Here is a 71,299-nt window from a genome sequence, read left to right as displayed (position 1 = left end):
AGTTGCACAGGTCGTGCACTGTAAAACTGTACTCAGTGCACCAACCTCCAAAGTGGTGCAGGCAATGGAGAGGGAGATGCTGATGCTTCCCATCATCCCTAGAGGTAGAGAGAAGTGGTGGTATATTTATACAATGAAACACTCTACAGCAATGAAAAGGAACAAATAATACCTGCAACAATATGGCTGAATCTCAAAAACTTGTTATTGTATTGAGAAAAAAAAGCCAGACACCCAAGAGTATATCTTATACAACTGCATTCATAGCGGAGAAACCTGGTAGACACAGTGTTAGCCTAGTGATCAAGGTTAACATCACCAGTATTAGGACATATTGGCATCATGAACCCCTTGACATTATGACACAAGATCATTTTAATGGAATTCTTGCCAAAAAATGCATAATCTCACTCCAACTATGAGACAACATTGAACAAACCAAAGTTGAAGGACATTCTACAAAATAACTGACCAGTACTCTTAAGTGTCAAGGTCCTTGGAGACCAGGAAACACGGAGTATCTGTCCCAGACTAGAGGAGACTAAGAAGAAACAACCACTGAATGAAATGTGGGATCGTGGATAAAATTCTGCACCAGAAGGACATTATTGGAGGAAAGGTGAAATTTAGTACCGTCTGCAGCTCAGTTACCAGATGTTAACTTGAATCACCGATGCTAATTTTCTGTACTTAACAACCATGCTGGGTGATGTGAGGCGCTAACATGGGAAGAGGCGGAATGAGGAACATACGGGAACTCTGTATTATTTTTTGCAACTTTCCTCTAAGTCTAAAATTAGTTCAAAATTCAAAGCTAAAAACCAAAACAGCCCAATAATCTAGGCAGTGAGCTGTCCGTGCCGTTGACCCAGCTCCTCCCACAGGCCACTCTGGAAGCAGGGATGCAGACAGTCTGGAAAAGTCCGTGGGTGACCAGACATAACAATGCAGCTCTGCAGCAAGAGGAAAGCCTGGGTTCACTGAATGCTTTTGCAGAAACACCAAAATGTAGCCGACGAGGACAGTTTTATTTTATTTAAAAAAAAATTTTATTGGAGTATAGTTGATTTACAATGTTGTGTTAGTTTCTGCCGTACAGCAAAGTGAATCAGTTATACATATACCTATATCCACTCTTTTTTAGATTCTTTTCCCATATGGGCCATTACAGAGTACTGAGGAGCGTTCCCTGTGCTATACAGCAGGTCCTTATTAGTTTTCTATTTCACACATAGAGGACAGTTTTAGGCTCTCACTTCTCTGTCAGATGACGGCTGCTCTCGAGCTATGCACGCGCCTGGTGAGGAAGCCTTTCTGCCAGTTGCCGGCCTGCTGTGCCCTGGGGTGCAGGCGTTGGGGGGTGTTCTGACCCCACCCAGCAAGGGGGTCGTCTCTCTGTGGAGAAGAGACAGGGCGAGGGCAGCCCGCTGGCCCCCTGCACAGGGACCAGGGTAGGACGTGGTCTCCTTCCTTCCCGTGACCGCCCTGACTCTGGGGCTACACTGTCCCGCGTTTGGCACCTGTCCCTTCTGGTTTCCAGTGAGTGCTGTGCCCACGGAGGCTCGTGAGCGTCTCCCCTAACCTGGCTGACTGGACCTGGCTCGGTGGGCTGGGCCTCTGCTAGGGATCTGGGCCTCTCATGGGGAAGGTGTTTAAACTGATCCTCCAGGGCAGACGCATGGGCCCCTTTCTGCTTTCAACCCCCTGGAGTGTCTAGAAGGATATAGTTGAATCTCGGGGATCCCCTTGAGCCGTGGGAATCCCAGACGATCGGCTCCTTTGCTGAGAAATCGCTCCGAACTTCTCTGTGGATTCTCACCTCCCCCTTCCACCTTAATCACACGTTTCTCTCTTGATTCTAGAACTTTCTGGTGCTGCTCTTGGACTGTTTGGGGATTTGGTCTCTGCCTTAGGTTGGGTTCTCCAGGATCAGACCCCGAAACAAACGTTTCGAGGGCAAATCGTTTATTTGGGAGGTGATCCCAGGACAGAGCGGTAAGGATGTGTGTGGGGAGACAGAGAGGGAGGGAGGTGATGAAGGGGGTGGGGTTGGCCAGTGCCCACGGTGGGCAGCTGAGCTCAGGCATGCTGCGGCATCTGGGACGAGTCCACGGAGCTATACCACCACCTCCAGCCCAGGGGGCGAGGGCGCGGGGTATTTGCTCGATTGTACACTGTTGAACAACATTTGTACGCTTCTGATGGCCACGCCTGCGTGTGGGTGGAACGGGCTTAGCCAGAGACATCGCTCAACTCAGCTGGGCTGGTGTTGGCAGCTGGGTGTGGCTGGAGCTCCCAGGGGTGGCACAACTTGAGGACGCTGACAGCACCTACACGTCCCGAGGGAGGAACAGACCACATCTGAGATCAGGAATAGAAATCAAGATTCCCAAGCTCCCTCAGGAGAAGGTTGGAGAAGCAGAGCCGGATCCATCCTACTGTCCAGGGGCGCCCCAACGCGTCCGGGTACCGCTGAGAACCTGGGGCCCCAGGGAGGATCTGGGGCGTCCGGAGGCCGTCCTGGCCCCTGAGCTATCGGGTGGCTCAGCGTCCTCACTGCTTGGAGCCGCCCTTTCTCTTTCCATCTGTGAATAGCACCAAACCATTTTGAAAACAGATTCCTTAAAATATTTCTGTTAAAAGAAACAAAAGCACCACCTCCTTATTGGTTGTTTTTTTAAGAGCAGTCAACCTGTGAGCAGCAGCCTCTTCCGGCTTCGGGGCCTGATGCTTGCAGGGGCCGCCAACCTCACCCACCCAGGGGTCTGCTTGCTCATCCCCCAAATATGCCAGACACGAGACGGCATTCCTGTAGATTTTTGTTTTCAGATAGAAAAGGTGTTGTTGCAGAAATGAGAGCACAGATCGCCACCAGAATCCTTCACTGTCTAGGGTTGTCCTCTGGGTTCCCGCTGAGCCACTAGGATGGCTCTGAATAATGGAATCTTCTGGGATGGTGGCAGGGTTTAATCTGTGCTGTCCATGATGGCAGCCACATGTGGCTACTGAACATTTGACATGTGCTCAGTGCATCCAAGGAACAGAATTTTTTAATTTCATTTTAATCGAAATAGTTTACATTTAAATAGCTACATGTAGCCTCATGTGGTTACAAAATTGGACGGTGCAGATCTTGAGCAAAGGAAATCCTGAAGCCTGTTGGTCTCCCCGGCCGCATAGGTAGAGTCAAACGTGTGCACACACGTGCAGGGCTGGAGCCCAGATAGCAAGCATCTTCTTCCCAGCTCATGTCTTCTCGAAGAGCCAATTCAAGTTGAAGAAGTTATCATGTCCTGCCCTTTGCCTGGAGTAATGACCTTGACCTCAATCAACTAGCATCTCCGAGCCCACCCGTGTCAGGAGTCTGCTCTCCATGACTCCCTGCTAAGGAGCTGGGGTCGCACTATTTACCCTCATTGTCTTGGAGGGGGAAACTGAGGCTCGGCAAACTCCACTGCTCTGCCTGAAATTCACAGCAAAAAAGTGGTCAAGTCAGGGTTTGAACTCTAGTCCATGGAGGCCCGTGATCCCTGGGCATTTGGGTTTTTCCCTAGAAGGAGGTGGTGTTGCCCTGAACTTTCCAGCACACTCTTTCTCAGATCTCTTGGCAGGCACTCACTGGGGAGGGTCCAGCAGACGCCCTGGGGTTGGGCTGGTCAGCGCAGGAAGCTCTCTGCTCCCTCGGGCCTCACAGTCGTGGACTCCTGACCACTGGCGGCATCTCTGCCCTGACACCCCCCTGCCCCCCACCCATGAACCTCATGGTAAAGATACCAAAGAATAACAAGAACTGGAGCTCTGCAGTCAGAGGGACAGCATGTGTTTTCCATTTTCATCTTTCTCTTCCCTGATTCTCTAGACGTGGATTAAATATAAAAATGAACTTCCTCTTCTCAATACACTGTAATGACCTATATGGGAAAAGAATCTAAAAAAGAGTGGATGTACGTATAAGTATAACTGATTCGCTTTGCTGTACACCTGAAACTAACACAACACTGTAAATCAACTAGACTCCACTAAAAATTTAAGGAAAAAAAAAAAGAGAACCTCCTGACTGAAGGGCTGGTAGACACTGTGAAGCGTTGTCCAAAGGAGAGATTAGTCCTCAGAGAATTTCTGTAAAGCCATTTCTTATTTTAAATAAACCCAAACCCCCCAAAACTCTCAATGATAAAATTCACACACGTTCCTTACAGAAAACTTGGAAAACAGACAAATACAGAGAAATAATATGCATTGTCGCTGTGCTCCAAGAATCTTCACTAACCACTTGTTACGTTCCTTTCCAGCTCTTTCTTTCCTTGCATGATTTGTTTTGCTTGTTGTAGTTTGTGGCTGCAGATTTTAGGGGGAATTAGAGATTATGATTCAGTAAAGATTAAGGAGGATTTGGATCCTACCTGAAATCAAAGGAATAATTTAGATCACTGCTTTTCAAAACTTCTGGGGTGAAGGACCAGTTTTTAAACATTCCAACCCATCACCCGCCCCTGACCACAGGTGGACCTCCCTCTCGGGACCGGAAGCAGCACATGCCACATGAGCTCACCAGCGTGTTCGCCATCACACCCCCCCCACCCCCGGCTACTCAGAGCCCTCCACACTATGCCTGGATGCCACAGCAATGCCAAACTGCTCTGAAAGTTTCTAAACTCCGGCTCTCAACATCCACACGTAATTCTTCATAGTAGCTCTGGTCTAGAGCTGGGGTCTGCAAACTACGACCCTTGGGCCAAGTCCTGTCCACCACTTCATTTGTGCTCAGGGCGATTTTTACTTTTGAAGTGGTTGGGGGAAAAATTTTTTTTTTAATTTCATGACATCTAAAAATTCTATGAAATTCAAATTTCAGGGTCCATAAATAAAGTTTATACAGCCGTGCCCCCCATTTCTGCATCATCTGTGGCTGCTTTTGTGGGACCGCTCTGCAGACTGAGTAGTTAAGACAGAGACCCATTGGCCTGTGAGACCTAAATATTCACAATCTGGCTTTTGACAGAAGAAGGTTGGTGATCCCTGCTCTAGATCAATGATTCCTGAGTTTGCTGCCTCTCAGAATCACCGGGAGGTTTAAAAAAATACACACAGTTTGCCAGGCCTTCCCCAGCTCTGTGGACTCGGGGTCTCCGGGGTGGAGCCTGGGACTGTAGTTTTGGAAGGCGCCCAACCCCCAGGTGGTTCTGATGATTCATGGATCTGGACACTCCAGCCAGGTGTGCCTTGGAGATGTGCTTCTCGAGCCCCCAGGCTGAGTCACTGGGACAGTCCAGCAGCTTGACTCAGAGTCTCCTTAGGGACAAAACCTCTTCTGTCCTGAGCTGCCTGAGCTGTGGGCTCTGCAACAATGTTCTGGCAGGTCCAGCCCTTCCCAGGACACAGCTTGGATTCACACGTCCTGGCGGGGCCTGGCCTGGAGCCCCTCCTGCCATGGTGCAGCCCTCTGCACCAGGGCCCTCGGCTGTCCTGATGTCCCCTTAGCTTCTCCTGGTCTTGGGAGACTAGAATTCTTGGCCTACCTCAGGGGCGGCAGAGCCCCACAGCCTTGCATCCTCTGTGCTGGGCACCCGGCCTGCCTCCTCTGGGCTCCCGCCTCTCACTCTCTGGTTTATGTTTCTGGCACCAGAACTGGAGGCCCGAGCCAACTGCACTCATGGCCTGAGCCAGTTCTGTGGGGGAGTTGAGAGGCGTGAGCTGGAAGGGAGACTGACCACGAAGCAGGCCTCTCTCCTGCCGGCTCTTCTCTCTCCCCAAACGTCCTCATGACCGTCTTTATACAGTCATCCCTTGACATCTGAGGGACCTTGGTTCCAGGACCCCTGTGGATACCTAAATCCGCAGATGCTCAAGTCCCTTATATAAAATGGTGTAGGACAGCTGACCTCTGTATCCACGGGTTCCACATCCGCGGACCCACCAGCCTTGAATTCCACGGTTGGCTGAATCTCGGAAGCAGAGCCTGCGGATATGGAAACCCGCCTATATTTCCTGCTCTTTCTGGTTGTAGCCTCAGCTCTGCCCTCTCACTCTTTCCTTCTTGCTCCTCCTTTTCTCTCTGTCTTTCCCTCTTCCCCTGAAATATGCTTTTTCTCACTCCCTGGTTCCTCCCCTCCTACCTTGAGTTTTCTAGCCAGATCCACTGCTTCCAGGCAGAGCTGAGCCTCTGCCTTGGAGGGCTGGTGCCTCCTCCAGAACGAGATGATGTTGGATCGGCTCTTTGCTGGCAGTGGCTCAGGCCTTCGGGCTGGACATGTTCACAGAGTTTATTCTGGGGAAATGTATTCAGGCCCTGCCCTCAGGGAGTTCACAGTTTATGGGCAAGTTGGACAAGCCACAGGCAATTTTAACAGTGTCCTAAAGGGTGATCCAGGGATCAGGATGGGGCACTGGGTAGGACAGCGCTCAGCAAGACATTGCAGAGTCAAGGAGAGTGTCTGAAGGAGCTCACCAGCTCTGCACGGTGGGAACTGGAGCTGGATTAGGTTCAGAGTGGAGAGCATCCCAGGAAGAGGGATGGCATGTATTCACAGAAGTCCCTGGTCATGCCCCAACTGAACCCTATGGAAGGATCTCAGGTGAGGGAGGGCCATGATCTGATGTGCACTTCAGACACCTCACCGGCATCTAGAGAGAAAGGGGTGCTTTAAAAGCAGGAAAGCCACTGGAGAAGAACTCTAGTGCAGAGAGGCGTGGCCTGGTCTAGGGCAGAAGGGTTGGAGAGGCTGGGAGGGCTTGGAGAAGCATTTAGGGCTTGGGGACTGGATGTGGGTCATGAGGGAGAGGCAGGAGAGAAGGGTGACATTCAGGTTTCCTGCACAGCTATCTGAATGGATGGTGTATGAGTCAGCCGCTTCTGTGATGATGCTGCATAACAAACAACCCCACAATCTCAGTGGTTTACATCAACAAGCTTTTAACTTCATACTCATGAGACAGTAGTTTGGCTGCAGTTGGTTAATCTTTAGTGGGTTTGGCTGGGCTTGGTTGGGCTGAGCTTCTGGTTGGGTTCAGGACGCTCCACTTGACTTCATTGTGGATCCCAACCCAAACAGCCAACTCTTATCATGGAAAGTCACAGGAATGCAACCATGCAAGCATCTTTAAAAATCTCCATGAGTATAACATTAAGTTCAAAGGCAAATTCAAGGCCACCAGGAGAGACAGGAGATAAGGCTTCTGAGGACTGAGGGCTGAGGCTGATTTTCTCGAGAAAACCTAGTTCCTGCTCTTCCTGGGCCAAAAAAAGGTCACTCTTGTGATACATTTCTCAAGTCCTTAAAAGGATGCCAGGGAACAGAGGTGTGGTGACCAGAAATGGGCACAAATTGATGTCTACAGAAGTCTTTGTCCATCTAACAAATATAAATTGCACATCCACTCTGTGGCAGACTCACCTTTCCCCCTGTGGTGTACACATGCCTGCTGGAATCAAGACCTTACTGTAAAGCGTCTGTTGCCCTAGGATGGAATATAGACTTTTGGTGTCCTAAGATTTAGTTGTACCATCAAATTGTAACTTCAATTAGAATTTAACAATCAGTTATATAAACTTTATAAACTTGAAATTGCAGTTGACTGTAACAGAGATCTAAAAAATAATGACTTAAATCCCCAAGCATTTGTTCTTTCACTTAATAAGAAGTTTAGAAGTAGGTGAGCCAGGGCAGAACCCAAGCTTGTTACGTATTTCTGCTCCATTGTCTGTAGTAAGTAGCTTCTGCCCTCAGAGTGTCTTCGTGGTCCAATACAGCTGCTGGAGCTCCAGCCATTGTATGAACTGTAGTCTGGAAGAAAGACAAAAGGCAAAAGAGGTAGTTCTCTTAATTGAGACAGGTGTCTTTGAAGCAGGTTTCCTGGAAGCCCCACCAACACCCACGCTTACATCTCACTTAGTCACACGTCCACACCTGGTTACAAGAGAGATTGGGAAATGTGAGTTTGTCTGGATACATTCTTTCCCTGAATATAATCAATGTTTTGTTATTGTGCCAGAAAGTGAGAACAGATATTGAATGGCAACCAGCACTTTCTACCACACTCTCCAAATGTTATTTATGTTTGTTTTTTCCAAAACAGAGAAGCAGTGTAGCAGAGTGGGAAAAGGCCCTGGCTTGGTCTCAAGGCCAATCCCTCTACTTACTGGCTATGCCATCTGGGCAAAGTCACATAATCTCTCAGAGCCTTTGACTCCCTCATCTGCAAAATGGACTGTTGATCGTATTTCCCTTCCAGAAGTATCAGGAGAGACCCAGTGGGATCGAGAACTCTATGAATTATAACACACTATATAAAAATCAATAATACTGGTAGTAAAATTCAAAGTAGACCAAATACATCTTTGGACCAGAAGGGAACACCTGTTGGTTAGCTTCTCCCTGGACAGAAGTGATTCCCCTCTGTTCTCTGTGCTGCCCCTGCCCCAGCAGGCTGTGGGAGTGGGCGGGATTCAGGGTGTGGACGGGGCTGGGGCCCTGTAGATGCAGACAGTCCTCATGCCCTGGGGACAGTAGGTATCTTAGGAGAGTGTCTACCTGTGGATGGTGCCCCTTGATTCTGTGGTTCTCAGTGGTTCCATCTGACCATTGCTGTTTGGCAGAGGATAACCCCAAACCTACTGGCTTCAAATAATGACTCATTCCCTCTCATGCTTCTACGGATGGACCGGGCTCAGCAGGGCGCTTTCACTTTCGTCTTGTCAATGTCAACGGGGACTGCAGGCATCTGAAGGCTTGACTGGGCTGGACCCCCCAGAGGGTTGCCCCACGCGGGTGGCAGCTGACGATTAGCTGTCTCCTTGACAGCACCCTGCACCACGTGGTTTCTCTGTGTGGCTTGGGCATCTCACAGCATGGCAGCCGGCTTCTGAGTGGGAACCGTCATAAGAGCAAACATTCTTGGGTGAAGAAAGCAGTGAGCTAGACCAGAAGTGGCATGCATCACTCCCGCCAGGTTCAGGGGGCGGAGGAACACACTGCCCCTCCCTGTGGGGGAGCTGTGTGTATGGTAGGAAGGGTGGGGACTGATGGCAGTGTCTCAGAAACCAGGCACCACAGAGACCTTGGCTGTACGTTGAAATTGCTCAGGTGGTAAAGTGCTGCGACCCGAGTGCACACCCAGACACTGCTGGGTCTGGGAGTCTGCAGTGTGGGTATCACGATACAGAAAAGCTCCCGAGATGATGTTAATATGCAATCAATGTTGAGAACCATTGGCTTAATCCAACCCTGAAAAAAACCCAAAAGACCCTCAGGGAGGCAAAGACCCCAAGGCTTTGTCCACAAGGACTGGCATGCTCCTAATCAGACTTCAGGAGGCTCTGCTCGCCACACGGGTTTGGTTCCCATGAGACTTTCTCCTCATATGGCGAGAGACAGAGGAGCAGCACGAAAGCCACGGTGGGAAGAGTTGTTATTTACTGGGGAGGGGCGTGGGGTGGGCAGTAGAGTTTATAAAACTACCTGGAAGCCTCCTTGATCCAGATTTTTGATCTGAAATCAATAGTTTGACCAGTTTTTTTCCACTGCATTTGCCAGGAGTTAACTTGTGTCAGAAAGTGGTGCAAGTTCTAATGAAAATGTCAGAAATCCTGTTTATAGAGCATTTTTGGTCAATCAGCCTACCAATAGTTAATATCTTTCCCCCAAATGGGCAGTGCCTAACCATTCATTCCAACACATTCAAATGAATGAATTCCAACACGTTCATTTCAGGATGGAGGGGCAGGGAGCTTGCTCATGAATATTCATGGTTCTGCCCACTGGCCTCACACATTAGAAAATACTATTTATTCCTAAGGCTAATGAGCTCTTAAATTTCTTTTGTGCGGGAGAAAAAGGTTTTATTTTTCTGCATAATTTATTTTGGTGCCTGTCCAGTTTTTGGAAGGGATCTCTCCTTTAAGACCCCGGGTGCATTTCAAGAGCAGAGTGGAGTTTTAAATGAGCCCCGCACAGAGAAGCCCGTCAGCCTAGCGATGACATTGGTGAAGGCAGCGCCGGGAGACAGGTAGGCAGTAGGATGAGAAGTCCGCTGTGAGCCCAGTTCCCAGGGAGATCGGTGTCTACTGGGAGCCAAATAATCACCCCCCACACCCCGTGAAATGCATAAAACCTTGCCATGGAAGACAGCCATGGAAATTGAATGTGGACAATACATAATTGGAATTTGAGACTCTTATGCGTTGAAGGGACCTTATAGGACATCTTGTCCCATGACCTGTGAGATGTTGGAATGCCCGTTACAGAGCACGGAAGAGGGGGGTTGTCCTTTCTCTCTCTCTCTCTCTCTCTCTCTCTCTCTCTCGTCCAGTTCTGCCATTACACAGCGTTCCTTATATCCACCCACACATCCTCTCTCCACCTTCCACCTTGCTCTGTGAACCACCTGAAGCCCCCCGTCCAAGGGGCTGGAATTCTGCAAGTGCCGTTTCCCAGGCTCTCTTACCAGCAGCTTCTGCTGAGCTTCCTCCAAGGGGAGGCGTGGACAGATACTGAAAAGCGGCCAAAGAGGAGGCTAATCTTATTCTTTCTGTTGCATACTGAGCCTCCAGCAGAAGCAGCAATAACGCAGGTTCCTGCTCAGGCGGCTCCAGGGGCCCTGGGTTATCCCATTCTCCCTGTTGTTCCAGCCCCAAAGGTGATCATGGCTTCCCGCAGGTATTATTCTCTGGGTGTCCTGATCTCTCCCTGTTTGCACCTTCCAATATCTTTGTAACAAATTCCCTGTATTAAATCTCTCCTGTTGGAAATACCTAAAGAGGTTCCTGATTCTCTGTCTGGACACTGAGTATTGAGATCGGAAGAGGACAATATAGCCAAGCTCAAATATTTGTTGTCACCGGGAAGAGGCAGAAATCTTTGTATAGTTCCAGTACCTGCACTAATACAGTTTTCTCTTCACCACGCCCTCCAGCAGATGCCTCTTCTCCCGTGATGCAGCATCCAGGTCTGTCTTCATCCTGGCCACTCTCCTCTGAGTACACTCCATTTGGTTACTGCTTATCAAGGGATGTCACAGGTGGTGCCCGATCCCCAGCTATGCCAGTCCAGGACAAGGAGCACAGGACTTTCACTTCCCTCTGTCTCAGCATCTTCCTTTGTGGGGCGAACCTGTGATCCTGTTGGAGACCTGCAGCCGACACACGGAATTATCCCTACACCTTCGTCACTGTGTTCTTGATAAGTCCTCACTTTTCCATCCAACACTTGTGTGCTTACTTTTGTTTTCTTAGTTTTTGTTTGGTTTTGGTTTTGGCCGCAGCTACAGGCAGTTGCGCTAACTCCCACTAAACCTCACTCACCCCGCTAAACAGTCCATCGTTCTGTAAGGTTCATGGAGGTTCCTTATTCTCTTGTGCAGCACACTTGCTACGCCTCCTGGTGTCCTGTCTTCTGTAAATATTCCAGGCGTGGCTTCTGTGTTATCGTCTCAGGCACTGATTTAAAACTACTGAATAGAACCCGACGCTGCATAATTGCCCACTCAACAATCATTGCCTGTTCTGTTCATCTTGCTCACAAAACCCTGATCTGGGCTGGTGGGGGCAGTGAGCCCAACTTCAGGAGGCATAACTGTCCTGCTTCCCTTTGTCAGATTCTGTTTCAACTCCCCCTGGGGCAGCTGGAGGCAGGTGGGGGAGGCGTGTGACCCAAGTCTGGCCAAGGGGAAGTCTACCAGGGGATTTGGGGAAAGATCTTCCCTCCCTGATAAAGGGGGAAATCTGTCTCACTTTGGGGACCCCCAACATTCCCTGAGATTAGAACTGGAGGGAAAGCAGTTTTGCGGGTACAATATTTACAGGAAACACTGGTAGGCGGTCAGGGAATTGAGACAGGGAAGGGAAGGTGTCTAACAAAGGGTGCATTATAGGCACTACTATGGGTGACCGGAGCTTGATCATGTAGGGAAAGTCTTGGAAAAGGTGTAAAGCATTTGCTTTGGAGTCATCCCTCAGAGGGACCAGGGAACTAGGGTATTTATATACCAACTCCTTCTCAATCATTGGTTGGGGGTGGCTTTGGGGGATATGAAGTTTTTGTCACTTCTGATCTGATGCTCATGGGTATAGTAGCCTTCTGTGGTTTTCGGAAAAAGTCTTCAGGTAAAGGCAGTTGGAAACTGCCTGGAGTTCACTAAAGTACTAAAGTGGAGGGAGACTGGAACAACTCGAATACCATCTGCTGTTGTCCCTCCCCCACTTGTGTGTGGTTATGATGTCTGGAGCTGCAGCAGCCATCTTGTGACCATAAGGTGATAAGCAAGAGGGTGATAAACCAACACTCTGAGGTTGGTGGTGCAGGAATGCTGGGAAAATCTATGATCTTTCCTGATGTCAGTGGGCTGCTACACCAAAACTGTCACATCCACAGGATTCTTATTTTATGAAATAATTGTTTCACTATTTCTTAGGCCACCATTACTTGCGTGTCCTGATATCTGCGGTTAAAACAATTCCACCTGGAACAGCACCAAGGAATGCATGGTTGAGAAGTTCAAAGGCAGAGCTGGCCTGTGCAAGTCACCAGAAACCACCCTCTTGCATTCGAATCCTTGTCTCAGGGTTTGCTTTGAGGGGACACAAAATAAAACACAATCCAAATAACACCTTTAAATAAATGTCTGTTAATAAACAGATGAATGGGTGACTGAATGGATACACAGATGGGTGTAACTTCAGTCTCTCCATGTTAAGTAATTGATGACATCCCTATCCCTTGTGGCTAATGGATATCTATTTGGGGTTTTCCTGGATTCTCTCTTTTTGACCTCTGATTGCACATTAGAAGGTTACTTGGCACTAATTGTTGACTTCTCAGATCTTCTGTTTGCAGCTCTGCAATTGTTTAAAGATCCCTAATAAAGTATTGACCAATTGACTAGATAGTTGATAAATTCCAACTTAACTCTGAGCAGTCCTGGAAATTAAAGGACACTGTTTTCCTCCAGTGCCCATTAGTAGAAGCTGGGGCAAGGGGCACAGGGGAATGCAGAACAGCTTGGCTTTTGTCAGGAAAAGAAATCCTTCCAGGTGAAACTGTGAGTAATGAGTCAAATCCATTTCACCTGCTTTCACTAAGCAAGGTCTTTTTAAAACTTGCATGTCCTCCAAACGGCATGGAGCCTAAATAATAAGATGTTTGCAAGAGTTGTTTTTTAGAAACTTGGGGTCAGCTGCGTCTAGTTCTAGCTGAGCTGGTTAAGACTGGAGAGGACCACCGCCGTCCAACCAGGCATGCATGAGTGTCCCGCTAAGTGACCTTTCGACATTGAACGGCTGAAAACTCCACCCTCAGAATGTGCATAAGCCTGTAGCTTAGTTACGCCCGTGGAGAATGACAATTACTGCACCTTTTCCCAATCGCCTTTCCCCATGCTCCCCAAGCCTCAGCCCACCCTGCTTCCTTATTCATTATCCCATAAATACCCCAAGCCCCTTCCCTTCAGGAAGGCAGAGTTGAGATTTGTTCTCCTGTCTCCTCGCTGGGCTGCCTTGTGGACAAACATTCTCTTTGCTGCGAATCTCAGCATTTCAGCGTTTTGGCTTTGCTGTGCATCGGTCAAGACGAACCTGGTTCGGTAACACAAGTAGGCACAGCTAAAAAATGTTTCCCTCTCGTCCAAAACCTTTTGGTTGTAAGTGACAGAAATCCAACTCAAATTAAGCAAAAAAGGGACTATGTTTGTTCTAGTAACCACACGGTCCAAAGACAATATGGTTTCAGGTACAGCTGGATCCAGTGGCTCTGGTGATGTGGGCCGTCTCTCATATCTCAACTTGACTCTATTTATCCTCATTCTGCACACAAGCTCATGGCAGGTGGAATCCCAGGCATCCCCAACTCCAGGGCTACCTTCTCAGTTTACAATTCTGATTGGCAAGCCTCCTATCCAGTCTCTCCTAGGGTCCCATATTAACCTCAGGGAGGATTCTGATTGGACTGGCCTGAGCTAATCAGAATGTCCAGGAGGATGAAATATTCTGATTGGCTACCCTGGGTCACATGCCCACTGCAGTGGCTGAGGAGGGGGTGGGGTGAAGGGATTAGCAGCCCCACCAGGACCATGTGATGAGAGGGAGCTCCCAGAGTAACCATCAGATGGGGGCTAGGCGAGCATGCTGGACAGCAACTGCGATGACTGCTGCTGGCCACTTCAGCTTCCTGATCCTCACTGACTCTGATAGTGTAACATGGGATTTACCAGGTGCTCCCCATGGCTGCCCACAGGGCTTAATCCTCTCATCCCCTTCCTGGTGTCAGGGTGGGGTCGGGGGCACACACATTCTCATGCCAGCCTAAGGATAAGTGTGTCCCCGACACAAGGATTTGGGTATAGGTAGTTAATTTGAGAGATGACCCCAGGACACATGGGGAGGAAGGGAATTAATGGGACAGAAGAGAAGAGAACCAATGAAGGGTGTGTTCATGACAGAAGGAAATAGGGCTCAAGCACCCTTGGGGACCTTCTGAGAGACTGTATAAAATTTCACACACCAAACGATTCCACAGAGGTGTCCACTGAGGGGCGAAGACGCCGTGGTCCTTTCCGTCATTCCTCGTTGCTTGGGGGCTGCACCTGCGGGCGGTCTCTCCCCGCCTCTTCTGGCTGCACGTGCTGCGGCAGGGCAGGGGGAGCCGTGGGTGCTGGAGGGAGGAAGCCTTGTCCACCAAGGCCATGAGTGACTCTCTGACGGCCCGGGGGTGTGGGCTGATGCCACAGTCTGTTACATCTTTGACCACTGTAACGGCCACGGGGCTGGTATTACTCCATTTACCAGCCAAGTCCACTGAGGCCCAAACAATTTCAAAGTTTTGATACCAGATGTGCAGTAACAGTGGCCAATCTGCTTTTTTTTGTTGTTGTTGTTCTGTACGCGGGCCTCTCCCGTTGCGGAGCACAGGCTCCGGACGCGTAGGCTCAGCGGCCGTGGCTCACGGGCCCAGCTGCTCCGCAGCATGTGGGCTCTTCCCGGACCGGGGCACGAACCCGTGTCCCCCGCATCGGCAGGCGGACTCTCAACCACTGCGCCACCAGGGAAGCCCCCAATCCGCTTTTTAAATAAAATAACCTCGTTGACAGAGTTCGGGGTTGTATAAGTTTCTTCCAAAAGTTCGACCTGCATCCTGTTTCGAGTTTGTTACTGCAGTTGCTTACTAGTTGGCATTAATAAAGACCCTGTCTGTTATTATCTGATACTCATAACCGTTTAGAATCTCAGGAAATAGACCCACGGGTGAGAAATACCAGAGCTTGATGTTTCAGAATGTTGATGTGGGCTCGAGATCAGCCTCAGCCCAGCAGGGACCACAAGATAGTGGTCCACAACGCTTGCAAAACATTTCCTGCCAAGGAGGGAAACCACTGCTTATCATGGGGCCACTTCATGCCCCACTATGAACAAGGACCCGGCAGGCAGCGCTCCATGGGAGTGGCTTTCAATGCTTCAAACATCACGAATTTGATGTTTTGATGGGTGTGAAAGCCCCCAGAACGTCGATTCTCACCAATCAAGGACTAGCTGGGGCCTGGGCTCTGTCACTTAGCTCTCAAGAGGCCAGGCTAGGAAACTTGGTAGAAAGGGCCTCGGGGAATTCTTTGGTTTAGACGTGAAGATGAGACAACGGGATAAACGTAACTTGCCATTCTGCTGCAGAGTAAAATGAAGAAACTGGCTGATAAGCAGCTCCTTGGACTTCCCTGGTGGCGCAGTGGTTAAGAATCCGCCTGCCAATGCAGGGGACACGAGTTTGAGCCCTGGTCCAGCAAGATCCCACATGCTGTGGAGCAACTAAGCCTGTGCACCACAACTACTGAACTTACACTCTAGAGCCCACGAGCCACAACTACTGAGCCCACCTGCCACAGCTACTGAAGCCCACGCGCCTAGAGCCCGTGTTCTGCAACAAAAGAAGCCACTGCAATGAGAAGCCCGTGCACCACAATGAAGAGGAGCCCCCGCTCGCCGCAACTAGAGAAAGCCTGCATGCAGCAACAAAGACCCAACACAGCCAAATAAATTAATTAATTAAAAAAAAATAAGCAACTCCCTTGGGTTTAGCTGTGCAGTCTTGAGAAAGTCACTTGACCTCTCTGGGTCTAGCTATTCACATATAAAATGCAGGAGTTTAGTTAATCAAGTGGTCAATACAAGGCACTGGGGCTGCCACCGCCCCCTCCCTGCCCATGGCATAGGATGCTATTCAATTATGACCCTTTACCTCTGAGCTGAGTGTTGGCCTCAGAATCCTTTTCAACACAAGTGTGCCAGGAGCCACTACTGAGAATCAGAGTCAGTAGGTGGGCTGAAGCCCATCTGCCATCCCTGGACTGAATGGCTAAGTTCCTTCTAATTTTAACTTGCTGGATTCTGTGAACATGTAAACCAGGAGCTGGCAAACTGCCCGCAGGCCAAATCAGCCTGTTGGCTGTTTGCGTAATTAGTTTTCTAGAACCCAGCCAGGCCCACTTATTTACATATTGTCTGTGGCTGCTTTTGTGCTACAGAGGAGCGACAAAGTTGGCTGGTTGTGATAGACTCTAGGGCCTGTGAAGTCTAAAAGAGTTCCCATCGGTCCTTTGCAAAAAAAGGTTCGCCACCTTCCGATTTAAACCCACCTCCTTCCCTCCAGTCTTTTCTTCCAGATCATGAGTGAAACTCGTCATTGTCCCTGAGGGTCGTTTCTGGCTGAGCGGGGGGGGGGGGGGGGGGGGGGGGGGGGGGGCGGGGGGCTTCGGCATCCCTAAATTGGAAGGAGAGAAGGAGAGAAGCCAGAGGGAAGATACAGGGGATGGAAACCTCCCAGGGGGCAGGGGGGTTGGGGCGGGTGGTGCATGGAGGTGGGGGGGAGCTGGCTTTAGTGAAAGAAAAGAAAAAGGTGCATCCAGACAAGAGAGCAGAGGTTTCCCCTTTGTGCTGTCGCTGAAGGGCCACCCTTGTCATCTTGGCCAGGCGTCCAGGTGGAGTCACCTTCTGAGGCGCTGGGCTCTGAGAATCCTGGGGTGGCCGGCTGCCCACTGGCTTCCATGAGTAGTTTGGCATGAAAAGTGCAGCTTGGGCCCTTGTATTTCCTGAAGGAAACAACCACCTTTCCTGGTCTGTGGACAACCCCCGTCGCCTCCCTGGCCGTTGGCAGGAGTATTAATGGCGTCCCTGATGGCCGCCGGGGAGCAGGGACCTCGTGGTGCTCCTACAGCTACACAGGACGGGCTGCACGTCCACTTTCAGTCCGTGGGGGCTGAGTCCATCACCGAGGCAAGTCTTCCTAATTCTCGGTGGGTGAAGTAAACTCTACAGCCTCATCTCCGCCCCCCCGCCACCACCCGCCGTTGGGATCCCTTTTCCAGCACCTGTGTGCTTTGCTGCTAATGTGCATACCTGCGGCTTCAGGCGCCTGCCCTTGGGCACTGCTTAGAGCCTGGAGGGCCTGGGGGTCTAAGTCTCCGTGCTGGGCAGCTCCTCTCCCTTCGGGTGTAATTCCTGCCCAGCCCCCTGCGGGTCTGCTGAGGCTGGACCTGGGTCACGCTCTCAAACACACAGGCCAGGCCAGCACCAAGCCCTCAGGGACTGGGTTAATGAATACACAACCACCCACTTTTAGATTCCACAGTTTATTACACACATAGACAGTGAGAAGAGAAGCCAAAGGTGTCAGCCTCCCAGGCCCTTGTCCCACACACCAGAAAAGGAGGACATCGACAGCAGAGGCCGGCTGACCGCGATGCGCCTTGCTGAGCTGCAGAGCCAGGACCCCAGGAGGACTGGCCTCAGGACAGCCTCCTCCCTGCCCCCGCCCTCTCCTGCTCTGAGGATCCAGGCGTTCCCTAGGCTCAGGGTTAGATTCCCGTTGCTGCTCTCACAAATTATCGCAGGCTTGGGGGCTTAACACAAATGTATTACCGCACAGCTCCGGAGGCCAGAAGTTTGCCGTGCGTTCCTCTGGGCTAAAATCGAGGTGTTGCAGGGCCGCACTCCTTCTAAAGTCTCAGGGGGAGGATCCTTCTCCTGGCCTTTTCCCACATCTGGAGGCCACCTGCGTTCCCCCGGCCCCCGGCCCCGTGGCAATCGGGCCACTGCAACCTGTCTTCATAGTGGAATCTTTCTCCTTCTCACAAGGACCCTTGTATCACGTTGGGCCACCCAGATAATCCAGGATGTCTTCCCATCTCAGAATCTTCATCCAGTCCCACCTGAGAAGTGCTTTTTGCTGTAGAAGGTAGCATGTCCACAGCTTCCACGGATTGGGGTGTGGACATCTTTGGGGGCGTTATCCTGCCTTCCCACCACGTTCAGATCAGCTGTGGTTCAAGCCTCTGCCTCCATGGCGCTTGGATACGTGCGAGGTCGTCAGGGTGCCTCAAGGAAGATCCCACACACCCAGATGACGTCGAGCTGACGTCCATCCCTGCCAGTTCCTCCCCTTCCCCGAACTACTCCTCGCACCTGGCCAGTTTTCCCTGGGAATGCTTCCCTATTAAATCACTTGTCCCACATCTTTGGCACAGGGGAAGCTGCCCTCAGACAGCGGGTTTCTCCGTGGGTGGAAAGGAGTACTTAGCAGGGTCACAGAACTGGTGTCCTTTTGCTCCTGTGTAGCATTATAACTAGGGGATCCCCTTATATTAAGATCAGTTAACAAAGGTGAAGGCTGAAGTTCCCCAGGGTTTATGTAAGTCCAACCCCAACAGAGGGAAGGCAGGGTGGGTGTGTCCTAGATGGCGTGCATCTCCGGAAGGTTCAGCAAGGCCTTCAGCAAGCCCTGGTGCTAACATGGCCCGCAAGAGGGCCCCAAGTGCCCCAGGAATGGGCTGGGGGCAGCCCTCGGGAGGCAGTGACTCTGCAAGAGTGGCGGTGGCTTCAGAGCCCACATCTGGGGCCCCCTCAGTTGTGCGGAGGTCTCGAGGCCTCTGCAGAAGGGCATGGCCAATGGACGTAGGGTTTGAACTTAGTTCAGGTGTCCTGGGGGACCTCTTGGGAGGATTTTAAGCAAGGGGAGTGACACAGCCTGGCTGACATTTATGGGACAATCACTGGAGCTGCCAAGTGGAGAAGGGACAGTGGTGGGGCAGAGAGGAGGCAGGGAGGCCGGCGGGGAGGCCGGCGGGGAGGCTGTGCCTTGTCTGGGGAAGATGCTGGTGGCTGACTCAGCCCACTCCAGGCCCCAGGGACACCCGGGAGCGAGGGCGGAGGACACCTGGGCTCACTCACTGCCTCATGGCAGCAAAGTCGGCCGCCTCCTCTAATCTGTCTTCTCAAATCCCGTGGGGTCTGCACTTACTGCCCCGCCAACCCCCTCCCCTGTCCTCTGCCTTCCACCGGCCCCTCGCCTCCCCAGGCCCCTCCATGTCCCTGGTCCCTGCCCCTTTGCTCCCAGCTCTGCCCTGAGAAGACACTTACTCCGTGTCCTGAGGGTCCCCCACCCCCTGCCCCTGCCTTGAGAAGTGCAGGTCCTAGGGCCCCACTGCAGGCCTGCCGGGGGCCCGGAAGCCTGTGCTCTAACAAGTCTGCCAGGTGATCCTGATGCTTGAGAACCACTGGGGCCGCACACTGGGCTCACCTGGGGGATTCGGAAAGCCCAGCCAGCCCAGACCCACCGAATCAGGATCCCCGGGGATGACCCGGCTTCAGTGCCTTGTTAAGCAACTCAGGTGCTTCCACCATGTAGCCGAGACAGAGGGCTGCTGTGTGTTGTGCTGTGTGCGTGCATGTGTGTGTGAGCGTGCGTGTGTGTTGTGTGTATGGTGCACATGCAATTCAGTCAACAGACATTCGCTGAGCCCCGCCAGTGTTAGGTGGTCGCCGGGGATGGAGAGCTGGAGTCTAGCAGGAGTGACAGCAGGTAAAGGGGGGGCTTGCGGGGGTGTGTTCCCTTGCGAGTGGAGGCGAGAAGGGATGGGGTGGGTAGGAAAAGGAGACCAGGACAGGTTCCTTAAAGAAGGGGGGAGTGACCACTTTTGTGAGGTCAGCACCCTCAGGCCCGGGCCCTCTATCAGCCTGGCCCCGGGATGGGCGGTGGGCCTAGTAAATGCCTGGAAGACCCCAAACCGCGAAGCCAGACGTCACACAATCACACTGCCCTGGACCCTTGCAGCCTGGGGACCTGGAAAGCGGGTGGGGGCAGGGCTGAGAGGCAGTTAGGATCCTGCGGGGGAGGAGGCAGAGGGAGGGGCGGGGCCGACAGCCAGCTGGGGCCTGCGGGGGTTTTAGGCTGTAGCCGCTCACAGGTCCCGGCTGTCGGGACCCTCGGGGTTTCTGGAGGCGGAGTACAGGGCAGTCCCTTCGTCTGAGTCATGCACATCTGGACAAACGTGAGTAAACGGAACCCTGGAGCAGGCAGAGTGCAGCCCGGGTTCCTCCTCCAGTGATGTCTGTGCACAGGGAAGGTGCAGGGGGCAGAAAGCCTTGGGTGTCCGGAACTGGAGACTGATTTCACGGAAGCCCAGCTGCCCGTGTGTTCTTGGGAAAGGAAGCGCCTTGAGGTGGAATTCTTGTCTTGGGTTTTGGCAACATCAGGATGAACTGGGTGGTTTGCTTTCTCTTGTGATGTGCTCGGAGCAGAGGTAAGAGGCCCCTCCTGGCCTCCAGGTCGGATATCGTGTCAGCGGGGCGGTGGCCTGGGCGGGGAGTGCGTGAACCGAGGCCCCTGCTGTGGATGGTGATGGGAGCCTTTGCTGGGTTCCTCGAAAGCGGAGCTGAGCTTGGACTTGGCGCAGGTGGCTTATCTGGATCCCATACACAGAAGGTCACTCAGCGTATGATTCCGTTTATATGAAACATCCAGGGGCTGGGGGCAGGGTGAATAGGGAACAAATGCTTAATGGGTACGGGGTTTCTATTTGGGGTGATGAAAATGTTTTGGAATCAGAGGTGGTGGTTACACAACATTGTGAAAATACTAAATGCTCCTGAATTGTTTGCTTTAAAATGGTTAATTTTGTGTTATGTGAATTTTGCCTCAATTAAAAAAAAAATTTAAAAAAGAGAGAACACACAGGTAGATGCTAGTACCCCAGCCAGGGAACATGCCAGCCAGGTGTGGTGTGACGTGCCCAGGAGCTGTCAATATTCCCGTCCCCGTAACTGGAGCCGTCGTGGTCCCCACACCTTGTTCTTGGCCCCGGGACCATTCCCATGTGCCCTGTGGGGCCCCAGGAAGACACCTCTAGCTGGTGTCTGCTCATCTGCTCAGTCTTAGGTGACAAAATGTCCTCTGGCCCCTTTTCAGATGGAAGAATTGACTCATTTTAACACCTGATATGCCCAGTGCAGTGTAATCACCCAAACTCTGCATGCGGCGGTCCCGCCCAGCTCAGGTGGGCACTGCCAGCGGTGGGCGAGCGGGTAGGGGCAGCTCTTTCGCTATTTCTCAGACCTGAGCTCCCACCCTCCTCACCACTCACCTGGCTGTTCCCGGATCTTCCACGTGGAAAGTCCAGAGGGGAGAGGTGAAGGCCAGGGAAGGGCCGGGCCCCGACGGGAGCTGAAGGGGCTCTGGTCCCAGCCTCTCTCACCCTCACGGTGGGCCAATGGCCACAGCCTCCTGCCTTCAGATTCCCAGGCGTGAGGCGAGGCGGCTGCATCCCCACTCATTCCCAGGGGGGCAGGCCTCCCCCCCACTGGCCACTTTCTTCAGAGGACTCTCCGCCCCTCTGGCCTCTTGAGATTCAGCCCTTCGTGACCTTGCGGTGGTTGGGAGACAGAGGATCGTGCGCCTGGTGTCTGTGCATCTGGTCCGGGGCCCCTTGCTGTGCTGGCATCTTACCACCTATTTGGTTGGCCTTGGCTTTTGGGCCTTAGTCAAAACGAAGATGGAAAGAGTCCCTTTAAAAAAATCCTGTTACATTATTATGTTTCAGTTTGTATTAGTCTCCTGGGGCTGCCGTGACAAACTACCACAAACCAGTGACATCAAACATTGGAAGCTTAAAAATAGAGTTGCCGTATGATCCAGCAATCCCACTTCTGGGCGTAGATCCAGACAAAACTCTGATTCGAAAAGATACCTGCACCCCTGTGTTCTCAGCAGCACTATTCACAATAGCCAAGACATGGAAGCGACCTAACTGTCCATCGACAGATGAATGGATGAAGGAGATGTGAGATAAATAAATAAATATACACACACACACACACACACACACACACATATACACACAATGGAATACTACTCAGCCATAAAAAAGAATGAAATAATGCTATTTGCAGCAATATGGATGGACCTAGAGATTCTCATACTAAGTGAAGTAAGTCAGGCAGAGAAAGACAAATACCATATGATATCACTTACATGTGGAATCTAAAAATGACACAAATGAACTTATCTACAAAACAGACTCACAGCCAGAGAAAACAGGCTTGTGGTTGCAAATGGGGAGAGGGAGTGGGGAAGGGAAGGATTAGTAGTTTGGGATTAGCAGATGCAAACTATTATATATAAGATGGATAAACAACAAGGTCCTGCTGTAGAGCACAGGGAACAATATTCAATATCCTGGGATAAACCATAATGGAAAAGAATATGACAGAGACCATATATATGTATAACTGAGTCACTTTGTTGAACAGCAGAAATGTACACAACACTGTAAATCAACTATACTTGAATAAAATATAATTTTTAAAAATCGGAAGTTTATCATCTCACAGATCCTCAGACTAGAAGCCCAAAACCAAGGTGTTGCCGGGCCTCGCTCCCTCTGGAGGCTCTGGGGAGAAGCCCCCCTGCTTCACACGGCTTTGGGCAGCTCCCTGCGCTCCTTGACTGGTGGCTGCATGACTCCATCCTTGCCTCGTCCTTGTGTGGCCCTTCCTGTGTGTCGTCCTCTTCTGTCTAATCTCCCTCTGCCTCACTCTTATGGGGTCACCTGCCGTTGGATTTAGGACCCACCCGGTTAATCCAGGATGATCTCGTGTTAAGAGCCTTAAGTTAATTTCCTCTGCAAAGATTTTTTTTTGCCAAATAAGGTGATGGTCATAGGTTCCTGGGATTAGTCATGTTGAATGGAGCCGCCATTCAACATAGAATTTCTTATTTATTTTATTTTAGTCCCAATTCCCTATTCCTGTATTGCTTCCCCACCACACAGAACGGGAGAGGTTTAAAAACATGACCACAAACTCTGACATTCCTCCCATGAAGGGGCGGGGTCTATGTCCTTCTCCCTGAATCTGCGTGGGCTCGTGTCTGCTTCTACCAGTGGAGTGTGACGGAAGGGATGCTCTGTGACTTCCCGCAGCCTCCTCCTGGTTGGCTGGACCTCTGAGCCTCTGTATGGCAAGTCCAGCTGCCCCGAGACCACCATGCTAGAGGGGCTCCCTGTGGACGCTCTGGTTGACGGCCTCAGCTGAGCCCCCGTCAGAATGCTAGATGTGTCAGCGAGCGCCTTGAGCTACAGACCTGCCCAGCTTTCTGCACACGCTGCCTGGTGCCCTCAGTCGATGCTGCCTGGAGCTGCTCCTGCTGTGTGCCCAGCACTGTGTTAGGTAACAGGCCACCAGAGGAAGGCCTGTCCCTGCTTTTAAGAAGTTTCTTGGGGGAGGAAGAAGCTCAAACAGAAGAGTGTTCACACAATGTGCTTAGTGCAGCCAAGGAAACAAGCCAAGGGCATTGGACGGACAGTCAAGAGGGCGGGAGTCCGCGGGGAGCAGGGTGGGTCGGGGAGCCTGTGAGGGGCGGGGCTCAGAGGCCCTGGAAACAGGTGGAGAGGCGTGTCGCAGGGCAGGAGGAGGGCCACAGGGGGCGAGCTGTCAGGGAGGCCAAGGCCAGGGGACACCCTGGTGTCCCCCGAGTCATCCCTTGGTCCACCACTGACCGTGGCTGCGGCGTGGACGCTTCCCATGCACGCAGGTGGGTTCCCCCCGCAAGCACACACTGCGGCTCTCCGTCCTCCTGCCCTGGAGAAGTGACAGTGGGGGCACAGCTCACGCCCCAGCTTTTGTCCTTTGCAGCGGTCACCCCAGGGCACATGCTGCACGTTGCTCGGAGGGGAGCAGGGGGAGTGGAGCCCCAGGTGCCCGAGAACACGTGCTCTTTCCTTGTCCCCACCATCTCCCTTCTGCCTCCTGGGCCTCCTCCCACGTGAACTACCTGCCCCCAGTTCCGGTCCCGGGCTCTGCCTTGGTTGAAACCCAACTTAGACCCCAGTGGGGTAGAGCGTTTAAGTGAAACAGGTCAAGGTTGTCCAAGCGGCGGGATGAGGGTGGTGAGCTGCGTTCTGGGGAGTGGCCCTTGGATCTGCAATGACGAGGTGACCTCCTGGGCACCAGTTAGGCGGAGTGGGGGGCAGGGGTTCCCGAGGTCCAGGGTAGGGGGAGGAGAACGCAGGTGGGAGGCGGTGGCTCTGAGAAGCTTAGAGAAGGAGGGAGGACAGGGTGCCTTCACTGTGTCCCCCCCACTTCCTACTGCACTCTGCCCCCCTCCATGGAGGTCTCTGGTACCCTTTGGGGGATGGCATTGCTTTGGAACAGTTTTTCTGGAATTTTCCATGATGAACGTTCTAGCACCCCAGGGGCTGCATCCCTGGAGGGGGGTCTGGGCCCCTCTCTCAGTGATACGGACCCTCAGTTCACGCGCCCAGCTCTGTGCGTGGAACTATTGTCTGCTTCTCGAGGCCGCCGCTGATACGCCCCCAGTGTCCCCAGCAGTGAGGTAAGGGCAGCTGACGGTGGAAAAAGAGTCACAGACAAAACACAGCCATCTGTCCAAGGTCAGCCAGGAAGCCGGCGGCAGCCTCGGGTCTGGGACGCAGAAACCAGATCTCCTGGCCCAGCCGCAGCCTGAGAAGCTGAGCCCACACACTTGCAGGGGGTCAGGGGAGGAAAAGGGAGTCCTCGTTCCTTTCCGTCCGCGGGGAAATGCCCGTGGTGCTGGCAGCGTCTGTGGGGCCACCTGCAAGGAGCAGGGCAGCTGCTCCTTCACGAGAGGTGCGGGCGTCTGCCGGCCAACCCGGGCCACCGTCCAGGGCGGACCCTGCCAGCCTGTGTCCTGAGTCGCAGGCCACGCGTGCACTCGCCAGTGGGCTGACAGGGCTGGCTCGCTAGCCCCCCAGCCCCCCAGGGCCCAAGTTCAAGTCTGGGGCCTGGGGTTTGGAAGGAATAGAGAAAAGTGTCTCCCCGAGGTTAGGAAAATAACATTTTATACTTTCGAGCGTGTGAGGAAACAAGAAGCAGAGCTACATTAAGGCACAGAATGTAAAATTGTGAAATAAAAACGACAAGAGGAGATTTTAAGGAAAGCTCTCCTAAGATGCTGAGCTCCCAGGCCTCTGGGGTATGACAAGCTCTCCTCTGCACCAGGAGACTTTAGCAGAAGTGTAAGAAGCACCCATCTAGTCCAGTGTGTGCTGGTAAATATTTAGCAACCAGCTCTCAAAAAAAAAGCCTGATTTGCAGCAGTTTGCCAGCATCCATGGTGTACATGGTCCCTCGATGGCCCATTTCATCCCACCCATGTGACGTCACTGCCCATGGAGCCGGGGTGGGGGGGGGAGATGTGCATGGTCTGTTGTCACAGGCGGGTGTGAGCGGCGCTAGCAAACACCACTCCCTGTTCCAGCCAAGTCCCTCATTTCACAGCAAGAAGGACGGAGGCCCAGGGAGGAATGACCATCAGGGTCACACGGGAAGTTAGTGGCAAAGCTGGACTCCTAACCATATGCTCGACCGTTTATTCCATGCTATCACTCATTATTTGTTTTATTTGCCTTACCCTGGAATAAGCGAGGCTTGTTCTGTGTGTGTGTGTGTTGGCCATCCCCTCTGTCAGGGACACAGCTCCTCACCTGCCCAAAGCTGGCATGTTTTCATCCTTCAGGTCTCAGTGCAGAGGGGCTTCCTGGCCCCCACACCACAGCCCGTCCCCGCCGACACACAGCCCCTCTCATTTTCTTCAATGCACTTAGTGTCTAAAATCATCTTGTTGTGATCTCCTCCCGAAGAGCAGTGTCCATGTGCTCACTGTGAGGCCAGCTCCTAGAATGGGCCTGGAATCTATTCCTTAGCTGCTGTATATTTATTGAGCAGCTACTATCTTCCAGGCACCACTCTGGCACCTGGCTTTCAGACAGGAGCTGGTCCTTCTGCTCTAGCAAGTGGCGCATGTAGAGGTTCTTTCTTGGCTGTGTCTGGAGTTTTGCACCCAGGGAATCCCTAATAGGACTAGGAAAGTGGATAGCTCTAGGCTACCTCTTCCCCCTTTTCCAGCCCTTATTTTTATGTTTTTACTTTTCACTTTGTTTACTTCTTTATCGGCATATAACTCATAGAGAGTGAAATGCAGGAATTGTAAGTGGGCAGACATTCCAGGTGTGCCCGGCTGTACGGCCCAGATCGAGAGGCGGGGCAGCCCTGGCTCCCAGCAGCATCCCTCACTCCCCCTTCAAGTCAGTCAGCCCCGCATTAGCCACACTCTGACCTGTCTGTCGCCATCCTTGACCTTCACGTAAATGGAATCGTACAGGACGTGCTTCCTTTGCTCAGTGAGACGTCTGACGTTCGTCCCTGTTGCTGTGTGTCGTGTAGTTGATTCTTTTTCTTGCTGTGTCGTGTTCCATCCTGTGAACACACGTGCATCTTCCATGCATCCTGCTGATGGGGGGCTGGGCTGGTTCCAGTCTGGGGCCACCGTGAACAGTGCTGCCTGACCGTCCCCACGCATGCACGGGTGCTCACATGCAGCAACATGGGCGCCGCCCCACCAGCAGGGCCTCCAGGCTGCACTTTCAGGAAGTCCTCTTCCGCCTCCCTCCACCCCTCATCCGCATCCCGAAAGGGAAGGTTTTGGGGCAGCAGGAGGTGGGACTCCCTTACGCTGCATGTGCTCCCACAGATGGGTGGTCGCCCCGATACCAGGGTGCTTTCCTGTCTGGTGAGCCCAGATGCTCCCCCAGTTGGACAAAGCGAGACAGGTTTTCTTACCCTGTGAATCTCCAAGGGCCCCCTAGGCCCTCGTGCTCTCAGGGGATCGTTTTGCAGCACAAGTGGTCTGAAGAACCCATGCTGGGAAAGTCTGTGTAGAGGAAGATTTAGGAGAAGTATCCTTGGAATATTTATGTTTTGGGCCCTGGGGCCTGTTTTCTCCAAATTGGGCCCCACCTCTCCCTCTCCCTCTCCTTCTCCCCACCCCCACCCCCCCTCCCCCGTACAAAGCAGTGGGGATGGAGCCAGGTCTCCCGGGCGTTCCAGGAGCTCCAGGGCACACAGACCCTTACCCAAATGGGGGAGGGGCTTGGTCCCCTGTGGAGCTCTGTGGGGTCCTTGCACCCTTCTGGTCCCACTGGCTTCCCCCAGCCCGTGTCTCAGAGTCCAGCCCCCACCTTCTCAGGCCTTGGCCTCTCAGTGGGGACTCCCCCACCCCCCTAAAATAGCAACCCCCCACTTCTGGTCCACTTTCCTGATGTTCCCCCCGCTTAGCCCTCGCCACTAGTTACCGCACTGCCTCTGTCACTATTTAACTTCTCCGTCATCTGTCCCCCTCCTTCCTGGCTAGAGTGCCAGCCCTGGGAGGGCAGGGGTTTTTATTCTTGTTCTGCTGTGTCTCCAGAGCCTGGGACACTGCCTGGCACCCGGCAGGTGCTCAGCAAATCTGTGCAGAATGAATAAAGCAGCGTCTGCCGTGTCCTTGTTAGAACCCTTTCTTCTGGTTGTTGTTTCTGCCTGGAGGAGGCGAAGGTGGCAGGTCTGATTCCGAGGGGGCCACACATGGGCCACACTGGCCGTATCAAGACAGACTGGGGACTGTTTGCTCTGAGTCAGTGCTGGGCGGGCAGATCCGGGATCCTGAAACCCATCTTGGGACACGCGCCGTGCTTAGTGTATTCAGACTAGAAAACAGACTTCTTTTTGTTTTTAGTGCTGTTGCATTAATATATATGGTGTGTGTGTGTATGTTTTATAATATATACATTATAAAATATACAAAGTGAAGTTTCTTTCTCACCTCGACCCGCTGTATTCCACTTCTCCCCACCAGCACCCGCTGATTTCAGTGTTTATCTTTCCAGAGGTGTTTCACGCAGGGAAGAGCATTTTTTCCCGTTTCTCACAAGCGGTCTTCGGCCTGCTCCGCTTCTACTTAACAGTTCGGCATCGTGGAGGTACTTCCAGCTCAGAGCTTGACATTCTCCCCATGACAAGGCATCGAATATTCCATTAGGTGGAGAGAGCATAGGAATTAATCCTCCCACTCCCTGGATGCAAAGGTCGGTTTTAGTTGTTACCTGTTACAAGCAATGACATCATGTGTGGACTTCGGGCTGAGGGAGAGAGAGAGAGAAAGCCACCCATATGGCTTCAGAATTTATTTAACAAATATTTATTGGTGCATATTTCTTCTTTTTTTTGGCGGTACGCGGGCCTCTCACTGTTGTGGCCTCTCCCGTTGCGGAGCACAGGCTCCGGACGTGCAGGCTCAGCGGCCATGGCTCACAGGCCCAGCCGCTCCGCGGCATGTGGGATCTTCCCGGACCGGGGCACGAACCTGTGTCCGCTGCATCAGCAGGCGGACTCCCAACCACTGCGCCACCAGGGAAGCCCTATTGGTGCATATTTTAAGTGCCAGGCCTCTTGTTAAACTCTACAAAGCCCTTGGAGCCAGCCTCACAATGAATCTCAACATTCTGCCATTTTTCTTCCCCGAGAAATTCCTCCCAGGGAGGGTGGGCGCAGAGGAGGGTGCAGAGCTTTGAACCGCAGCCTCTGCCCGGCGGCATTCTAGGCGCCACTTGACCACAGGCTCAGGGGTGACTGACAAACACACATCTGGGCCGCGGAGGGTTGTGAGTTTGTCAGATATATTTAGAGTGAGCCCTTCAGTGCTGCCCAGGCTGGAGAGTAAACAGCTGCTTGCAGGGCCTTTAAAGCGAGTGTACAGAGAGGCTGGACTTGCAGAGCTGGGGAAGGCTGTACTCGAGCTTCTCTGAAATGACAGGCTGTTGGCCCAATATTTTCCCACATGCAGAGGCCTTTTGGAGGTCTGTGCGGCGCCTCTTGCGCAAGGATGGGTCACAGCCGGCTCCGCAGGAATCTGCCCAGCCGGGCCCAGAAGCCGTCACTGGGAAGACTAGGCTGAGGGTTGGGATGAAATCTCCCAGATGCAGACGGTACTGCCTGCCAGCAGAGGATTTGAGGATTTGGAGGAGATTCCTGGAAGCACAAATAGGGGAGTGGGAAGGAGTAGGGATGGGAAGGAGGTGGGCAGAGTGTAAATAGGCAGTGCTGGGGCCCAGGGAACCTGCCTGGACCATACTTCAGAGTTGCCCACCCCAGGGCAAGGATGCTGGGGCTTTATTCCAACATCCTGTCACTGGTTGAAGACTCCTTGGGAGGAAGTGAGGCCCCACCTTCACTGCTGGAGGCTGGGTAGAGAAGCTGCTGGGTGGTCCCCAAGGGATTTTTACGCAAAACCTCCTAATTGATTAGTGTCTGCAAATGACCCCCACATTTTCTAAATGCAACAAGAGCCAATCAACACGCTGAAGCCCTGAGATGCAGCGTGCGGACTCCAGATCGCTGGGGGGAGGGTGAGACCCGGCTGCCCTCCCTCCAAGGGGCTGCCTCCCAGGTGTCCAGGGGGGGAGGCCTCCCAACAGCACGAGGGGTCTGCAGAGCCGGAGAGCTCAGAGCAGCAGCCGGTGCTTCCGCCTGGCTCCACCCACAGGTAAAAAATCCGAATGAATCCATCTCATCCAGATCTATATACTTGAAACTGAGGGGAATGGAACAAAATTGGAGCATTCTTTGAATTGAACTCAAATACCCTCTTGCACGAGAATCTGATGCAGGGTAGTAACAAGAATGGCCTTGAGAGTGGTGCGGGCATGAGGGGGACTGGCTGTGTACAGGTGGAGGTTCACAGCCCACCAATAGCAGCCCCCTCCGAGGCCTCCCCTCCCCCACCTCCCCGCTGGGGAAGTGATGCTCTGGGCGCCACCATCCCTGCATCATTCTTCACCTTTGACCTAGTTAAAAATTCCACTAAGTGAAGGCTGACAATTTAGACCTCTCAGTTACTTACACCCCCTTTTAAATGAGTTTTCCAGGTTAAAACGGTATTGCTTTTGACTGAACTCTTTTAGGTAAAATGATAGGTTGTTTGGGATTTGTTTCAAAGTAACTCAGGAGGTGGAGAATGGGTCGGGGGAGATGCAACAAGATCGGTCACAAATTCATCACAATTCAGGTTGGGTCACGATGCTCATGTACGATTTTTGCGCATTTTCCATAGTGACATTTTGTGGGAAAATTTACAAAGGTATTACTTTTGTCAGTGAACTAGGGAATTAAATGTGACCATCCCAGACGAGAGCAGAGCCCAGTGACTGAAGGACCCAGTGCCAGAGGAGACTCTGCAGACAGACGGTCAGCTAAGGCCTCTCCCTGCGTGTTTCATTCTAGAACCTAAAGTAACATTAGCTGCTGTTTTGGAAGTAGCTCTAAGTTGCAGAAGAGAACTTAGTTTCTGTCCTGGGTTGTAAGCAAGTGTTCTTGAGTGACTGTTGGTGACTCTTAGCCTCAGAGAAAAATCTGATGTGTTTCTAGAATCGCATGGGAAGCATGATGTACTCCGAGACTGGGGTGCTGGAGCCGCTCTCGTCAGCTCTGGAGGGCGGATCGTGTGCATCTTTTCCCAACTCTGTTTTCAGCAACGTCAGGCTGGAAGCTTGAAATCGGCTACAGTGGGAGGATTTACAACATGGAAGTTGGCAAATGCTACCGACTGGGACTTTTCCTCTACCCTTCTAGGTCGTTCATGGCTGGACTACGAATCAAATTAACGTGAGACAAATTAACAGGAGAAAAATCAAGCAAAAGTTTAATGACAGGGCTTCCCTGGTGGCGTAGTGGTTGAGAGTCCACCTGCCGATGCAGGGGACATGGGTTCGTGCCCCGGTCCAGGAAGATCCCACATGCCGCGGAGCGGCTGGGCCCGTGAGCCTTGGCCGCTGAGCCTGCGCGTCTGGAGCCTGTGCTCCACAACGGGAGAGGCCACAACAGTGAGAGGCCCGCGTACTGCCAAAAAAAAAAAAAAAAAAAAAAAAAGTTTAATGATGTGTATACATGGGAGAGACTTGGGAAAACTGAGCAACTCACCAAAATGGCCAAAGCGCTCCTCTTAAATACCATCCTCAGCTAAAGGCAAAAGAGGATGTTGAAGGTGGGGCGAGTCAGTTCGGAGAGGTTCCCAGGAGAGGCACAGTGAACAGGGGTATGGGCGTTATGTGGATTTAAGTCGGTGTCTCCTCCATTGATAAGAGTTTCTAGACGTTTGATCATCCTCCTACGCCTGGTACAGTTAGGGAGATACCCTTACAAATGGAGATTTTTGTTTCTTAGAAAAGGGTAACTCCTACTTGGTTTTCAGTTTTTCCCATGCCTGCTGTTTCTTAGAAAATAACCAGCTAAAAATAATATACCAGAGAGACACATTTTGGGGTGGCGAATTTGGGCCACTGCTGTAGGGTCTCTGTCTTGGGATGGCCTCAAGAACATGGACCTTCCATCTTAAATGTCTGTGGATGCACTCTGGAAACAGATTGCTCTCAACACTTCTCAGAGCTTAGGCAGAGGGAAGGGGAACAGCAGCAGATGGCCTTCATTAAAATCTGATTGTTCAAATGTGCCCAGTGCAGGGGTAGCCCATGGGAGGTACCTAGTCCATGTCAACACACTTCTGCCGAGCAGTACTGGGGAAGCAGGCAGGTTCTGGGGTGAGGTGGTGTATTGGAAAAGGATGATGACTAGTTTCGTCTGGAGTGCTGTGTTGAGGATTCTGAGCCTAAGATATTTTTGAGCACCTGGAGCCTGCTATTCCTGAAGCCAAACCCCAAGAACTCTCAGGTGCATAATCCAATGAATTTGTTGTGTTGCTGTTCAACCCAGTTGGAATTGGATTTATGTTCCTGCCGCAAATAGTCCTGGTGATATGCTGTGTTGACACTCCCAGAGGACCCAACCACACGTAGGCAGCCCTCACCCCCACCTAGTGAAGTCATAAAGGTGGCTCATTTCCAGTTAGACTGCTGACTCGGTGGTTGGCCAATTTTGACTGGTCCCTACAGGAAACACATATGTGGCTGGGTTTCCAGATATGTTTTTTAGGGGTGGAGGAGGCTTGTCATGCTCCACACTCCATGCTGGGAGGCATGGATGCGGCGACCACCAACTCTGCCCAAAGGTGCCAGGTGGGTGAGCTGGGGACGCCTGTGCCCCCTGTCCCCCACTGCAGCGGGCAGCTTGGGGTGGAGCGTGAACAAGGCTTGAGAAACTGCTGGGCGTTTGCTACTGGGGTCCCAACCCCAGAGAAAACCTAGGGAGCAGCCCAGGAGATGGGGTGTTTGGGGAGCTGAGCAGGGGCCATAAACAAATGTGCAAAACAACTAGATTTCAAGTGACTTCCCGGCTGGGAGGGAGGACAGTTGTTTGCTTGTCCCCAGCAGGCCTGTTTTCTCTCTGGCTTCCTGTGCCAGCTTTGTTAGCCCTCGGGGCTGCAGAACCACAGTTCAACGGGCTTTGGAGAGGGGATGGGGCCCTGAGCCCAGGAGAGGCCCCGGAGGTAGACTGCTGGACTAAGTGAACCCCGGGCGGCAGGGATGGTTCTGTGCTCCATCGCGGGGCTTAGGCGAGTCGGTTCACTGCGTCCTTCTCATTGAAGTGGGATGACGTTGCTTCATTCCCGCTGCTACCAGCCTTACCTGCGGCTCTGTCCCTGCTCACCTGGACCCCTCCATCACCTACTCAACTGGTCTCCTCGCCTCCACTCAGACCCTCACAGCTCTCTTCTGCAAAGCGGCAGACTTGATCTTTCATCCACAGAGATCAGGTCATGCCAGGCCCTCATCAAACTCTCAGATCACTTTGGAAAACCCGTTGGCAGAATTTAGACCCAGCAGTTCCACGCCTGAATCTCCACCCAACAGAGAGGGGCACCCACGACCCCTGAAGACTTAGCCAAGAACATTCACAGCCGCTTCCTTCATAATAGCCCAAGTGTCCAACCATAGGAGAATAGATAAACATTTTATGGTAAATTTACACAAAAGCATAAATACTACACAGCAGTGAAAAAGTATGACCTGCTCCTACATGTGGCGAAACGGGTGAATCTCCCAGATGGAACGTTGAGTGGGAGAAACCAGACATCAATGGGTACGTGGCCATACGGTTCCGTTCACAGGAAGGTCAAAACCAGGCAGAGCAAATCTTTGGTGATATAAAGGGGAGGGGCATGAGGGAGACCTGTAGGGCTCTAGAATGTTCTCTGTCCTGCACTGGTGGTAGTTTCCGGGTGTATGCGTATGTAAAATTTATCGACTCCTACACTTAAAATTGGTGCAATTTACTGTGTGTCAGTTACACAGATACGACACAAAAGAAAGAAAAACCCCTCCACTGGGTCCCCACAGCCCTGAGAGTAAAACACTTGTCTCTCTAAGAAATGTGTGGTCTGCCCTGCCCAGTCCCTCTGCTCCAGCCATGCTGGCCCTCTTTTTGTGAACTCCATCCTGCCTCAGGGCTTTGGCGCAGCTGTTCCCTCCTCCTGTGATGCTGTTCCCTCCTCCTTTGATGCTGTTTCCCTCCTCCTTTGATGTTGTTTCCCTCTTCCTGCGATGCTGTTCGCCCCACTTCCCTCGTCTCTCACAGGTGTGTGCACCTGTGCAGAGGTAGGGCGGAAGGGGGGTGTGCACTGGGGTTGTTCACACCTATGCGGGCCCTTCAGCAGCAGGAAGAGCACAGTGTAGGGAGAGAAGCAGGGTGGGCTCTAGGCCAGTGACCTCCATGTGAGCTCTTGTCTGGGGCTCACAGATGTTAGGAGACAGTCTGCTGTCCACTGTCCTGTTGAATTGATCGTCTTGTTTACTTTCTTGTTTGCTCTTCATGTGCTGGTGCCGTGCAGACAGGGGTGGATTGCCAGCATCTAGCACAGTGTCTGGCCAACGAGAGGTTCTCAAGACACACATGCTGCCTGTATCAAGGAAATCTGCCCCCTGACCCTCTGGCCTCTGGAGAGGCTGTGAGGAACACGGGTGGCCACAGGGGGCTGAGCTGACCCGGCTGAAGAGTGCCATTGGCCTTGGAACCCAACAGCCCTGTAGGCAGGTGACAGCGGCCCTGTCTCAGCTCTGCTTCAAAGGGCTCAGGCCCTCCTCCCTGGAGAGGCGGGCTTGCCCCCCAGCATCTACTGGCCTACACTGGGCTCCGGCTAGACTGGAGTCTCAGGAGCAAGAAGGGCGTCCCAGTCCATGTGGCCGGCCTCGCTTAGCTACTCTGGGGTGGGACAGGTTGGGGAGGTGGGGCAGCTTGGAGGGCTCTCCCCTCAAAGGGGAGCGTTCAGGGGCCTAGGGGCACCCTCTCCACTCCCCACGCCTCCTCATGGCTTGTCAAGTCCAAGAGGACAGTCAGGAGGGGGGACAGCTGCCTTTTGCTCTTGACTCATTTAAATGTAACAGATACATAGAAACGTGTGCGTGTGGGAATTCCCTGGTGGCCTAGTGGTTAGGATTCTCGACTTTCACTGCCGAGGACCTGGGTTCAATCCCTGGTCGGGGAACTGAGATCCCACAAGCCGTGCGGCGCGACCAAAAAAATAAATAAAATGTGCACGGGCATAAGTGTACAGCTTGCCATGTTTTCACAGATGGAAAAGGCCCAGATCAAGAACCACTATAACACCAGCCCCAGAGCCCCACGCTCCCTCCAGCCTGTACCCTGCGAGGCAGCTGCTGGGGGTGGACAGCAGAGCCTCACACGCATGGAATCATCCAGCATGTGCGCCGTGTCCAGCTGCTTTTGTTCGATGTGATGTTCTGTGTATATAGTTATAGATTGTTTATCTCGTCGCCGCAGGCTGTTCCACTGGATGGCATTCATTTATCCATTTATTTATTCGTTATGATGATTATTGGTTATCATTGATTCAGTTTGTCCATTTCACCGTTGATGGACATTTGGGTGGTTTCCAGTTTGGAGGATTGTGATTCAGGCTGCTGTGAACCTTCGTTTGCTTTTCCCTTCAGCGTGCATCTGGGAGGGAACTGTGGGATGTGGGGTGAGGGGGTGAAGGGGTAGGTCGGCCTCCGTTAATTCATAGAACAGGGCTTGTTTCCTTGGGGCCAGGAGCAGCCTGCGGTTTTCTGAGGCATTTGGTCCTTCTCACGAGGATGCAAGGGGCCCTGCTTGGCTGGGAAATATTCTGATTTTCATTTTAAAGGAAGCTGCTGCCTGCCCCGACACCTTGACCTCCAGAGAAACTGCCAGAGCCCCTCCTAACTGAGCCCCCAGTGCAATACCTTCCAGAGAGAGAGAGAGACAGAGGCAGAGACAGAGAGACCACCAGCTGCAAAGCAAAAAGGAATGAAACCTGGGGACTGTGAAGTGAAACCCAACAGCTCTGGGGAAAATTCTGTAGCTTCAAACAGGTGACGATTGTGTTTTTCTACCAAACTGTTGTGAAATGTGGCTTCAGTTTGGAAGGTTCATAGGACTCAACTCAGAATGATTCCAGGGGAGTGAGATAAGCCAGGTCCCTGGGCCGACTTCAGAGGCGGCAGGAGCCTTGGCCGGAGGCGGGCAGCCTCCTGGGGACGAACGGGGACCCTCCCGCCACCTGCCCTTGGCCCCGTTCCTCGGACAGCCGGTCTCCCCGTCCTGTGGGCCTGGTGGGGGCAGAGGGAAGAGACTGGAGTTCTTCTCTGGGACACAATGATAAGACCCCTCCCCTCCTCTCCTCTCTGCCCCAGCCTCACTCAGGGTGGGGCGCCTCCTCTGGGCCAGGCTCTTGGAGGGAGGGACCTTGACTGGAAGGCGAGGCCAGGGCTGGGGCGACAGTGAAGCAAGGAGGCGCTTGCCTGGGGCGCCACGTTTAAGGGGCCACCAAGAGACTCAGGAATCAGGATAAATAACACCTTAACATGATTTTAAAAAAATTCAAAAGTAATACAAAAAATCCAAGGTGAACGAAGTGTCAAAAGTTTAACTGAAGGCAGGATCCAGTCCTGCCCTTACCTGACCCTGCGTTTCCTCACTCTGCTCACGGCCCTGGTGCCCATAAAACCTAATTCATAGAAGCAGGCAGCTGGTCTGCAGACTGGAGCTGGGCGAGCTGGCATCTATAACTACTGGGGGAGGCTCACCATCTTTCATGAAGCCTGCTGGGTCCCTGGGAGCAGCAGAGACAAGCGTTCCAGGTGTTATGGTCATTGGGATTGGCAGGCAGGAAACAGAGGACAATGAGGGACTCATCTGTGGGCGGCCGGCGCACAGGCAGGAGGAGGGATGGCAAGATGGCCAGCAGACCACAAAAAATGCGTGCTCCTCCTTCCCTAGTGTAAACTGGTGGCTGGGAAGGAGCTGTCCAGCCAGTAACTATATTTCCCATCAGCCCTTGCATCCCAGAAGGGTCACATGACCAGTTCCCACCAATGGGAATGCGAATAGAAGTGATGGGTGTGTCTTCCCCATCCCTTCTCTCCCCATCTTCCTGGCTGAACGCAGAGGACTCTGAGGCTGGGGATGAAAGGAGAACTTAGATCCCCACATGTGGAAGGCCACCTCAACTTCAAACACACACATGGGCTTCTTAAGTGAGCCAGAAGAAAACTTGTACTGTGTGGCCCACTGTGATGCAGGGACTTATTGTTATAGCAGCTAGCTTTGCTCCGACTCACAGAGGAAGTCATCAGGAGTTAGAGAAACCCCAGGAAGGCTGGCCTGAATGGTCTGTCATGCTTGGATGGGGTTTGGGCTGGAGCGGAGCAGAACTTCCAGACTGAGTGTGAGAAGAACAAGTGTGAGAAGACAGCCTTCCAGCTGTCTCGTCCAGACCTCTGAAGCTAGCGGTAAACTTGGCGGGGACACCTGTGGTTGGGTCTTCAAGGCTGCCCACCATGAGGAACTGTCCCCTCTGACTGCCAATCCCTGTGGCCCTGGCCACCACGATGTGGATCATTGCCCTCCCCCAGAACTTTAAAACCTGCAACCGAAGGCTAGGCCCCCTGTTTCTGGGTGCTGTGGACGTGAGGCCCCAGGGCTGGTGGTGACTGTGTGCTCTGCCTTGGGAAGTTGCAGTCTGTGGTTGAAGAGAATAAAGCAGCCAGGCAGAGAGAGAGGCAGAGAGAGGGTAGCGACAAGGTTGGATTAAGGATTCCAGCCGCCTGAGACCCAGGCTGGCTCCTGCCCTTCCCCCACTCACTGGCGGTATCTCAGAAACGGCTCCTTCCACCAAACTCCTGCTCTGGGCCCTGCAAGCTCTAAGTGGGTTTCTGCCATGTGCACACCAAGGATTCCAATGAAACCCAATCCACTAAACCCAAATATTTTTGGCGATGGCAAATATAAACACACGAAAAGATACTCAGTATTTTTACCCAGTGGGGAAATTCAAATTAAGACCACAACGAGGTATCATTATACACCTATCAGAATGGCTAAAATGAAAAATAGTGACAACACCAAATAGTGGTGGGGAGGCAGAGAAACTGGATCACTCATGCATGGCCGATGGGATGTGAAGCGGTACAGCCGTGCTGGAAAAGAGTTAGGCAGTTTCTTTAAAAAACTAAACGTGCAACTACCATACAAATCAGAAACTGTATGCCTAGGCATTTATTCCAGAAAATGAAGGCTATGTCCACACAAAAATCTGTATACAAATGTTCATAACAGCTTTGTTTGTAATAGACAAAAGCTGGAATCAGCCCAGCTGTTCTTCAACAGGTGACTGGTTAAAAAACCCTGGAGTAAGGAATGCCATGGAGTTAAAGAATGAACTATTGATACGTGCAACTTGGACGAATCTCGAGGATATTATGTTAAGCAAAACCGAAACAAAACAAAACAAAAAACAATCCTCTGAAAGTTACACACTGTACGATTCCATGTATATTAATATTTTTGAAATGACAAAAGTTTAGAAATGGACAACAGTGGTGATGGAGTTAAGGAAGGGGTGAAGATGGGAGGGCAGTGGGTGTGGCTATCCAAGGACAGCAAGGGGGATCCTTGAGGTGGTGAAATGTTCAGTATCTTGATTATATCAATGTCGACATCCTGATTGTGATATTGTACTACAGTTTTGCAAGATGTTACCATTGGGGGAAACATTGAGAGTAAAAGCGTTTGTATTATTTCTTACCAATGAATTATCTCAAAATTAAAAGTTTAACTTACAAACTAAAAAACTGCCTGAATGCACTGGAGAGTGAACAAAAGCAGACAGAAACCGGAAGGGCTCTGCACTTGGCCGTAAAGGAGTGGCACAGGAAGAGTTTCCCATTCTGTATTTTTCTGGCTTTTATTTAGCCCAAGGGCAGTTCCCAGACTAAACTATGCAGAGCAGCTAAAACTCCAATAGAAAACCTGCAGTCTTCTTGGCTTGTAGAACTGGAAGATAAGAGTCTGGGCAACCACAGCTATTGGAAAGTGAGAGGAGAACCTCAGAAAGGTGAGGCCTAGAGAAGGAAATCCCCCTATCCTGTGTATTGACTCTGTCCAAATCTCCAGCTGACTGTGCACCATACACACGTGGGGAAGATGTCCAATGGCCCAGCTGAGGCTAAGAGAACTGAATTGAGGTTTGAACTGCTGCCCAAAAGGCAGAATCTGCAGTTTGAGTCTAGCCAAGTTTATTGCTTCATAAAACAAGTAAACAAGCAGACAAGCATCAATACTCTTCAGAGGAATATAACAGAATCCAGAGGCTCTGTAAAATAGCATTGGCAATGCCTAGAATACAATCCAAAATTATTTGACATAGGGAAACCTAGGGGTCATCCTTGAGTCTTCCCTCTCCCTTTCTTTCTACAATGAATCCATTCATGAGAGCTGTTAGCCCAACTCAGAAACAAAGTCTCACTGCATCTGCTTCTGGTCATCTCCACCATGACCTCTTGTTCCCCGCACCAGCTCAGGCCTGGATTATACACAAGGCTCCTCCCTGGAGTCCCTGCTTCCTCCCTGCATAGCAGCCAGAGCCATCTTTTTAATGTCACTTGCCATTGCTCTTAGGATACAATCCAGCCTCCTCGCCATGACCCACATGGCCGTGACTGGCCTGCCACTTTGGCCTTGTCTCCTCCAATCCTGCCCTTCCTCACCACTTTCCACCCTCACAGGCTGGTCTGCTCCTCCAACATCCTCAGCCCCTTTGTGCTTGTTGTTCCCCTGATCCTCCTGTTATCATTCAGGTTTCAGCCCAAATATCACCTCCTCAGATAGATCTTCCCTGACCCCACCACCACCTCAGATAGCCTGACAGTCCCTATCACATTCTCTGGTTTTATTTTTCTGAATCATTGAGTCACTGCCAGAGTGTTTGTTTGCACTATCCGTCTTCCCCAGATGGAGCGTTAGCCCCACATGGGATAAGACTTGGCCTATCTTGCTTATTGCTTATCTGCAGTACCTGGAATAGCACTGAATACATAGCAGGTTCTAATACACAGTAGCATAGTCTCAGCTATTGTGCGTAATGGCCTCCCCTAACATAGAGACATAGAACAACCACCATTGGATTATGCCCACAGGTTTGGGCAGGGCCCAGCAGGGTGGCTTGTTTCTGTCTCACGCTGTCTGGGGCCTAAGCTGGGAAGACTGAGTGGTTGGGGGTGACTCAGAGCACTGGCTGGGGCTGGCGGGTCCACGTCCAACAGGTCTTCCTCACTCCCAGGTCTGGTGCCTCGGCTGGAATGGCTGGAGGCGGGGCTCAGCCTGGCCACCTCGGGGTCATCAGATTGTTTATATGGCAGATTAGCCTTTCAGTGAACTAAACCAGAGCTGCACAGCCTCGGAAGTTGCAAAGAAGAGCTTCCACTCTACTCTGTTGGAAAAGTAGTTACTAGGGAATCTACACCCCAATTCTTGATGAGAGGAATCTAAAATAATTTGTGGCCATTAAAACATCTGCAGTAGTTCTCAGTAAATATTTGTTGGTTGGATGGATGAATCTATATTAAGGTGTCTCTTAAGTGGTTGGTCTCAGGTATCAGTTACTGGAGTCAAAGCTCATCCTGAAGAGTCTCTCCAAAGGGTGGCCCTTAGATAAACGTGCTTTTCCTCCAGGCCAGCTGGACCGGAGGGTTCTTCTTGCTGTCTGCTCTGCTGCTTGCTCCCCTGGCTGCAGACACGATCCAGTGAGTGGAGACACTGAATTTTCTAACACCTTGGGTTCCTGCTCAAGCCACTGACAGCAGATGCTGGACCACCTGTGAGCGGTGCAGTGCGTGGGGGCCTTCCCAGGCCAGGCGAGGGGTGTCCCAGCGATCTTGGTGACACAGCCCACGATGGACGGACAGCCAGTGGCTCCTCTGACCCCAGCAAGTGGGTATTGATTATCCGCGGGCATGTGCTGTTCTAGATTCCATCACATGAAGTGAAAAGCTGGCAGAGATTGGCCCCTGCCCATCCACACTCCCAGGAGCGTTTAAAACTCCAGCCTGAAATCTGATGGAACGATGGTTAGGCCCTCTGGCAAGGGCATGCAAACCCACCCAGACGCCCCTCGGGGTGGTCCTGAGTTCTAAGAAGTCTCTGCACAGAGAGGGAAGGGAGGCCGTCTCCCTGCTTCTCCCTCTGGCTCCAGCTCATCCGGTTGCCACTTCCCCCAGCCAGACTCTTCCTCACCACACCCTCCCCTGGAGCAGCCCTTGAAAGGTGAAAGGTCATCACCGCTGCCTTTGCTGCCCAGGGCCTGTGAGCCCATCACACATGGCACCGACCTGAAAGCTGAGAGGCCTCCAGCTTCGGAGGTCGCCCAGGGGCCCTGGGTGAGGCATCATTTCTGCACTCACTGTCCCCCAGCCCCTACCTCCTGTTCACTCCCCAGCGCACCCCAGTCTGCTCTGTCCCCACAGCAGGGTCCTCACTAAGGCTGCATCCTGCTGCCAATGCTCACGGGCACTTTGGGATCATTTTATTGTGGTTGGGATAAAATTTAAAGATGCAAGAATCACACACAAGGTGTTGACAGACCTGGCCCCACCCACCTAGTAGCAAGGCTCCAATTGAGTCCAGACTTCTCTACACACTGGCTGTGTGACTTTAGGCAAATAACCTAACCTCTCTGTGCCTCATTTTCTCCATAAATAAGCAAACAGTAATTCCAACTTTTGAAGATGCAATGAAAACTGCACACAAGTGTTTAATACTGGGTCTGGCATATAGTGGACTCTCGCCTTTATGGACAATCTAGGGTCTCTCCCCCATCCCCACATGTACCCTGCTCTCCAGACACACACACCCGCAAAGCTCCAAGCCTCCGTTTTTATTCACGTGTGGCCCAGCCCATCACCTCTCCCTTTGCCTGACCTCCTCTTCCTTTTCTTTCTCACCTTCGTCCCCTTGCTGTCTCCTTAAGACCCCACTCAGGGATCCCACATTCAGAAAGCTTTCTCCCCTTCCTGCACCCTCTGGGCTGGGTGCCTGGGCTGCCTGGACACATCTTCGTTTAGCTCTCCAGGGCCAGGAAACTGCTGGCTGGAAGGCAGATTACAGTCACTGAAGTGCTTTGCTCTTTACTGTATTTTTCAAACTTCTGGCATTTGTTATAACATTAAAAATTTGGGAGCCTTCACATGACAACCTGGATTTCTGTAACTCTTGAATACCTGAAGGAGTTAGCAATATGGCTGAGTGTCAGTTGCTCCCTTTCAGGGGCATGGACACTGCAGTTTGCCACACTCCCCACTGCTCCCTATTGTTTGACACTCAGCTGCTTCTCACTGTCTTAGTTCCTCCCAAACCAGGCTCTGAGATGAGAACTTGGATGCAGGTAGTTCATTTGGGAGGGGAATCCAAGCAGCACAGGGAGTGGCTGGAGGAGTGAGTTGGGGAAAAAGGAAGCCAATAAGAGGTATGTCGATGGCCGGGTTGCCTGTGGATAAATGGGCTCTGTCCCACTGGGCTGCTCCGGGAAACACTGTAGAACCTGCCTCAGGGTGGTCCCTCAAGGGTGGGGAAGCCGGGGTATTTACCCACCAACTGTTGTGCTCCCCAGTTGCAGGCCACCCTCAGCTTGCAAGCGCTCAAGCAACACAAGTGCTGAGAGAAGCAGTGGCCCGCGGCGTGCCTGAGGGGGTGGGTGGTCCACTGCATCTGCCGTGACCCCGAGGCAGGCCGAGGGCATCCAGGCAAGGCATCTCACAGCATCTTGGCACTGTGAGCTGTTTGCAACCTCTGAACCAATAGCATTGCACTTGTCTGGTTCCCTCTCTTCCCCACCTAAATTGTAAGCTTCCCGAGGACAGGGCCTGTGAACTTTAGCTCCTGACTCCAGTGCCCAGCTCTGCACCTGGCACACAGGTACTCAGAGATATCTCATTAAACGTTGCCTGTTGCTTCGGCTTCCCAGTTACCAGAGGGGGCAGTTCCAGGTCTGTGACAGACACGGCACTGTCCGCAGGAGGGGAGTGGTGCCCCAGAGTCACAGACTTGCCGCCCAAACACGTGAGCAGGGACAGCTCACCTCCCAGGGGTTGCCAAGGCCCAGGGGGAAAGACCAATGCACCCGTGTGCCCTTATGGGCCCCTGAGTGAGGCAGCCTGCGAGCAGTGGTGGGGATGCCACCACGGGTTTTGTGAGCCCGTGAGTGAGGGAACCCAGAGGACCACGCCTACTGCCCTGGAATTGTGTTCCACTTCACTCAGCAGATATGCGTGGAAGTGCCGGGATGCACCACTTGACATGTTGGTGCTGGGAGCCAGGCATTCAGGGTAAAGGACCATCTCTCTAGAGGAAACAAGCACTAGGAAGAAAATAAACAGGGTGATGTGACAGGGAGTAACGGAGAGGAGAGGACTTTAGGGTAAATGATCAGGGAAGGCCTTTTTGAAGAGGTGACTTTGAGCTCAATGCAAATATCAGCGGGGAAAGGCATAGCAGGAGGCGGGAACAGAATGTGCAAAGACCCTGAGGCAGGAGCTTACTGGTCTAACTTAAGGAACAGAAAAGTTTTGATGAGGACACAGGGAGAGAAGTACAAAGTCCCAGAGGGAAACGGGAGCAGGTCACATGGGGTGGGGGGGCAGTCTGGGGGTGTCTGGATGGTTTTTAAGTGCAGTGAAAGGGCACTGCAACTTTAAGGAGGTGTGGCCATAACTAGTTATTTTTTTTAATACATCTTTATTGGAGTATAATTGCTTCACAGTGCTGTGTTAGTTTCTATTGTACAACAAAGTGAATCAGCCATATGCATACATATATCCCCATATCCCCTTCCTCTTGAGCCTCCCTCCCACCCTCCCTATCCCACCCCTCTAAGTCGTAGCAAAGCACCGAGCTGATCTCCCTGTGCTATGCAGCTGCTTCCCACCAGCTCTCTATTTTACATTTGGTAGCGTATCTATGTCGATGCTACTCTCACTTCTTCCCAGCTTTCCCCCACCACCCCCGTGTCCTCACGTCCATTCTCTACATCTGCATCTTTATTCCTGCCCTGCAACTAGGTTCATCAGTACCTTTTTTTTTTAGATTCCATATATATGCATTAGCATACAGTATTTGTTTTTCTCTTTCTGACTTACTTCACTCTGTATGACAAACTCTAGGTCCAACCACCTCACTACAAATAACTCGATTTTGTTTCTTTGTATGGCTGAGTAATATTCCATTGTATATATGTGCCACATCTTCTTTATCCATTCATCTGTCAATGGACATTTAGGTTGCTTCCATGACCTGGCTATTGTAAATAGAGCTGCAATAAACATTGTGGTACATGTCTCCTTTTGAATTATGGTTTTCTCAGGGTATATGCCCAGCAGTGGGATTGCTGGGTCATAGGGTAGTTCTACTTTTAGTTTTTTAAGGAACCTCCATACTGTTCTCCATAGTGGCTGTATCAATTTACATTCCCACCAACAATGCAGGAGGGTTCCCTTTTCACCACACCCTCTTCAGAATTTATTGTTTCTAGATTTTTTGATAATGGCCTTTCTGACCGGTGTGACTCATTGTAGTTTTGATTTGCATTTCTCTAGTAATTAGTGATGTTGAGCATCTTTTCATGTGCCTCTTGGCCATCTGTATGTTTTCTTTGGTGAAATGTCTATTTAGGTCTTCCACCCATTTTTTAATTGGGTTGTTTGTTTTTTTGATATTGAGTTCCATGAGCTGTTTGTATATTTTGGAGATTAATCCTTTGTCCGTTGTTTCACTTGCAAATATTTTCTCCCATCTGAGCGCTGTCTTTTCTTCTTGTTTATGGTTTCTTTTGCTGTGCAAAAGCTTTTAAGTTTAATTAGGTCTCATTTGTTTATTTTTGTTTTTATTTTCATTACTCTAGGAGGTGGGTCAAAAAGGATCTTGCTGTGATTTATGTCATAAAATGTTTTGCCTATGTTTTCCTCTAAGAGTTTTATAGTGTCTGGTCTTACATTTAGGTCTTTAAACTTGTTTTTAAATGATCTTCCTGGGCAGAGAATGAGCCACAGGGGGCAGACATGGAAGCAGGAGGCTCGGGGGGAAGGGATTGTCATCTTCCAGAGAAGAGCAGTACCGGGTGGTGCGGAGCTAAGGAACTGGGCAGGTCATGCCTGCATTTTGAAGTTGGGGTTGACAGCACCAAGTGATGAACTGGACAGGGATGTGAGGAAGGGGAGACCACTCCTTTGGGGTCCAGCAGTGGTGATCGCATCCGGGCTGAGCCGTTGGCAATGCCCCTAAAAGGGGCTGTCCCTTGTCACCCTCTCCACCCTGCCTGAGATGTTAGGACAGCAGCTCACACCCTCTGGAGGAAGGACGCACCCCCACCCCTCACCCCCCACGATCAGACAGACTTTCTCAACCAGAGGTCAGGGTTCCCTGGATGGGCTCTCAGGAATCTCGGGGTTTAGGGAGGGAGAGGGAGTTTGAAACCATTTGTAGGAATCCTGAAATGCCAGCATGAGAGGTACTCATGCTCCTCCCAAGGTCCCAGCCCCTTGAGAAACACTTAAATTACTTTATCCCACATCAAAATGTTTTGTAGTATCTGAGAAAGCTAAATATACATATACCTATGAGCCAGCAATTCTGCTCTGAGGTATATGCCCAAGATAAATGATAATACATTCACCAAAAGACAAGTGCAAGAATGTTCTCTGCAGCACTATTTGTCAATAAACAAATTAGTCCAATTGTTTAACAGAATAGTATACAGTCATGAAAAAGAAAGAACTGTGCCTGCAATATCATGCATGAATCCTACAAACATAATGGAAAGAGCCAGACACAGAAGTGTGCACATTGCATGCTCCCGTTATATCAAGTTCAGGAACAGGATACGCTACCTCTGCTGCTAGATGTCAGGATAGCCTTGGGGAGGTGGACCTGTCTGAAGGGGCGTTAGGGGCCTCCTGGCTGCTGGTAGTGCCCTGTTCTCCACCTGGGCCGGTATTCCATTCCTGAAAACTCACCAAGATGCTTATTTATGATTTGTGCGCCTTTCTGCATGTATATTACACGTCAATAAAAAATTTTTAAAAGACCAAGTTCCATAACTCAATCACCCATCAAATTCATAAGACTTTAAGTAACTTTACTTTTCCCCAAATTCAAATGGACCTTCACAAGACAGATTTGACATATTGAGAATATTTAAGAGAACATTTTAAGTGTTAATAGTCATTCTGAAGGCAGAATTCCAGAAACGTTCCTGGCTAGGATTGGGTGTCTCCCCCCATAGTGGCTGGATCCCAGGGGTCTGGGTGGGCAAGGGATTCATGGGGCAGATCAGGAGGGAAGCCCTTTGGCCCTTGAGGTGGCCCAGCCTGCTGGTGGAGGTGACCTGGGGGCAGCTCCGGGATTGGGGCCATTTCTGATCCTCCGCCCACCCTGGAAGCCCCAGGAGCCTGGCCAGAAGTAGCCCAAAATGGGAGGCTCCTAGGGACGCCCTGCTGCTTTGACAGCCTGGCCGAGAGGGGAGTCCCAGCTTCCCGCGGGAGCTTCCTCTCCCCGCTCACTGTGCTGTCCCGGTGCCTGTGCAGGAGACCGCCTGCTCTGCAGAGACCAGGGGCTGCCGTCTGTGTCCAGGCTGGGAGCCTGCTCCCTGGAGGCCTGGTGAAGCCCAAACTCCAGGACTGGGGGCTGGGTGGGTCACTGGTGGGCTTGCTCTGTGTGGGCCCCAAGATTTGAGCTCCTTCCCCAAACATGCCTTTGTGCTGTCCAGTCACGGGGGCTAGTCTGTCGGGGGCCACCCCTTCTAGTTTCACTACAGGGCAGACCCAACAGCCCTCAAGCCAGCCGCCTGTCCACCTGGCTCCCGAGCTGAATCAAGAAAGAACACTGACTAGGACTTGAGGGAAGACCAGAGCCTGCACTCACATCCAGAGGAGGAGGTCGGGGTCCCCAATTTTATAGGGAGACCCTCTGTGCTGGCCGCCAGCTCAATTCAACACTCGGTTATTGAGCGCCTCCCCCATGCCAGGCCCTGGGCCAGGCCCTAATTGTTCATTTCAGGGGGTTGAAACAATAAACAAAATAAGCAAATTATACAGTATATTACAAGGTGATAAATGCTCTGGGGAAACATAAAAATAAAGCTGGGAGAGGAGATGCTGGGGGTGACGTTTCTAACAGGAGGGCCTTGCTTAGAAAGGGTCTCGAAAGCAGAGCCTTGAAGGGTAGCAGTGAGCTGGGCGGGGACTGGGGAAGGGGCTCCGGGCTCAGGGAACAGCCGTGCAGAGGTCCCTGCCAGCAAGAGGGTGTGATGTGTTTCAGGACCAACAGGGAGGCTGGCCTGGCCGGGCGGTGAGAGCCAGTGAGGCAGAGACAGAGGGATGAGGGAGGGACAGGCCAGACTGTAGGGCATTCTGGGCCACATAAGGAATCTGGTTTTGTCTTGAGTGAAACGGAGTGAGATGTGGTCAGACCCACTCAAAGCCACGTTCAGCAGATTGGGTCGACCTTTGCAGAAAAGCCGTTGCAGTGAGAATCGAAAGCTTTGAAGATGTCCGTCTTCCCACTGTCGATCCATTTCTAGGCATCTTCCTAAAGGAAAGATGGGGAATGCGGCAAAGATTTATATTTAAGCCTCCATTCATTCATTCATTCAATAAAACATGGTTACCTGCTCACAGAAACCACCTAAAAGTCCCAAACTAGGGGCACTATTCAGTACATGATTGCACATAAATTGGATGAATTGTTGTATAACCAGGAAATACTATTTTTCAAAGATTTCATAATGAGAGGAAATGTTTAAAACATATAAATGAAGGAAACAGGATAACTGATGTTTGATAGAATCTCCATCTGTTGATTTAAATGGACACATGCACTTACTCTCCCATGATGATCCTGGAAAACGTTTTGCTCAGTGGAAGGAGCCAGTCAGAAAAGCCCGCAGGGTGTACGATTCTATTTTGATGAAATGTCCAGAATGGACAAATCCATAGAGACAGAAGGTAGATTAGTGGTTTCCAGGGGCTGGACTGGGGGGTGGGGGGTGACCGCTAATGGAACTGCTAATGGGGATTCTTTTGGGGGTGATGAACATATCCTGAAATTAAATAGCAGTGGTGGCTGCACAACTCTGTGAATACACTAAAAGCCCACTGAACTGTACACTCTGGGAAGGTGACTTTTATGATGTGTGAAATATATTTCAATAAAGCTGTTATTAACACATGTATACCTATGCAAGCGAAGAAAGAGTGGAAAGGAATTCAATAAAATATTGGATGGTATTGATCGTCTTTGGGGGAGAGTTATGAATTTTCTTCTATACATTCTCCTATATTTGAGTAATGGTGGGAAATTTTCAATAAAACAAAGAAAAGGGACATATATGGCATGGGACAGAACCTTCGCGGGGACTTTCTGTGAATCTCACCCCCTCCCAAGAAGGACTCCGTAGCAGTGAATTGAGATGTTTGCCCCAATTTTCCACGCTCGCCTCTGCCAGCAGACAGCACTGCCTCGTCCCCTTGGGCACTGGGTGAAACTATATGACGTGTTCTGGCCAATGATTTGTTCGTGAAAGTGACCCGTCAGCTCTGAGCCAGCCCATGTAATTGCTGGTGTGAGACACCCCCAGGGCTCTCTTTCTGCTGCAGCAGCCTTCAAATGTTCTACAAGGAGCTGCTCCGTCAGCCCGGGTCCTGGAGGGAGGGCCGTCCAGAACCGTCCCCAGCAGACCTGAAATGGGCCTGTGATATTGCTGAGATACAAGGCTTGATTGTTTCCAGCCACTGAGCTCTTGTTCGTTGTTGCTGTTGTCACAGCACAACATAGCAGGTACTGACCAATGTGCGTAAACAAGGAGGGCTGGGCTGTTGCTGCCACCAGCCTGCAGCTGCCGCCACGATAAAATAACGCCGTGGCTACACACTGCACTGCTGGAGGGCACCCCAGCTCCCTTCCACTTCAGATGGCTTTCTGTCTATTTTTGCATTCTCTTTAAAGCAAAGCTGAGAGATAGGAGAATCAGATCTTTCCCTCATTTCACAGACAAGTCAAGGGGTTTGGCTGTGGTCTCAGACCCGCTAGTGGCATTATCCAGGTCTTCTGAATCTCTGTCCAGTGTCCTGGCTACAGCAGACCCTCAGTCTGGTCCAAGAAGATCCAGTCACTGGACCAGGCCAAGCAATCCAAGAGCATAGTTTGTGCAGGAAGGTTTGTCCTTAAAATAAACCAGACGGGAAAACAATGCACAGTTATGGAGAATCTGGTAGAAATGGATCCAGAAAGACAACTACCCTCTTCCCGTTCTCCAAGGTAACCTTGACCTTAGGAAGTTAGGTGGGAACTAGAGAGTAGGGAGAGCGAGTGAAAAAGAAGGTCCCAAAGTCTCCAAGTTGGAGAATTCTAAGTGGAACACTCTCTCTGCCTAGAAGGACAGAGTTTGGGATGTGAGACCAGCCGTATGGGAGAATCCAGGGGAAGGACGGGGTGTTGGATGCACAGGATGGCTGTCCCAAGGGCCTCGTCCACCGTCTCTAGAGCTCTCGTTCTTCGTGTTCCAAAATGGAATGTCTTCTATTGGTTTTTTTTCTGATCACAGAAGTAATACTTACTGATAAAAAGTTCAAGTGATTATCTATCTATCTGATCTCCTATCCATCTATCTATCTATATTATGTACACAAATGAATCCCTCTATAAAACTCACCCATCCTTCCACTGTCCTAGACAACTAACTCCACCCCGTCTGTGTCCGTCCGCAGCCTGCCACCTTGTTCCTATTGCACTGGGAAAAGAGAGGCTGTGGGAAGAGAGATTCCATGTCTCCTACCTCCCCGCGTCAGGCCCCTGCTCTTCCTCCCCTCCCGTGGTCCTCTGCGGAGGAGCCTGTGTGTTCCCAGCCAAGGCCAGTCCTTCCTCCTGTGTCCTGGATTCCACTGGGCACCTGCTCGAGGACGCAGTGGCAGCAACGCCTCCCTCTCTCTCCCGCATCCCCAGGGCTCCCGTCTCTGGGGTCTTCCGCACAGCGTGCAAAAATTCTCTCCGGCCCTGATTCCCAGTCCTTACCCACCTGACCTGTCGGCAGCATCTGACACAGGTACCCCCATTCCCGGAAACACCACCTTCCTGCAGCATCAGGAACCTCCAACCTCTGGGGTGATCCCGCCCCATCTCTTCGTAGCTCTCTCTCATCCCTCTGCCTTCTCAGCCCTTGATCCACTCCCGTTTTCTATCGACGCTCACCCCCGTCGGCTCTACCTTCAGGATAGATCTGGTGACCCACCATCACCTCCCACCTGGCTTCCCGCATAGCTTCTTGAGACTTGAGACTCTTGTCTCAAGACTCTTGAGACTTGAGGCCCCTTGAGACTCTTCCAAACACAGCAGGGTGATCTTCTCAATCGTGTGTCTGATCACGTGGTTCTCCAGTGGGGTCCCATCTCTGTCCTAGTTAAAGCCAAAGTCCTGTTGATGACCCACAAGGCCCACACGATCTGACCTCATTTTCTGCTGCCCCCGACCTGGCTCGCTCCTCTCCCTGAAGTCAGCAGGCGCACCCCACCTCAGGGCCTTTGCACTGGCTCTTTCTTCCGCCTGAAGTATCTCCTCCCAGGCTTCCCACAGCTCTCAGCTCATCCCTTCCAGGCCTTTACCTGGCCTGGCTGCCCTGTTTAAAATCTCCCGTCTCCCTAACAGTCTTGACCCCCTTCCTCTGCTTTCTTTTCTTTCTGTATTTTATTTTTAAGATTTTTTTGATGTGGACCATTTCTAAAGTCTTTATTGAATTTGTTACAATATTGCTTTTATTTTATGTTTTGGTTTTATTGGCCACGAGGCATGTGGGACCTTAGCTCCCTGACCAGGGATCGAACCTGCACCCCCTGCGTTGGAAGGCAAAGTCTTAACCACTGGACCGCCAGGGAAGTCCCCCTTGCTTTCTTTTCTTCACTCATCCTGAAACTAACTTATAAGGCTGAACCACGTAAAATTGTCCATGTTCAACCACTTTTGACCCCTACCATGTCAATTTCATACCACTCAGATTAATATGTATTTTACTCATTCACCTTTGTTTCCTGCCTTCTCCCATTAGAATGCCAGCTTCTGAGGGAAGATAGTCTCATCTGCTGTGTTTTCTCCTGTACTAAGAACCACCTGGCACAGAGTAGGTGCCCAGCAAACATCTGTTGAATGATTCTTTCTCAGTGACCTGTTTGCCCCACTATCTCACGGTCATCTTTGCATGGCCGTTCGAACAGGTCTCCCTCGCTCCTTCCAATGCCTGTCTGTACCTGGTAGATGCCACCTTTGAGTCCCTGAGAGCACTTTGAAATCACCAGATACACTCCCTCTCCCACCCCCGAGGCGGCTCTGCAGGCAGCAGACAGACCCGGATTGAAACCACCAGTCAGTCAGTGTGACCGGCTTACTTAACTTCTTTGCTGTTCAGAGTCCCCACCTGTAAGACAGGGAAAATGCCGCCTTCTCACCCCGGGAGGATTTGGGGAATGCGAGTGAAGTGCTGGTGTAGTGTGTGCTGAATCAACCCCTTGTATTCCTGCTTGTAAAGGTTTAGAGCAGCTATCGGTTAAAATTTATATATATTTCCAGTAACACTTGCTTAAAGGTTTGTCTCCAGCTTCCTTTCAGACCTTTCCAGGAATCAGTCACCCCAGACCACCCACAGCTGGTCACACAATGGACACTCCGGTCTCGCCCTGAGATTGTCACAGCTTTGTCCCACCTCCTCCCACCCCAAGACACACTTTTAAAAAAATATTTTGTTCTCCTTCTCCACCCCCATCACAGTCGCTTGGCTTCTGTGTGTGACCCGTGGTGACCCCTCTCCTTACCACCGCCCACCAGGGTGCCATCAGGAGGCTTTCTAAAATAGAGGTAAAGTAGGAAATTCTCAGTTTATACCTGGAGATACTCCACACTCCCAGGCCTCACGTGGGGATTTATGTTAGCTACAGCTGCCCTACAAACTACCCCCAAAACAGTGGCTTAAAACAGTGAGATGTATTTGTACGCGTCTGTGGGTTACTTGGGTTTTTCTCATCTGGGCCAAGCACTTCTGACCTCAGCTGGACTCACTCATGGGTCTGAGGTCAGCTGATGGGCGGGCTGGTCCAGGAAGGCCTCACCTGCACATCTGGAGGTTGGCTGGCCGTGGGCCGAGGCAGTGGCCACGTGTCTCTTGTCCTCCAGTGAGCGAACCCAGGCTCGTTTGCGTGGTGGTCACAGGGGGTTCACACCTGTCACAGTGTCACCTCTGCCACGTGCCTTTGGCCAAAGCAAGTCACAGGGGCAGTCCAGTTGCAGCAGGAAGGGAGATGGACTCTTGACAGGCGGAGCTGCAGAGTCTTTGTGAAGGGTGTGGGTACCAGGAGGAGAGGAGGGTTGTGGGTATTTTTCACATCACTTGCTACAGCGTCTTTCTTAGGGGTGCGAGCAGGGCCCACTATCCTGGATTATCGGCCCAGATGTGTCCCGGTCCTGCCAACTGCTGAGAGCACTAGCCTTCCTCAAGACAGAGCCTTCTGAAATGGGGCCACCTAGCTGCTCATATTCAGCCTCTGTCTGGGGGAAACGGTAGGGGCGGGGGAGCCTCGCACTCGGCAGCCCACAGCCCCACCCCTTACCTCTCCTGCAGGGTCCTCAGCTCACTCTCTCTGGGCCAGTTGGGCTTGTCTTTCCCCTCATAGCTCCTTCTCTCCCCTGCTTCCTCCCCTCCCTCTTCTCCATCCTCAGCTCACTCAACCCTGACCTCCCCTTTTAACACCTCCTCCTAGCAGCCTTCCCTGGCCACGCCCATCCATACCCACCTCCCCTTTCTTTCAATAACGATACCCAGTCAGTGCTGCACATTTCAAAACTTAGGTTTTTAGAGCTACCACACATGAAGCTCTTACCAGCTGCAGGAATTTTAATCTTCTGGACGCTTGAGTAGATACTGTTATTATCACCATTTTACAGCTGGGAAGCTGGGCTGAGAGGTTGACTTTCCAAAGGTCTTAGAACTAGTGGTGAGGGGTGGATTCTGTTCTCAAAGCCAGGGCTACTCCAGACCCCGCCTGCAGCAGAGCTGTCAGTGTCCTGCCCTGCCGTGTGCCCCGCCGTCACTGCCTGGGTGCACGCGGCTGGCCGACACCTGGCTGTCCGTGCCTGCCCTTCGGGGCCTGAACACCTTCTCAGTGGGGTTCATTTTCACCACGCGGCTGGCTTGGGTGCTGAGTGATTAACTCCCCGGGGGAGTAGTCCTCAACAAAGGACAGAGAAGGTGTGATGGACACCCCAGGGTGGGGTGAATTAACACGTGTCTACACTGACTCCTGAGTCCCCAGCAGGGTTGAGGTCAGCTGCCCACAGTGATGAAGCGTGACCCGCACCTGACACAGAGACCCCTTTCCTGGCTGTTTGCCCCCTGGCCACACCCCCTATCCCCACCTGCACCTCCCCCACCACCTCTGGGCTGTTCTGCCCTCCCCTCTCCCATCACTTCTGGGCTGTAAGCTCCTTGAAACCACAGAAACTCATATTTATTTCCCTTGCTTTTCCCACAGTGTCTAACCATGCTCAGAACCTTAGACACTCCATAAATACTCATTGAAATCATGTATTGAGTCATGGATGCCCCCAAACTACAGATATTGGGCCAAGCGTCAGTGTGGACCCCTCTTCCTCACAGACGTTTCAGCTCCTGAGCTCTCCTGATGACATATACTGGACATGTACCATGAGAGAGAAATCAACCTTGTTTGGCTAAATCACTGAGATTTGGGGGTTTGCTTGTTATAGCAGCATTCTGTGGCCTATTCTGACTGATACGGTGATCCAACTCGACGAACAAAGACATGTATCAAAATAAAGAATTCAGGAATGACAAAGCTATGATTTTTAAAATAATGATACAAAAATTAATGATAAGCTCTTAAATATAAAACTAAGTAACTGCAGGGGGTATGCTTATGGGAAGAACACATACGCTATCTAAACCTTCACAAATTAAAAGTAACAATAAAACCAACTAAAAAATGAGAGGGAAGAAGTAAAAGTGTTAATTTCTTTTTACTTTTATTTCTTTCTTTGGTAGGAGTTTATACCATCTAATATTGAAAAACAAAGTTTAAAATAAACCTAATGATACTAACTTCACTCTTACTCTTTTCTCCATATTATTCTTTAAACTCAGAAGAAATTGATTTAGAAATTACTATATCTAGTGATGAAGAAAAAAATTCAGTGAAGTTCAGCAATTCTTTCAGTTCGGTTCCACTTTTTTCTTCTGTTAAAATAAATATTCACACTGTTGTCTTAGGTTAGGTTCTTCTGGAAGCAGACTCTAAAATTTGAGTATTTCATTGTGTATAGAGGGTGGTCCCAGGAAGCCCTGGTAGGGGAGTGGGAAATCAAGGCAGGGAGGGGAAGGAAGCAAGGCCGGGTGTTAGAGAGCCGGGGCCACCCTTTATGGGGAGCTCAGCTTAGCTCCAGTGGAGAGTGGGGAAGACTGCCTCAGAGCTGTCCCACCCACAGGCAGAGGACCCGGGGCATTTGGCCACCAACTTCCACCCATGATTAACGGCTCCCCTGGGTGTTAACTCCCAGGCATTTCTTCCCTGCCCTGTGCGTGGGCTGACCCCACTCCTGCAGCCAGAGAACCCCTCAGGCCGAGGGGATTCAGCTGCTTTTGAATGAAGTAACGGACTCTCCTAGAACAGTGAATGCCGCCAGGATATGGGCTGGACACCAACAACACCTGCTACATTTCTTAAGTTTAAGAAGCCTGTATCATGGATTCATCCCAACTGAATTATACCAAGTAAAAGAAGACAATGTACCTCAGAGAGCGACATGTTGTGTGATTCCATTTATACAGTTTTCAGGAAAAGTCCAAAGTCTAAGGACAGAAAACAGACCCTTGGTTGCCAAGGGCTGGGGAGGAGTGAGGGATGACTACAGGGGGGCTCCAGGGAACTCGCTGGGGTGACGAAGATGCTGTTTATCTCCTTGATGGTGGCGGTTACAGGACAATGCATTTGTCAAGTTCATAGAACTATGCACCTAAAAAGGGCAAGTTTTACCATATGTAAATTATACCTCAAAAATCTGTCTGTGATGCTCTTAAGAATGTTTGCATACTATTTGCTATTTCAAGAAAGTTTAATTCTCCCTTGAGGATGTAGGCACTTGGTTCTAAAACTAGAACAAGGCAGAAGTGATGTTGTGTGAATCAGAGTCTAGGTCATGAAAGACTGCAGCTTCCTGCTCTCTTATTCCCTCCTGGGTCACCTGCTCAGGGGGCAGCTAGATGCCAGGTCCTTACAGCCCGAGGGAGGCCCACTCAGAGAACAGCTGTGGCCTTGGGCCACCAGCCACGTGAGGAGCCTTCGTGGAAGTGGGTCCCCTAGCCCCCACCAACCTGCTCCCCGGCCCACAGTTTGTAACCTCACAGGGGACCCTGAGACAGACCCACCCAGCTAAGCATCTCTCAGTTCCTGTCCCTCAGAAACTGAGCGAGACAAAATGATTGTGTGCGTGAAGCAGCTACGTTTTGGGTTCATTTGTTATGCAATAGATAACTGCTACGCTGACTTAAAATTTAATTCCCATTTTTAAATAAAATTATCCATTCCTTTAGATAAATTTATGCTAAAGAGACAGTTGGCATGATATTGGTGAATAAGGTGAATGATGGCCGTTTCTGGGTGGTAGAATCTGGGGGTCATTTTTCTTGTGTTTGTCCTTCTTTACATTCTTGAACTACTTTTTATAACAAATGTGTGTCAATAAAGTGGAAAAGAAAAATAACGACTTGGAGCCCAGAGCCAGTGCAGAGGTATCATTTCCTAGCGGCAGTGCGGGGGGAGGGTCTACAGGAAGCAGGAGCACCTCACACTCAGTGGCACCACAGCAGCCAATGAGCCACTTCTGAAACTCGGCTTCGTTCTTGTGCATCTGAAGGAACTGTCCCAGCAGGACGTAGGCCTGCGTGGAGGAACACGGGAAACGTATTCAGCTGTGCTTCTCCTCCCCTGGCAAATCGATGGAGGGGGCACAGGTCAGATTCAAGGGAGAAGGGCTGTCCCTGAAACCCTGACCCTGGCGAAGCAGATTCGGACACTGGCCTGGGTGAGATGTGAGGTCAAGTTGAATGTCCATCTCTACAGGTGGCTTTGGGGGCCGTGTAGCCTGGAAGGAACTTGGACATGTCCTTGAGATCTTGTTAAAAAGGCAGGATCTGACTCAGTAAGTCTGGGGTGAGGCCTGAAACTCTGCATTTCTAATGCTGGTCCCGGAACAATATTTGGAGTAGCGAGAGCCTCGTGTACCTCTGATGCTCCCTTCAGGCCTCGGATCTAATATTTCTCTCTTTGAAACACACACAGGAATTAGAGGTGCCCCCCACCCTGCCACTTTCTCAATGGTTCAAGCACAGGGTTTCTAACCCTTGACACTGCTGCATTTGGGATAGTTCTGTGTTCAGGTGCGTTGTTGGGAGTTTAGCAGCATCCCTGGCCTGTACCCACTAGATGCCAGCAGTATGCCCCCTACCTTGAATTGTGACAATCATGACCATCTCCAGACATAGCCAGGTGTCCCCCAGGGGACAGAATCTCCCACAACTGAGAACCACTGCACCTGGGACTGGTATGTGAAGGGCACCTTAGTATCAGTTTGTTTTTGCAAACCCGCCTTGTGACTCCAGGCAACTCACTTAACCTGAAGTGAGAACCTGCAGAGCCTGAGGTTCAGTTTCTGCATCTTCTGAAGGCCCTTCATCTGCCCCGCCCCACCCTGCAAATTGGATTAAGTGAATTCAGTGTGAGACCAGTGGAGAAATGCAACTTCCTTTTTTGTCCTGGAAGACTGCAGCCCTGTGGGAGGAGCAGACAAGGTATCAAACACACTGAACCTTGCCCCTTTTCCCCTTCTGAAGGGTCTCTGTGGATGAAAAACACGTGTAAAGATTAAGTGCCCACAAGTCAAAGTTGTATGGTGTTCTCTGGTTTTCTGAGTCCTGGTCCCACAGCTTTTCATTCCTCTCGTGCTGTTTCGTCACTGATAGTCATGAGGGGCAAGAGCCACAAGGAGAAAGAGACATCCAAGGCCACAGACTGGCCGGGACATGAACGGGGAAGGCCACGTTCAGTGCCCGGCTCTCCGGCCTGGAATGAATGGGAACCAGTGTCCAGGCCTTGAGTCCTGGGCCCCCTCCAGGGAAACCCACTGGCGTCTATGTATTTCACTTACATAAAACCAAGCAAACTTCATCTTAACCAAAATGAACGCATTTTTAAAAAGACAAATTAAATAAAAGCTGAATTCCAGTCATAAAATATACCCAAGCATTGGAGTTTGGGGTTTTAAAAAAATTTTTAGTCCAGATCCAGTTGTTGAAAAGAGACAAAAGCTAGGATTTCATGGTCATTTTAAATTGCTACTTTAATCATCTTTTTGAAAAAGCGGTGTAATTGGTTAGAATGAGCTCATTTTACTTTTGTCAGCATCCTCGTCTTTTCAGGGGTGATTTTACTGAGTTTTTTTTTTTAATTAATTAATTTGTTTATTTTTGGCTGCGCTGGGTCTTCGTTGCTGCACGCGGGCTTTCTCTAGTTGTAGCGAGTTGGGGCTACTCTTCGTTGCAGTGCATGGGCTTCTCATTGCAGTGGCTTATCTTGTTGTGGAGCATGGGCTGTAGGCACGCAAGCTTCAGTAGTTGTGGAATGTGGGCTCAGTAGTTGTGGCATTTGGGCGCATTTGCTCCGCGACATGTGGGATCATCCCGGACCAGGGCTCGAACCCATCTCCCCTGCATTGGCAGGCAGATTCTTAACCACTGCGCCACCAGGGAAGTCCCTGAGATGTTTCTTAATTCAACGTTTTAAAAAGTGAACATTTACTGAATGTTGATTGAGCCCGTTGCTGCAGTAGGTATGGGAGGTGCAGAGCTTTGTCCCAGGAGAGAGAACATTGATGATAATAGTAGTAAGTGATGCTTTTGAGCACCATGGGCAGGCTCAGACCCCTGATACGTTTTCCTGCTTTGGATCCTGACATGCGCCCCGTCCATTCTCTAGATGGGTCATGGAGAACCCTGGAGGTAAGACTCCTGTCCTCGGCCCCATTCCAGCACACCCCACCCATCTGTGGCCTGGCCTGGCACCTCCACCATCCTGAGGGCTGACGTCGGCTGCTCTGGTAACCAGAGCTTCCATGTCCCTCCACGCCCAGCAGCCAGGATGCCAGGGACCTCGTGGCTCGCAGGACCAGAGGCAAACTTTCCAGGAAAGCCACAGGCAAGAGGGCCTCATCTTTTGGCCTCCAGACCCAAGTGGCAACTTGATGCTCCCTTCTGCCCTTTCTCTTTGGAAGTCGGCCTGCTTCTCCCTGCTCCCCAGGGAAGCAGGAGTCGTAGGCTCCCATCATGGCCCTGATGGAAGGAAGCCCTCTGGGTTTCTCTGCGGGCTCTAGAGAGCGAGCCCCTAACCTGGGGGAAGAGGAGCCACCCCCTGCCTCCTTGGACCAAAGCTCAGAAAAACCTGGCTGCAGGGAGAGTGATGCAGATACCCTGACAGACGTCCCCACCTCCCGCCACCCAGGCCAGGGATGCTCATTCCTTCCCGAGGCAGCCTTTGCCTGTGTGGCAGGATGGCAGCTCGAGGGAAGACTTCCGTCAACGCCACATCCCAATCGTGAGCAGGTCTAGACCAGCCTCCAGTGTGCCGTGCCTGTTCCTTGCGAAACAGTAGCAATATTTGAGTCTGAGGTCCCTGGTGAGTGACCTATGCCGTCACACAGGCCCTGAGCTCAGAACCCCACTTGGTTTGCTGGTGTGCTGCCACCATCTTGAAATTCCTGATTAATTTCAACAAGGGGCCGCCCATCTTCATCTTGCACTGGGCCCGCAGATTAGGTCCTGGTCCACGCTCATTAAAAATTTCAGGGACTTCCCTGGCGGTCCAGTGGTTACGACTTCGTGCTTCCACTGCAGGCTGTGCAGGTTTGATCCCTGGTCAGGGAACTAAGATCCCCCATGGAGCGGCCAAAAAAAAATTTTTCATCTCCACTATGACACCTGGCCTTTCAAACAGAGACACGTAGTCTCGGCCCCTCACTGTCAAGCTCCCCTCCTGCCAGTTCCCAGCCCCTCAGCGCCCGTGGCGAATGGACTTTACAGCACCACCAGGCTTTGTTGTGTGATGAACAACTTTCTTTTTCTCTAACTGGACGCTGACTCCTCAGTCTTCAGGGCCACTGAGTGCCAAAGACAACCTCGCAAATGCAGCCTCTGTCAGTGTTTCCAGTGTAAAACTCCTTGTCTGAAGCATGAATGTCCAACCCACTGTGCTTTCTTCCCCCTGCCCGTCTCCCTAGGACACACTTACACAAAAACATTGTTTAACTGAAACTCAAATTTAATTTGAGCATGTTGTATTTTACCTGGCAGCCCTGCATAGGATAACCCCAAGCTTCTGTGACTGACTCCTTGTAGGGTCCGGGCATCAGGCAGGGCTGGGGGTGGGGGGGGTCCCTTGCCCTGCTGCCCACCCCAGAGCCTGTCTGCCAGATTCAGATTTTGTCTCTCTCACCTTGAGTGACTTTGAGTGATGCACTTGGCTGCTTCGTGCCTGTTTTCTCATCGGTGAAATAGAGACGAAATAGTATACTTTATGGGATCTTTTGGTAATTAAATGAAATAACTGTATGTAGTGCACTCGGATCAGTGCCTGACATGGAGCAAGCATCAGGTGCTGGTTCTATCAGGTGACAGAGGCTTGGGGAGCAGGGGGGCATCCAGGACATTTGCTGCTCCCTCATCTTCCAAGTATGTTTCAGAAGGAAGATTTAGGCATGGTTATGACTTCGTAGGGTGTTCAAAGGGTACTGAGGCAAACCAGATTCTGTGGGATGTGAAACTTACTTCCACGCTGTTGGAGTCACCCCATAGGGCACTGCCCATGACTCTGAATCTACTGAGCGCCTGGAAATTCACCCCCCTCCATTGGGTTTTCCTAGGGAGAGGAGGAGTACGAGAAACCCAGAACAATCCTTTCTTCAGAGAAGACACGGGAGGACACCAAAGGGAGCTGTGCCTCTAACAGAACGCGTGGAAAAAACAATCAATAGTTTGAATGTGACAGCAAGGGGTCCACTGGGTACTCAGCGTTTAGAAACAGCGACGTGTCCGGCCAGGGTGGGTGGGCAGAAGGAGGGCTTGCTTCCGGAGGGGGTGGGCCATGAGTGGGCCCATGAAGGAGACAAAAGTTCATTTTAAGAGGGGCCTTGGGTCCGCGGGAGGGTGGTCCCCATGTGCTTGTAGTTCATGAACAGTCTGGTGGAGCATGGGGGTGAGGGTGGGGGGACAGAATAATATAAGGCGGAGCTAGACCTGGCGCGGACACCTTGAGCACGATGTATCTTCCCTCTTCTGGTCATTCCTTTCACCTTTGCAGACATTTCGCCGTTAAATCTAGACCAATGCTGTCCAGTAGAAATCTAATGTGGGCCAGCACACGTGTCATTTTTAATTGTCTAGAAGCCACGGCAAAAGGGGGAAAGAACAGGTGAAATGAACTCTAATAATTTTAATTTTTTCCCATATTTCTAAATTATTATCATTCCAACATGTAATCAATTAAAAAATTATTGATGAGATGCTTTCCATTTTTTGTTTGTTTGGCACTGAGTCTTTAACGCGGCCATGTGTATTTTATATTTATAGCACAACTCAATTCAGACGGTACGCAGCAGGTACAAGTGGCCCACGGCCGCCGTGCTGGACGGCCAAGGTGTAGATCGTCAGGCCGAAGCCGTCAGCCCCAGGGGAGGGCAGGCACGAAAAAACCCAGAGAAAACGCAGCCACATTCGTGACTTTTGAGACTTGGGTGAATCCGTAGTTTTGAAAGTCAGGACTGCAACTGAGCCAGAGAACTGTTCAAGCCACAGACAAAGCTTGGGAAAGTGCAGAGAGAGATAGGGGCAACCCCGCCGAGCACGTCATGCCTCCGTAGAAGAAGAAATGCAAGTCTGACTTGGGTGGGGCAGGCATCGAGGAGAAATTACTGGACTTAGAGGCTGGTGGGAGCTTGAGAAGGTGTCTCCATGCCTGCCCCTGTCCAGGGCCACAGTCCTAGAGGGATGATCGACACACCCAGATGCACCCTGGGCTCCCAGGGCGGGGCTGGTGTCCCATCTCCTGGTTCCAGCATCTGGTGTCTCGGGAGCGGTGTGAGGGGCCCAGGCAGGCAGGGCTGAGGGCAGCCTCACACATCTGCATCCCAGCGGGTCCTCGGAAAGGCCCAGCACCCATGGGACAGGCCAAGGAAGCCACCATGAGCAGGGCTGGAGCCTGAGGGGATCTCTGCTCACAGCCAAGAAACCCCAGGGACCCCCAGCCTGGGGAGGGGCCTGCCATGTCCAGGCCTCCTGCAGGCAGGGTGTGAAAACCCAGGAGCTCAGAGGACTGTGGGGCAGAGAAGAGATCTGTAGGACATCACCGTGGTGGATACCTGTCATCACTCGTTTGTCCAAACCCACAGGATGCGCTGCACCAAGTGTGAGCCCTAATGTCAACTTTGGGCCCCGGGGAGATAAGGTGTCAGTGTAGGTTCTCCCGTAAGAAACCTACCATTGTGCTGGTAACACGGAGGCTGTGTACGGGGCAGGGGCATAGGGAACCTCGCAGCACTTTCTTCTCAGTTTTGCTGTAAACCTAAAACTGCTCTAAAAAATAAAGCCTATGGAAAGCACTACAGGAACCTGCGTTTCTTTTGCTACATCTGAGCCGCCGCCCTGCCAGGATCTACCTGCCTCTTACTGCTGGCCCCGCCCACGGCCCCGCCCCCCCCCCCCCCCCCCCCCGAAGCGCCTGCTCATCTTGTCGGTGCGACACTGGGGTCTCCTCCTGGATCCTCATATAGGCCCAGCCAGGCTCCAGCACTCGATTCAGGAGCTCATCACCAAATCTCAGTGTAAAGCCTCCCCCCCGCGCCGCCAGGGTGGCCTCCTGGCCCTGATATTCTTGGGTGGTTTGTGACCATATAATCCATGGCTGTTCTTGTCCTCACTCAGGACCCTGATCAAGGCACTCACTTTCCAGAGCCTCTGTCTCCTCGTTTGTCAAGTGGAGACAGCGACCTCTCATCTCATTCGCAGGTGGGTGAGGGGCTCAAAGCAGAGGAAGAAGGTGAACCCCTGGCATCAGTGCCTGGAATTAGTGGCCCTTGGAATGAGTAGAGCCTAAAAGGAGAGGGCTGGTCACAGCTAGCTAGGAGGTGGGAAACACAGAGGAGCAGATCTCCAGGGACCTGGCCAGTTCCTCCTTCCCTATAGCCCTGACTCTATGTAGCAAGTTCTCGGATGCCTGAAAATTTCCCATTATTCATTCATTCCTTTATCTTTAATATGCCTCTCATCCTCCTAGAATCACTTGAAACAAGTTGGAAAAAGCAAAACTATAGGGACAGAAAACAAATCAGTAGTTGCCAGGGGCTGAAGGTGGGAAATGTGACGGGTAAGGGGAACATTTTGGCACGATGGGGTTGTTCTAGGCCTTGATTGTGGTAGTGGCTACATGACTACGTGCATTTGTCAAAACTTGCAGAACTGTGTACTAAAAAAAGGTGAAATTTACTGTATGTAGATTAAAATATTTTTTGAACGATGAGTATGGCTGAACAAAAACAACACCTCAGAACTATGGAGACATTAAACCAATGGTGGTAGAAACCAGAATAGCGGTGACTTCTGGGAGTGGGGGGTGGAGTTGACTGGCAAGAGACACAGGGGAAGCTTCTGGAATTCTCGAGGATCCTGACCACCAGATCCGGGTGGTGGGTCTATGCATGTATATCTGTGTAAAAACTCACTGAGTTGAACCCGTCACATCAGTGTGGGTATGTTACACCACAATAGAAAAGTAAAAGGGACGATCATTTCTTCTAAAAAATAATTTTTAGTTTAAAATGTCTTCCCTAATCAGACTTGCCTGCTCTGCTCTCTGCTTGGGAATGGTCCTCTCTGCTTTATCTGGGAGGAAAGAAGCAAATCTACCTCAATCTGTCTTCCTGACAAGCCCACCTATTGGGTATCAGATTGTGGTAGATTCGGGTGATATCCAGAATGTTTAACAAGTGGTGCAGGGCAGCGTGTCAATCAGAGAACCACAGGCCCAGTCGTCCAGCTGCCCCCTGGACACAGCCATGCGCTGGGCCGGTGCAAAGCAATCTCACCGTCAGCTGCGCACTCAGCGGTTCCCCGCCTCCCTGGGCGTCTCTGCAGCCTCTTCCCGCCCAGCGGTGAGGGCTGACTTTAAAGCCAAAGGGAACGAGCTACAGTACCTCTGCCGGAGGTGCCTCTCTCGACCGAGTGTGCAATGCTCCTGTGAATTCCCACCCGCTCACTTTCTCTGGGTTCTCTTCGGGAATATCTCCCATCCTCTCCTAAGGTTCATGAAGCCTTATATAATAGCACCATAGAAACAGTTGCCTAGAAGAGATCGTTCCGATTCCATTGGCCATCATTGAGGCTGTTCTCGGACTGCTAGTGACAGTTTAGAATAACTCACTTCCTTGTACTCTGGTGTAGACACCAGGCTGCTGTGACTCCACCTGCCATGGCCTGATAGGACAAGAGACCCTCATGTCTCTTCATGGGGGTGGGGAGTGCACCCAAATCATCCATCCTGACAGCTCGGCCCCAGACTCGGGCGGCCGGCTCACTTCTGTCGACCCCTGGGTGTTTGAACACCAAGTGAGTCACGCACAGCCCAGCTGCTCTGAGCCACAGTGATTCGATTTGCCCATTATCTGTGGACCCTGGCGGCTGCCCAAGCATGCGGGGTCAGTAGCCTCCAGCCAAGCATGTGGCGCCCGGCCAAGTGGCAGCTTTGCTCTCCGACAGCCACTGGCAGGGACACGTGGCACTGGCTGCCATCTGGCAGGATTAGGGGAATACAGGTTGAAAGAGAAGTTGGAGAAACGAGAAAGGAGGAATTACCTTGTTGAAACCTTTGGTGCACAGATTGATTGCAAGCTCACGGCTGACCCCATCTACCCAGGCAACATTCTTTTCTCCAATGGGTTCAGAAAGGAAGGTTCTCAGCCTGGGAGACATGTGGTCCATGTTCTGCAACAGCCATGGGGAGGGAGGTGGTTAGGGAACTCCCTCGGCCTTCCCGGGGCGGGGGGCTGGGGCCAACAGACAGTGAGTATCCTGCCACCGCCCAACGTTTATTGGGGACTTTTAGATGCCAGGTGCAACGCCCTGCTTTGAAACCTTTACATACGCATCCCCACCTGCACGGGTTAGGTGGGGACGTTAGTGATGGTCTCAGATAAGCCCAAAAACTCCCCAATGAAAGGGTGGGATTGATGCTAAGAGCTCTGATGGGTTCCTTGCCAACCTTCCCACCCTAAATGCTTAAAGAAACAGCCTGCTTCTCTTAGCCAGTGAATCTACCTTCTCCAGCGTTTTTTTCATATTTTTATTTTAGCTTTTATCTCATTCTGTAATAGCTGGTTGTTTGGTTGCAATAACAGAAAACTCTAACTGGCTCAAATATTAAAGAAGACATGATATAAGTCAGGAGCCCAAGAGTGAGGGTGGGTCTGGTACCATCAGGGTTGCAGATCCTTTTCTCTGATTCTTTCAACTTTTCTTCCCTGTGTTGGTTTCGGTGGGGGCTGGTTCCCCTCATGGTGATGAAACGGCTGCTCCAGCACTCATGCCGCGCGCCCCCCCCCTCAAATCTCAACCCCAAAAGAAGAAGTTTCTAAAGAGAGAGAAACTGTTTCTGAGGAGTTCCAAGCAGAGCCTCATCCAGCCGTATGTCCAGTCCTGGATCTGGGAGTGGAGTCAGCTTTCTCTAAGCTGTACAAGCTGTGAGTTCAAGTACAGTTACCTGCACAAAATCAGGATGATTATCCAGAGAAGGGCAGGTGGGTGTGAAGGCAGTAACCATAACGTCCCACTATGGTCCACCCCTTTGATGAACTAACATTGGTACAATCTCCTTCCCTTATGTAGCCATCAGAAATACCCACAGGTGGCTGAAATGGACTCACCCCTCCCCCAAAGGGCGGAGCTCTATGATTCATCCAGTTACTGGATTCAGACTCGAGTTCATATTTTCTGTGAGATGCATCGTACTCCCCATCATGTCTGGAAGTAGCTACTCAAGGGATGGTAACCTATGAACTAAATTCTGCAGTTCATCATCATCAACATAGCCAGCAACGATGGGAAAAACCAGGATATCTGCAGTAAGAATTTCCAGAAGGGAAATTCTCCATTTGGAGAAGGAGAAGGTGGGAAACACACTCAGTTGCCATTGGTCGATAGCACATACGGTATTGAGGAAATATTGGGGATTCCTTGCCCTTGTGGTGAAGCCAGCTCCTCCAGCAGACAAGATGCTGGCCCCCAGTTCTGGGTTTGGGTGGGTCCCCATCCACTGCCTTGTTAACATCTGAGGGGCTTGGTGTTGATGCCTCCCAAGAAGATTCACTGTTGTAGCACCCCACTTCCTGTGGGCACAAGCTCAGGGATCTCCGTGAGGGATGGGCAATCTCAGGCCACTACTTGGCCAGTTTCCTTGGCATCTCAGCCCCCTTCAGAATTTACTGGGTTTCTTCTGTTCAAGTCCATGGGCTGGTGGTTGAGTGGAGATCTTCACAGGTCTGTATCCTTGATCTGTGCCCTGCCTGCTGCCCTGATCCTCGGACTGGGGACATCTAACTACATCTCCGAGGTGGGGAGGTGCCCCAGGTCTGCCCCTTGCCCCACCTCATCCCAGCTGCATCTTCACAGTAAGGCAATTGTCCCCTTTATCAAGCGTGACATCCTTCAGACATGAAGGATGTCCCCTTTATCAAGCGTGACATCCTTCAGACAAGAGGCTCGGGAGACACCTGGGAACTGGGGCAATGTTCTTCCGGGGCCCTAATCCTTTCTCTTGTTAAGTCACCTGACTGGTCGCCTGTGTTCTAAATTCAGCCTGAAAAGTCAGCTTTTCCAACCCAGCAGGACTTGCTCAAGCCACAGGCAGAAACGCTGTCTCTTAGCAAAGCTGTATTTTCACCCCTCTCACCCCGCCAATGGGCCACCTTCCCCCTGGATGTGAGTCTCCTAGGGCCTTAATGAGGACGCAGAGGTGCACAGTGTCCCGAATATCCCGTCAGATCTCCAGATGTCGAGTCTCCATACACATAAGGTCTGTGTCCCCGGGTGAAGCGGGCCCACCAGAACCAGCCATTTCCCTACACAAGGGTCACTGTCCTCGTCGTTTGTGTGAAGACACCCTCACTCCTCTCTGCCTGTCCGCGCTGGAGGTTTGCTCCTTAGTTTATGATGCAAGCAACAGGAAATCCGGTTCCAGCTGGCTTACACTTAACGGAGGTTTACTAGCATGTGCCACCTAAATGTCCCGAGGTGCGTCACATGTGGTCGATCAAGGCTCCCGCTGGATTTCCCTGTGACTCTCGACTCTGCCTCCCTTTGTTCATTGGCTCAACCCTCAGCTCCACTCCTATTTGGAAATAATCGGGCTGCAGCAGGGCCTGCAAGCCACGCCCCCTCCCCCAAAGGAAAACACTGCTTTTCCTCCAGAAGCTGTGAATGTGTGCCTTCTCCAGTCAAATCCTCGTACGCCAGGCCTAAGACATTGACTACGGCCTGATACATGTGTCTTCCCTCTGGTTCAGAAAGCAGGTTAGTGACCTGCAAAGCACACAGGCTGCAGGGGCGGGGATGGGACACAAAATCAGGGTAGTCGCCGTGTTCCTGGGGGCACTTACCTGGGGAAGTGACCACCATACGGGCTGAGGGTAGGAGAGCAACACAGCACCCTCCACATACTCCCCAGTAGGTTGTGAGGCCCCCAAGGGCCGCAGCGCCTCCCAAACGGCCTTTGCTCCGCACCCCAGCCCCAGTGCTGAGTACTGCGCTGGCACACGGGAAACACTTGACCTCAACCACAGAAACATCTGTGGCTTTCACAGCACTGGTCCCCCAACCCGTCCCCATGCTCCCAACTCTCCTCCAGACCTTCCTGTAAAGCCTAGCTCCCCTTGTAAGCCTTCCTGCCCCAGGGAACGTTTTGGATGAAACTAAACTCTCCAAGGAGTGATGAATCCAAATGCACTGATTTTCGGGGCCAGGGGGCTCCTAAGGAAAGTGGTCTCGGTGTGTCAACTGATTCTTGTCCAGAAGCCACCGACTCTGCGAGTCTCAAATCCATGGATGTGTGAGCTGCGAATACAACATTACGTGGAGAACACAGGTCTCTCTCTTCAGCAGTTCAATATGAACATCTCTCAATCTGTGAAAACGCGATACTGCGTGAATCTGCAGCACCCATCGCCTCGTGGGGCGGTGAGTCGGGGTTGGTGGCCCAGCTCGGGGCCTGGCGGTAAGAGATCAGGATTTCTGAGTGGGAGGAAGAGGCCGAGAGAGTGCTGGCCGGGTCACCAACTTTGCCCAGGGAAAATTCCACTCCCTATCCGCACTGGCCATCTGTTAAGTTAAACATCTCTGCCTATTCAAAGAATAAATGGAAAGCACAACATTGTTATCAAAGCACCAGCAGCATCAAAGACAGCCAGTCGTTAGCAACACCTTGTGTGTTTGCTTTTCTCACACAGCTGGATCCTTGAGACATTCTGGAGCATAGACAGCGATGTTTACCCTCCTCACGGACCACCGAGGAAAGGTCTTTGCATTCGTTAGGGTGCCTTTGCGACAGTGGTCCTCAACTGGGGGCCAATTGTCACCCCCTCCAAATATGGGGCCATGTGTCTGGAGACACGATGTCACAACTGGGGGGGCGGGAGTGCCACCGGCGTCTGATGGGCAGAGGTCAGGGTTGCTGCCACGCATCCTGTAATGCACACAGCAGCCCTTCCACAGCAAAGAATTGTCCTGTCCCACACATCCAGAGAGTCAAGGCTGAGGAACCCTGGGTTACAAGGAATGGAGAACCCTGACTCAGACGCTCTTAAACAATAAATACATTTCTAATCTCACATAATCAGCAATCATTGGTGAGGTGGACCCAGGATTTTGTCAGTCAGTGGCTCTGTTTTTCAAGTACCGGTCTAGCTGTCCCCAAGGTCCCGAGATGCCTATGGAATTTGCTCGGGTCACATCCTGACATGAGAACTTCACAGGGAAGGAGAGGTCATTTCTGCTTTGGCAGCAGAACCTCTACAGCAGAACTTCCCTTCCTTCTACTGGCCCAAACCAAGCCACATGCCCAGCCCTACACAAGTCACTGGCCAGGGAGTAAGACCACGGGGTGGGGGGTGTGGGGAGTGTATGAGGTCATCCTCCCGAGCACATGGCTGCTTGGAAAATGCTGGGGTCTCCAGGAAGTAGGAAGGGAGGAGGTGGGTGCCGGGTGGATGAATGACCTTGTCTGCTCCATCTTCTAAACCCTGGACTAATATTCGGTCCGTTGCAACTAGCGCTTCTCAAAGATTAATGTACGCACCAACCACACAGGGGGTCTTGTTGAAAAATGCTGGTTCAGGGACTTCCCTGGTGGTGCAGTGGTTAAGAATCCGCCTGCCAATGCAAGGAACACGGGTTCGAACCCTGGTCTGGGAAGATCCCACATGCCGCAGAGCAGCTAAGCCCGTGTGCCACAACTACTGAGCCTGCACTCTAGAGCCCGCGAGCCACAACTACTGAGCCCATGTGCCCCAAGTACTGAAGCCTGCGCGCCTAGAGCCCGTGCTCCACAACGAGAGAAGCCCCCACTCGCGCAGCAACGAAGATTCAACATAACGAAAAATAATTAAATAAATAAAATTTTAAAAATAAATAAAATTCCCACTGTGATAGCGGAACTGTCTTTCTAAAAAATAAAAAACAAAGAAAGAAAGAAAAAGAAAAATGCAGGTTCAAATGCAGCAGGTCTGGAGTGGACCTGAGACGCTGCATTTCTAACGAGTTCCTGGAAGATGTTGATGTTCCCAGCCTGTGGATCGCACTTTGAGTAGCAAGGCATTACGTGATGCCACTTGTTCTTTTCATGTTATTTTATATCTCATCGTGGTAAAATACACGTAGCGTAAAATTTACCACCTTAACCATTTTTAAGTGTACAGTAGTGTTAAGTATATTCACATTATTGTGCGACCGATTTCCAGAAGTGTCTCATCTTGCAAAACTGAAACTCTTAAATCCATTAAACAAGTCCTCATTCCACACCTCACCCTGCTCCACCCTCCGCTCCTGGCAACCACCATTCTGCTTTCTCTATGAACATCTCTATGAACGTGACTGCTCTAGGGACCTCATATAAGTGGAATCATACAGTATTTGTCCTTTTGCGACTGGCTTTTTTCACTTAGGGTGATGTCCTTCAGGTTCAACCATGCTGTATCATGTGTTAGAGTTTCTTCCTTTTTAAGGAAGCTCACCTTGTACATACATATCACATCTTGTTAATCCATTCATCCATTGATGGGCACTTGGGTTGCTTCCACCTTTTGGCTATTGTGAATAATGCTGCTATGAATATGGGTGTAAAAACATCTCTTCGAGACCATGCTTTTAGTTCTTTTGGGTATGTACCCAGAAGTGGGATTGCTGGATCACATGGTAATTCTATGTCTACTCTTTTGAAGAACCACCATACTGTGTCCCATAGTGGCTGTACCAATGCCACTTATTCTTAAACTTGACAGCACATTAGACTCACATGGGGAAATTTACAAATTACTGATGTTCAGGTCCCTCCTCCAGAGTTTGCTTTAATTAATGTGGAGTAATGCCCTGAACACTGGAATTTAAAAAAAACTCCCCAGGTGATTCCAATATGCTGCAAAGTTTGAGAACCATTGCTGCCTTGTCATTTGCTTCTTTCTCATAAAATTATGAGCTGGTTTTCTAGGATGATGGGGTTCCAGCTAAGTGGGACTTTATAGTGGAGTCTCCACCGTCTGTGTTGCCAGATGGCATAAGCTCACCAACCCTCAGGCACTGTCTACACTCCCACCCCGATCACCAGGCACATCACACCCTCATTAGACATCAACAGGAAGATTTAACTATGACCCCGACGGCTTTGAGGTCAGACAACTTCAGAGCATGCAGACCTCAATAATGGCCTATCCCCCTGTTTTTAAAATTATAAAAAAAGGGATCTTTACTTCAAAGGAAATTTTACCTGGAATCCCTTTATGTAAAGTAGATCAAAGCAGAATTACTCTGTTGACTTGGGAACGAGGTGAGAACACCAACCCCTGCCCCAAACACGGAGCTGTCGGGTGGTCCCCGGTGCTTCCCCGGCCCCTCTCTGATGCAGCCTAAACCCCTCATGTCACACATGAGAACACGGAAGCCCCAAAGTTTATGTGACCTGCTCAAGACCATGCAGCTAGCAACCATGCAGAAGGGCACCCCCTTCTGAGTCAGTGGCATTTCCCAGTGGGGGGTGGCTTCAGGATGGGGGGGCTGCAGTAGGGTCAGATTAAGCGCTTGCTTGAGGGCCATATGACAAAACGACTGCAAATGCTTTAACGTAGTGTCGTCCCGCCAAAGACTCCTGTGTTACAGGGTGTTCTTCTCAATTACATCGTTTTCAACCTCAAAGTAGTGTTTGGGAAGACACATGGCAGGAAATGACCTCGGTCAAGTCTGGGTTTAGATTCTTAGAGGAGGCACCTGTTTAAATAAAGAATACAAGTCAAGGGAATTTGATCACGATTCTCAAAGGAATGACCTTCTAGTTGCAAATGTTTGACGACATTTAAAGATCATTTAAAAAATCGACACAATCGGTCTTTGTGAGGAGGTGATAACAAATTTATCTGCCCCGTTAGATAAATGGGGTGAGGGTGCAGGACTCTGATACCAGACAAATGGGCATGTGGGGCTTGGGATGCCGTTTCCAGCGGGGACATAATAAGTGAATTCGAAAGGTGATGCCGTTCAACACCCATTAGCGGGAAGCAAAGTCATTATTCTCTGAAAACCGTGGGAGAGGACACGAAATGTAACATCAGTGAGGAAGACACCAAAGTGGACCGTACAGGAGTATAATTAGAATACTATTGTTTTCCTGAAATGGAAACAGAAACGTATTATATTTCTAAATATACCATTTTATATAATATGTGACTTTAAATGTGTGTAATTAAATTATAAGATCAAATAGTCTATGTAGACTATTTTATCTATATCCCTGAGAGTTTATATATTCAAAGAGCCAAAAAACATTTTGAGCAAATGAAAGATTATCTTATTTTCGTGTTTGCTTTCTATTCAGGCATTTACGGTATTGCCTTCCCCAGGAACTACGGTATATTTAATATTAGACTTTGTGTTTTTCCCTCACCCTTTATTGGGGTAGTAACAGGGGGTAGAGGGGAGCATTCTGCTGCTTACATCTTGTTCTATAAAATGTCCCACAAGATACATCTTTTGGAATTTAATGTGAAGAAAAAAGTATACCTTCCAAAATTGGCATATTTCTACCTTTATGACAGAAAGACTTGCAAACATCCTATTTCCCTTTTTACTAGGAATCTTTGAGCTCAATTTGACAACCGTATAGAGAAACTAGCGTGGATTAAAACCTCCCTCCCTTCCTAGTTACCATGTTTGCTTCTTTATCTCAATGTCTTCATTTTCTTTTTCTCCCTTTATTTTAAAACTTAAATTCATGTGTTCAAAGTCCTCACACCCTCGATTAAAAAGTTGCCCAATGCCTGAAAGCTCTGGAGAACATAAATAGCTCCTAAACTAAGCAGATTTATGGGAAAATTCAGGATCCTTCCCTGTGTCCTCAAAACACGGCAGCTGTGTAGCAGCAAGAGAGCGAGGGTGAGAGTGATCTCAGGACGGTCTCCGCAGAGGCCCTGGGCCTCCAGTGAGAGGATGGATGGACGTTTGCACTCAAGTGCACTCAACTCAGTTCTGAC

At 51.1% G+C, this 71,299-nt stretch overlaps 1 protein-coding gene across 1 annotated transcript; it reads right to left on the bottom strand.

Annotated features, from left to right (window-relative positions):
- Positions 1-16,642: 16,642 nt before the first annotated feature.
- BANF2 (BANF family member 2) lies at positions 16,643-63,494 on the bottom strand (the record flags this gene model as incomplete). Its single annotated transcript, XM_082670706.1, has 5 exons — positions 16,643-16,684; positions 20,042-20,096; positions 20,219-20,294; positions 55,264-55,354; positions 63,369-63,494. The coding sequence occupies 5 exons, from the start codon at positions 63,492-63,494 to the stop codon at positions 16,643-16,645; spliced, it is 390 nt and encodes a 129-aa protein (XP_082526832.1).
- Between the last annotated feature and the right edge of the window lie 7,805 nt (positions 63,495-71,299).

The sequence above is a fragment of the Grampus griseus genome, assembly GCF_964374135.1.
Source record: "Grampus griseus genome assembly, chromosome: 14".
NCBI classification, from domain to species: Eukaryota; Metazoa; Chordata; class Mammalia; order Artiodactyla; family Delphinidae; genus Grampus; species Grampus griseus.
Note: the sequence above shows the minus strand (reverse complement) of the source record. Positions and strands in the feature narration are given on the sequence as shown.